The 72089-nt window shown below is 32.3% G+C and overlaps 2 protein-coding genes across 5 annotated transcripts; one reads left to right on the top strand and one right to left on the bottom strand.

The window, feature by feature from the left end:
* Positions 1 to 14629: 14629 nt before the first annotated feature.
* LOC134706808 (uncharacterized) lies at positions 14630 to 33952 on the top strand. Of its 2 annotated transcripts, none has more exons than XM_063566102.1 (10): positions 14630 to 14666; positions 16162 to 16356; positions 17341 to 17450; positions 18132 to 18279; positions 19221 to 19364; positions 19832 to 19984; positions 21369 to 21488; positions 21788 to 21865; positions 22730 to 22802; positions 32820 to 33952. In XM_063566102.1, exons 1-10 carry the CDS (start codon positions 14645 to 14647, stop codon positions 33208 to 33210), a joined length of 1434 nt encoding a protein of 477 aa, XP_063422172.1. In that variant the 5' UTR covers positions 14630 to 14644; the 3' UTR covers positions 33211 to 33952. The 2 variants fall into 2 exon arrangements, with proteins under 2 accessions (XP_063422172.1, XP_063422171.1); XM_063566101.1 differs by lacking the exon at positions 14630 to 14666 and adding an exon at positions 14731 to 14899 and having other exon boundaries at positions 32820 to 33941.
* A 2017-nt stretch (positions 33953 to 35969) lies between these two features.
* Positions 35970 to 46904, bottom strand: LOC134706807 (uncharacterized). Of its 3 annotated transcripts, XM_063566097.1 has the most exons (10): positions 46716 to 46901; positions 45227 to 45549; positions 42814 to 42985; positions 42070 to 42201; positions 40707 to 40979; positions 40090 to 40233; positions 39478 to 39612; positions 38510 to 38557; positions 37245 to 37317; positions 35970 to 36379 (listed from the first exon to the last, which is right to left on the bottom strand). In XM_063566097.1, the coding sequence occupies exons 1-10, from the start codon at positions 46795 to 46797 to the stop codon at positions 36052 to 36054; spliced, it is 1710 nt and encodes a 569-aa protein (XP_063422167.1). In that variant the 5' UTR covers positions 46798 to 46901; the 3' UTR covers positions 35970 to 36051. The 3 variants fall into 3 exon arrangements, with proteins under 3 accessions (XP_063422167.1, XP_063422168.1, XP_063422169.1); XM_063566098.1 differs by lacking the exon at positions 42070 to 42201 and having other exon boundaries at positions 46716 to 46904; XM_063566099.1 differs by lacking the exon at positions 37245 to 37317 and having other exon boundaries at positions 36066 to 36379.
* Positions 46905 to 72089: the final 25185 nt, after the last annotated feature.

Genomic DNA, 72089 nt, shown 5'->3' with positions numbered 1-72089 from the left:
ATTTTCATGGTTGATTGGTCAATGTAAAAAAAAATATTTATGCCCTCTTGGTATTTCAATTGATTGAAATATAATTGAACATTTGGACGACTTTAGAAATTTTTAAATTGATCCACGTTGAGGTCCAAAGGAACAACATTAATCTTTGTTTGATTTCATAAAAAAATTAATTATTGGGGTCCTTTGATATACTAAATCTAACTGTGTTTAGTTTCTATTTTTTTTCAAATTGGTCTACATTACGGTTCAAAGGGTCAAACAAAAATAATTTTTTGGGTTTTCTGATATCCTGAAATAACATATATTTAGATTCTTATACAACCCCCAAAAAAATTCAGGATTGTATAATGGTACGATGTCGTCGTCTGCATCTTCCGAAGACACATTGGTTTCCTGATAATCACTTTAGTTTAAATGAAAAGATCTTTATGAAATTTTCTCAGAAGGTTCAATACCACTAAAGGAAGGTTGGGATCGATTTTTGGGGATGATGGTCCCAGCTGTTGAGGAATAAGGGGCCCAAAACAAACATTTTTCTAGTTTCAGGATAATGACTTGTGTACAAGTATTTCAATTGCTCTGAAATTATACCACAATGTTTAAAACCACAAGTACAAGGTTTGAATTCATTATAGGGGTTATGAGGCCAAAGTTTAGGAATTAAGGGCCAAAACAAGCATTTTTCTATTTTCCATTCAATAACTTGTGTATTATTGTATGGATCTCTCTGAAATTGTACCACAATGTACCATATATCAAAGGGGAGGCTGGGATTAATTTTTGGGTTAATTGTCCAAAATATGTAGGAACTGGGGCTAAAAAGAAGCATGTTTCTTGTTTCCAAATAATCAAGACAATAACGTGTTTAAGTGTATGGATCTCTCTGAAATTGTACCACAATGTACCATATATCAAAGGGGAGGCTGGGATTAATTTTTGGGTTAATTGTCCAAAATATGTAGAAACTGGGGCTAAAAAAAGGGCTAAAAAGAAGCATGTTTCTTGTTTCCAAACAATCATGACAATAACGTGTTTAAGTGTATGGATCTCTCTGAAATTGTACTACAAGGTTCAATACTACAAAAGAAAGCATGGGATTAAGTTTCAGGGTTATTACTCTAAGGGGTTTTATTATAAAATTTCGAATTTTGCAAAGTTTTAAGAAGAAATCTTCAATTGCACAGTATTGTGCAATAGACTTGTTGGATCTTTGCTCACATTTATTTTGTGACAAAAACCTATTTTATGTCAAACATTTGATCACAATCCAAATTCAGACAGTATCAAGCTTAAATATTGTGACCAAATTTGCCCCAACTGTTCAGGGTTTTGACCACTGGTGTCGTTAAAGCTGCACCCTGCGAAGCACCTTGTTGATTATGGGGATCCAGTTTTCAAGTAGGTCCAAATTAAACTAATTGGATTTTAACAAAAATTGATTTCTTGGTACTTAGATTTTTTTATTTCAACAAAATGTAAACATATGGAGGTTTTTTTATTTTAGTTTCTTGTGTACAATTTGGAAATAAGTATGGCGTTCATTATCACTGAACTAGTATATATTTGTTTAGGGGCCAGCTGAAGGACCCCTCCGGGTGCGGGAATTTCTAGCTACATTGAAGACCTGTTGGTGACCTTCTGTCTGCTGTTGTTTTTTTATTTGGTCGGGTTGTTGTCTCTTTGACACATTCCCCATTTCCATTCTCAATTTTATTCTTTGATATGCTGAATCTAATCATGTATTTAGATTTTTGGTCCCCATTATCCAGTCTACATTGAGGTCAAAAGGGTCCAAAATTAAACTTTATTTGATTTCATCATAATTATTGGTGTCTTTTGATATGCTGAATCTAATTGTATTTAGTTTCTCAATTTTTTTGGTCCCGTTTTCAAATTGGTATACATGACAGTTCAAAGGGTCCAACAGAAAAGAATTGTGGGGTTCTTTGATATCCTGAATCTTGACATATATTTAGATTTTTAACCGGATTTTTGTGACATTTTAATATGTTGTTACTGACAACTAAATGAAGGTCAAGTTCAATAATGGCGATTTTTACTTTTACCGTTCAGGAGTTATGGTTCTTGAAAGATGGATAAATGGAGTTTCCAGTCGTGTCCGTGCATTTACGCATGAAGTGATCTACCAAAGCTTCCCAAATTTCAATATGTTGTTACTGATGACAAAATGGAGGTCAAGTTCAATAATGGCGATTTTGACTTTTACCGTTCAGGAGTTAAGGTTCTTGAAAGATTGAAAAATGGAGTTTCCAGTCGTGTCTGTGCATTTACACATGAACTGTTCTACCAAAGCTTCCCAAATTTTAATATGTTGTTACTGATGACAAAATAGAGGTCAAGTTCAATAATGAAGATTTTGACATTTACCGTTCAGGAGTTATGGTCCTTGAAAGATTGAAAAATGGCGTTTCCATTCACGTTGTTGCATTTACTCATGAACCATTCAATCTAAGCTTTTCAAATTTTAATATGTTGATACTGATGACAAAATGGAGGTCAAATTTGATATTGACGATTTCACTTTCACCATTCATCAGTAATGGTTCTTGTAATATTGCCAGGACACAAATATATATTAAGAAATCCGGTTTGCTGTCGTTGTGACAGCCTCTTGTTTATTATGGGCTCCGTTTTCAAGTTGGTCCAAATTGGGGTCCAAAATAAACTAAGTTGGATTTTAACAAAAATTAAATACTTTGGGTTCTTTGATATGTTGAATCTAAACATGCATTTAGATTTTTGATTTTGGGCCCAGTTTTCAGTGATCTGGCAGCAGAGTTCCCTCACTTCTTAAAAAGCTGTATTTTAGAAGGTAGAACTGAATCTTTCATACTTTGTATAAAGATGCCTTTATGTTATAAAGTCCTCATTTTCAGGTTTCAGGGACTACTTGTAAAAAAAAAGTTGATTTTTAGTATTTGCTTACCTGGCAAGGTTCTCATGTCTGTCAGACAGTTTCCAATCTACCTTGACCTCATTTCATGGATCAGTGAACAAGGTTTTTTGTGCATGGTTTAGTCAATATCTAGTACTACCATGTATAAGCAATATGTCTACTATATTTGGTGAATGGATTGATTGTAAGGTGTAAAAGTGACGAATCATATGACTTTTACCTCATTTATAATGTATGGTTCAGTGGTTATAGTGAAGCTTTTGTGTTTTGGTCTGTTTTACCCAAGTATGTCTGTACATGCGTAGATAAGCCCCAAAGTTGGTTTCCATTCTCTAACGTAGGTTTGCCTTTACCAAATGATATGAAACTTATACAAAATACTTGTTACCAAAATCACAGATCAAGTATAAATTTTGATGGCGCCACTTTGACAGTTTGAGAGTTGTCCTCCTTTACGAAAAGAAAATTGCTGAAAAATTTGTTTCCATTCTCTTATTTGATCTTCCACCGAATATGATGATACTAGTACACAAGGGTTATTACCACAAATCACACATCGAGTTTGAATTTTGGTGTTGCGACTTAAAATTCGAGAGTTATGCCAATTTACAAATTTTAAAAAATTGCTGAAAAATTAGTTTTTGTTTCTCTTACTTGATTTACTTTGGTTTGCCTTAACTGAATGTGATGAAACTTATACACAATGGCTAATACTACAAAATACTGATCAAGTTTGCATTTTGGTGGGGTCACAGTGACACTTTTACTGTTTTTAAAAGAGTTATGTCCCAGTACAAATGGATTTTTTTTTTCTGTTCTCTGACCTAAGTTTGCCTCAACCAAATGTTATGAACCCTATACACAATGCTTATTACCACAAACTCCGATCAATTGCAAATTTGGGTGGTGCCACTTGTTCTGGTTTTCAGTTATATCCCCTTACAAATTCATATGATATGCAAGCAGGGGCATCATCTGTGTCCCATTGACACATTCCCCATTTGTTAATACTGCATGCAATAGGTCTACTATGTTTTGTGTAAGGAACGATTGTAGGGTGTACATGTCCATCTGGTATGTGTCATATGACCGTGACCTCGTTTTGAAGGTTCAGTGTTTTTACTTAAGTTCTTGTGTTTTGGTCTGTTCTTATACTGCATGTAATAGGTCTATGAAAATAGTTTATTATGTTCATTTCAGTCTGTCATGTTTGTTTGACCTTGACCTCATTTTTACATGTCATTGCTGAATGTTAAATTTTTTTTTGTCTCCATTTCTAATAGCATTTGCAATAGGTCAACTTGATTTTGTGTTTGGAATGATTGTAATTTGTATATGTCTGTCGGGGCAATTATCATCTGACCTTGACCTCATTTTCATGGTTCATTGATCAGTAAAGTTATCCTGGTTAAGTCTGTTTCTCTGATGTGCAGTAGGTCAATATATTTCAAACTTATTTGGTGTATAGAATTATCGTAAGACAAACATATATCTTATAGTTGGGATTATCTGACCTTGACCTCATTTTCTTGTATGCTGTCAAATTGATGTAATAGTTGTATATAAAGGACCAGAAAAGTTGATACATTTCAGTGTGTGCACTCTGTTGACAATTTTTATGCCCCACCTTCCATAGTAGAGAGGCATGTTTTCTGGTCTGTCAAGCTTCAAGTTAAAGTTTTTAGTCGAGGTAGATTTTGATGAAGTCCAATCAACTTGAAACTTAGTACAGATGTTCCCTATAAGATCTTTTTAATTCAAATCCAAAATTAGATTTTGACCCAAATATCACAGTCCACTGAACATAGAAAATGATAGTGTGAGTGGGGCATTGGTGTACTATGGACACATTCTTGTTTACTACCACTTTGACACCATGTTCTGTCAATAGACCACTTTCGAGTTCATCCGTCACCGGAAAAAACTCGTCAATTATACGCGCCTTTATCATCGTCATTTGTGCGTTTAGGGGCGTCGTCACTTCCTTCCAATGTTGAGCGAGTGGTTGGAAAACTATAATTCTATATTGTACAAATTATTCGGCAAATTGAATTCTCAAAATTGACAATCAACACTGCTGTCATTAGGGAAATGTCAGTAAGTACCTACAGAGCAACCATTATTTCTAGTTTATCCTGCACAAAGACGATCACCAAGACGCTTGATGAACGTTAATAGTGCAGGGATACAGGCGAGCCCCTCTATCTGGTAAATGACGTCATAAAGGCGTGTATAATTGACGAGTTTTTGCCGGTGACGGATGAACTCGAAAGTGGTCTATTGAATAACCTTTACAGCTATAAAAAGTTGAAATACATTTCATAAAGAAACAATGATGAGTTTAGTGATTTTGTTGTCTTCTGGTTGCTGGATCATTGACATCGAACATACTTTGTTAACTGTAAATTCAGAAATTTGTGCATGCATTTATTATTGCAATTTTGTCATTTTACACTTGGGTGGGATTTAATTTTTTGCAATCTAGTATAAATGATATAAAGAATTTCAAAATACAAGTTTAAATTAAAATGATTATAACCCTGTGGCATTTTGGCTATGATAAAAAGATTGCTATTTAATTTCTGAATTTACAGTATAAGTAAACAAAATAATAAATATACATTAAAATATCAAGAAAAGAAGATGTGGTGTGATTGCCAATGAGACACCTCTCCACCATAGACCAAAATGTAGAAGATTTGAACAGCAATAAGCCAAACCCATACTGACTAGCAAGGCTATGAAATGACCAATCTTAAAAAAAAGTTCAAGCGGGATAAAAAACTGCCTGTAAAGAGAATATAGTGAAAAAAATGTCAGATTGTGAATTAAATATTTAGACCAAATTTTGTGCTCTTCGTCAGAACAAATGTTATTGTCTTAATGTTCCATTGTAAGATTTTGTCATGGTAAAGTTTTCTAGACAATGTTGGACAAAGGTAACAAATGTTTACTAATATGTGAAGCAGTCATTGAAAATCTGATGGATATAAACCAGAGAGAAAAAGACTAGCAATGATACAGAGAGGACCAAAGTTTATATTTAATGTTACAAACTGAAAAATACTCGTTTAATCATCACTGACAATATTGGGTCTTATTTCAAATGAGGGTTTACCTCTTGAAAGAGGGTCTGCAAATTGAAGTTCCAGTCAAATTCATGGTTTATAATAAATTTCTTAGTTTTTCTGCCTGGAAACAAAACATGTACTCTTTGGTTAATTAAAGTCTTCAAAATTTAATAACTTTCTTAAACTATCCTGGATTTGTACCGAACTAGAACAGAATAATAAAATTGAGAATGGAAATGGGGAATGTGTCAAAGACAACAACCCGACCATAGGAAAACAACAGCAGGTCACCAACGTCTTCAATGTAGCGAAAAATTATCGCACCCGGAGGCGTCCTTCAACTGGTCCCAAAACTAATATATATTACTAGTTTAGTAATGGGTGCTATAAACAGTTTCGTACTAAAAACTAGGGGTATTTCCCCAGTGAGATTTACATACTGATGGAATTCCCTGCTATTTATATACCACTAAATGAAAAAGTTGATTGTTTTTTATGTTCAATGTGAAAAACATATATTGAAGTTCAATTAAAATGCCACTTTTGTCAAGATTTAAAAAAAAAAAATGTTTTTGTGACTTCCTACTATATGGGAGGCAACTCCATAAACAGCTGATTTTCACCTGTTGCAAAAAGCACTTTGATTTGTCAGGTAAGATAGCTCCTTTCGGAGCAGGCGAACGTAGGCTGAAACTACATTTTCTTAAATCAGCCGGACAAGCTCTTCGAAATGCATATTATAAGAAATCTCAAATATATGCACAGGTTACTGATCCGTGTGTCCAAAGGTGGTCTGTTTTTAAGGTTTTTTAGGGGGGAAATGCCTAATTTCCAGCTGATAACTTGTACCAATTTGCATGTTTAAACAAGAGATGTTGGATTTTTTTTTATTTATTCAGAAAGTTCATAGAATTATCTTTCCATTGATGTATAGATATCTATATAACTATGAATATCTGACTTCTGCATGATGGGTCCACTATTACATGCCCTGTTACAGAATGACGTCACGTAAAAAACTGTTGATTGCACCCAATAATGAACTAACTAAGGCCAGGCTCCTGACTTGAAACAGGCGCAAAAATGCGGCGGGGTTAAACATGTTTGCGAGATCTCCACCCTTACCTATACCTCTAGCCAATGTAGAAAAGTAAAAACATAACGATACGCACAATAAAATTCAGTCGAGAGAAGTCCGAGTCTGATGTCAGAAGATGTAACCAAAGAAAAGGAAATTTTGTACCTGTTTATCCGTATTTTACTTGTAAATGAACTTAGTTTTTCTTTCAGTCTTGTAAAGTTAAGTTTTATAAAACATTTATTAGATTCATAAACTATGCTGGATTTTTACCAAATTTGGACAGAAGCTTCGTACAATCAAACGATAGTATCGGCAGGATTTTTCCTTATTTTTTGTTGAGCCTGCTATTAACAGCAAAAGTAGGCAAGACATTGGGACCCGCGGAACCCTTGCGAATTTTTTGAAATCACTGAAAGATATTTACCTGGATAGTTGCTAAATAAGTCATTAATTTTACATTTTCATTGGTACAAGTTGATTATAATGTCCTTTCTCTTGTATCGTGTTTTGACTTGTGTAATTTAAAATTAATTCACAATTTTAAAACAATGCTTCAAGTACCTCTTAAATTAACAGTAAGGACTGCCTTGACATTGTTGTAGGGGATGAATATTTTGTTCATTGCTCAAGAATCCCTAGCAGCAGCTGCCAAGATGAATAACGAGAACAAAAGCCCTGTTATTTGTATTTTTTCTATGAATTTTGTCCAATGCACATTATTGTGCAGTTATGGCAGCGCCGTAACTACATTGAGGCAAATGTCTCATGTTGGAAATGGACATGCACAGAAGTGATAGACATGATAATAAATATCGAAAATTGAATATTTTAATCAGCAAAATAAAAATTAAAAAAAATATATTTAAATTAAAGTAAGACCACCAATTTCCCGTTATCAAATCATTTGGGTAAAAAACAATGTATTGGAGGGTTAAACTTGTATTAAGGTTTATGTACCCTTCTGTAACCATTTTTGTACGAATTTTTCAAACCTCAATTGTATCAAAACTACAGATATAATGAATAATAGAGATAGGCCATTTAGTCAATATTCCAAGGGGAAACTTGATGCAAAGCATTATTTTTTACTGTTTTATTGCATTTGAAAGAAAAAGAGGACTTTGTGGCAAATAAATCAAGATTTTTTATAGAAAATCCACAGCCTTTTTTGAATCAAGTTTCCCCTTGGAATATATACAAAATGGCCTATCTCTATTATTCATTATATCTGTAGTTTTGATACAATTGAAGTTTGAAAAGTTCGTTCAAAAATGGCTACAGAAGGGTACATAAACCTTAAGTCTGGTTCAGACTCTTTAACAGAAAATAAAGGAATATGGAGTAAACGTGCACGGAACCTATTCGCACACAGAGTCAATGCATAGAACAAATACAAATCAATGGTCAAAGCTTTTATTCCTGTTCTCCATCTTGATAGTTGTTGGAGGGTCTTTAATAATAAAAGAATCATTAATACCGTAAAACCATGTCAAGACGGTCCCAAGTGTCAACCTAAGCAGGACTGGAACTTAAAGTATAATACTGCCCTCTCAATACAATGTATATTTAAATCTCATGAGTCACGAAAAGTCACCAAGGTCAGCACAATACAAGACAAGAACTGACAGACCGGTATTACATGATTATGAGAATTACGATTTTTGCTTTATCCTACATATTGATCTTTAATCTTGTCCCTAAACCGAAAAATCTTAAATTAATATAAAATCTATATTTTGATTTGAGACCAGAATATTGTCGAAAAAATAGCTAAAAATTATTTGCGTTTCAATGTAAGAAAGAGTCTCGAGGAAACGCTTGCTTGCAGGATTTTGCGTTATTTTTCTCAGGGCTTTTGGGCAGACCCATCGCCGAAATTTTTTCGCATCGCTACGCTCGGCGAATATATTTTTGTCTCATTATTAAAAGAGGCTAGTTATGGCCCTGACCACTACCGTATTTCATGGGTCTGTTATGAAGAATAAATCATAGTGGTCAAGATGCTTCTTAGAAACTGTTAGCAATAAGGTAACTGACTTAATTTTTGTACGACCGCAAACATAAATAAGGGTGGAGGGGGGCAACAGCGCGTTTTTTTGTAGGGTCCGGACATTACCATGTGTGTAAGTGTATGGATCTCTCTAAAAGTTTACTACAAGGGACCATGCCACAAAGGGAAGGCTGGGATTGATTTTAGGGGTAAATACTTCCAAAAGGGGATCCGACAAAAGCTTCGTACAATCAAACCGGATAGTATCCAGAGGATCTTCCTTATTTTTGTTGAGCCTGCTATTAACAGCAAAAGTAGGCGAGACACTGGGTTCCGCGGAACCCTTACGAATTTTTTGAAATCACTGAAAGATAGTTACCTGGATAGTTGCTATAAACTAAATCATTAATGATACATTTTCGATGGCAAACAAACACACATACATGAATAGTGCAATAAAAAATTGTAATGAAATATACAATTTTCAAAACGAGTAAAAGTTACTTATTCATATATGACATATACAATATCATAAGTTTGCCATCAACAATATCATAAGTTTGAGTAAGTGTGAGAAAATTATTATGCATATAAAATCGCGCAGCTACTTAATGTTCCAACAAGTCAGAATTTTTAATGTTTTTTTAATGAACTTGTACTTAAGGTTATTCATATCAGGGATATTGGTAAGTTATTCCATAAAATAGATCCTGAATATATAAAAGATTTCTTTTTCATCTCTGTTAACTTGTGAAATTTTTGCAAGACACATTTCTTGAAACTTTTCAGTGAGATATACAAGGGCTTCATTCTTTATGGCATTTCTGCATCAAAACAGATTTGTGGCAACTTTGGGATAAGTTTAAACCAAGGATATTGAAAACCGTTTAAGAGTCGATTCCGACTTTAATAATAAATAACACAAAACAGAAACTACCACGGTTCAATAAAGAGATGAATACATTGTTTTAAAATAAAATTAGACTCGCACATAAAAAAATTCGTAAACAGAACGGTAACAAAGAAACTACATCAGAAGCGCTAGAAAAGCCTACTGGACATTTTGTTATCATGGTTATGAAGAAATCCTAAAAACTTCACTAAAACTGACGCACTTGGATTTTATAAAATCTATATAAAAAAAAATGACAGTTTTGATTGGTTAATTTTGGAGTATGAGCACAAAAAAATGACTCCAAAGTTTTATTGTTTAAAGGCCAGGAGTTGCACCGTTAAGATCTGAGGGTATGCTGATAGATGACAGAAAATAAAAAGCCGAAATACTAAATAAGTAATACACTTTATGTTTACACATGAAGATGATTAAGAACAAATACAAACTCTTTCTGACAACCATCCAGCTATGTCAGAAATAAATGTAACAAAAAAAGTCCCCCTCTATAAAACTTGAGGTAAAGAAAAAACTTTAAGAAAAATCTTCATCCACCTAAACATGCTAAAACCACAGGTCCAGACGAAATACCAACACGCATACAAAAACAATTTGCATCTCTCTTTCATTTTTAACTTATCTTTATTGAAAGAAGATACACCATACCGGACTGAATACGGGCAAATATAAAAAAAGAAGAAAAAAGGCGAACAAATACCTAGCCAGTAACTACAGGCATGTCTCGAACTTTTATATGCTGCAAACTTATAACACATTGTAGTAAGTAACATGCTAGTAGACAATCGGCATATCTTCAAAGCTAAACGCAGCTGTGAAACACAACTTCTTATATATTAAATGTTGAACTGCTCGGTAACCTTTAGACATAGAAACAGATTTTATGATATTAAACTTTCCCTATGCATTTGACAAGATGCATCACAAACAAATTATTAAGGAAGATGGATAGTTATGGCATAAAGGGGGAATACATGGAATTGGGGTTTTCGACTTCCTTGCCTGTGGTCAGTGTGGTGACTTAAGACTCGTTCTTGGGTTCACTACTTTTCCTGATTTTCATAAATGACCATCCGTCAGCAGATTCACAGTCATACAAACATGACTATGTACTAAATGTTCACATTTAAGAATCTGCCAACACAGCAAAATATATTGACATCACCTTATCCAACAACATTAGAGATACCCATGCATATTAACAACCTCACTGCAAAAGAAACCAAGAAATAAAAAGTTGGCTTATAAATTAATGGTACAAACAAACCTAGAATACTGCTCGTCATATTGGTCTCCTTATACACACCTCTCCTCTCAAATTAAAAAAAAACAACATACACAAACGTATAAGTTTGGCATGCCACAAAACCAGATTCAACCCACCATTTTTTCCTTTAAAAATGTCGTGTACCAAGTCAGGAATATGGCCATTGCTATATTATAGTTCGTTTCTGTGTGTGTTACATTTTAACGTTGCGTCGTTTGTTTTCTCTTATTTTTGAGTGTAAATTCACATTGCGATAAGACGTGTCACGGTACTTGTCTAACCCAAATTCATGTATTTGGTTTTGATGTTATATTTGTTATTCTCGTGGGATTTTGTCTGATGCTTGGTCTGTTTCTGTGTGTGTTACATTTTAGTGTTGTGTCGTTGTTCTCCTCTTATATATAATTTGCGTTTCCCTCAGTTTTAGTTTGTTACCCCGATTTAGTATTTTGTCCATGGATTTATGAATTTTGAACAGCGGTATACTACTGTTGCCTTTATTATATAGCAGTAGATCCAAATATTTACCTTTCACTACAGCCACAACCAGTAAAATACACCAGATTCACTACATTATCAAACATCAATCACCAGAACAGATTACAGTTGTACTTGTTAGTAGTTTAAAATACTGATTCAAAGTAAGTATATTTAAATATCTACCCTGTTTGTTTGTTTTTTAGACCTGAAAAAGGACTGCTATTCATATTTTTTTTAATTTTAAGACTTATCACTATTTATTGCACTTTGATATATACAAACATTTGTAATGACTAGGAACGTGTATTTTTGTTTTATAATAACAAAACCGATAGTTGTCCAGTAGGAAATATTTGAATGTTGTATTTGAGGTATTGTCACCTAGAATGAATAGAGTTATCTTTCTTCGTACTGATATTTGTATTTGTATTGCAGGTTCATGTCTAATATATTACACAATAAAAACGAATCCATTGATTCTGATGTGTTTATTTTAATATACGACCAAAATAACCTGTTTACAAGAGTATTGTTGGATTAAGTTGCAAAACAAGTGTTCCTTTCACCTATTTTATATATTGTTCCTCATGCATATTTCTGCAATCTTTAGCTTTTCATAAATCAAAGTTAAGGAAATCTTCATGAATTTTATAAAGCTAATTTATTTTCGATGCGACTTTTACTCACTTTTAAGATTTTTTCACTAACTTTCAACACAGATCTTTTGGGATCGTCTAAATAACATGATTTCAGGTAACATTGTAAGGGTTAGGATATAAACTACTAGTATTGTAAATGATGAAATCTTGAGAAAGATAACTCTGACTTACCAAACCAATTTGCCTAAAAGAGGGGGAAAAAATGTCGGAGGAACAGTCAAACTCATAAATCGAAAATAAACTGACTCAAAGCCATGGCTAAAAAATGAAAAAAGGCAAACAGACAAATAACAGTACACAAGAAACAACATAGAAAACTAAACACTGAGCAACACGAACCCCACCAAAAACTAGGGGTGATCTCAGGTGGTCACAGAAGTGACCTAAAAAATGAAACATCTTTTTTTTTAATTTTTTTTTATTATAAAACGGAAAATACACTTGCCTAGTCATTAAAAATGTTTGTATATATCCAAAAGTATTCATCAATGTGGGAATTAACAGGTACATTTCTAAAATGTCAGCAATTTGATAATTGTAATGATGTAAAATTGTATGTGGTAAAGTGGAAGTAAAATAAAGTAAACTTAGATAATTAACAACAACAAAAATTGAATTATATGGCACTGTATCAGTGCTAAAGTTTTGCAACAAAATAGGTGACGTAACATCAAGTAACATTAAGTCATAAATTGTTTCGTCTTTTTGTTTGTTTATCATATAGTTAATCTAAATTTTTATAGTTCTCTTGGTCATAGCTAAAGGTGACGTTGAAAAATCAATTAATGAACTGTCATCTTCTTAAAGAAAAAAATGTTTGTAACTTGCCGTAGGAAAATGTTTATTGTCTACTGCAAGAACCTGTAAATTGTGTAAAGATTTGGATAATCCATTCATTGCTTTTACAAAACTATCAATCATACAAATCTTTTACATAACACAAGAATAGTTGACCAATAATTTTTGTTTTTTAGAAAATTCAAAGGTGATTAAAATTGTTCAAATAATCACGTGATGTTGGGGTTGGAAACGGAATCAAGACCGCAATCCCCCACCATCACATGTCACTCTTCAATGCAGATTGCTGCTTGGAATGAAAAATTAAAACATCATTGTATTTTAAGTTCACCTGCGCCAGGCATCGAAAGAACAAGTGTCCTTGAAGATGGAAACGTCTACAGAAGGAAAAGATTTTTAAAGATAGGAGTGAGCTAGACTTCCCCAGGTCATAGCGAGAAATGACAGTTTTCCCGGATCACCGAGAGAAGATATGATCCTAGGTCACAACTCGGTTCCCCGAAAAATGCTAGATTTCCCAGATTACCCGAGAGAATCTAGAATTAACATATTTACGAATGCGTGAATAGTCCCCATACGAAAGATGTCTGTCCCCCGATGTTTCAGTTATTAACGATTTATAGGGAAAGGGGAGACAACACGAAGGAGCAGTGGTCCCTCCCCTTTTCCTGCATTACATATAAATGATAAGAAAATATTTTGAAACAGGCTTTAGGTAATTGAACGTGACTGCGTACTGGTTGACAAAGGTAAACGAATAGCAACAAAGACTGCGTGTTAATATGAAATACAACCTCAATGAATTGCACTGCGCGAATTAAAACTCAATGTTTTCATTGATCCCTTTGATGACAATTTTTTTTTTTTGAATTCAAAATCGTTCTCGAGCGAAGCTATCCTCTCAAGACCAAGCAATGAGCAGTCGATTGAACTTTAATAGTGCTTCCAGGAGATCTCACATGTCGACTGAGAGGGAGGTATGGCTTGCGTTCATAGTCGCTACATTTGCCGTTCACGATACGATTTTATGCTACAGTAATACTTCATAAAATGTCTGAATTTTCTGGCAACTTACAAAATTCGTAACGGCGTGTTAGACGTTATATACAATGACTTAAAATAGCAGTTTTTTTTATAAACGACTAACCATTTACACCATTTACACAATATTCAACTGTTACTCTGAATTGACTGGTATTACTGAAAAAAAACCTTCATAATTTTGATTTATAGGTGTCTCATCAATAAATTATATTTAAACTAAATCAGTTAAATGTTAGGGATAAAGAATGGAATTTTAATGAATTTCCCGACTATGTTAGTATGTGCTACTATAGATGTAATACCCATAGATATGGGTTTTACATCAATGGTGTTACCAATACCAGAGAACGATACATAGCACTGCAATTTCATATTATGGATAACAGAAAACGTATGCTCCGTCGATTTGAAAGTTCAGTGTTGATATATGAACCTTACAATTGAACCGGGTGTGTTCCTTTTAATAATATTTTCCTTCAATTTAAATATAGTACGATGATCAGCGAACCCTGACTATTTTTCTTTTATTGATATGTTAATAGAATTACAAAGGTCAAAATAGTGGACATTACATTTCAAAACAGGATTTTAACAATTTTGGTCGATAAAAGTTACGGATTATATTGAAACATGCATTTAATTAGATTATTATACATCACAATCATGATATTTTACACAAATTGTAAGTAAATAGTAATATTAAGATGAAGTATATTTTATAAAGGTAAAAAACTAAGTACAATCATAGGTAAACCCATAGATGTGGGGTTATACAATTATGGTACAATCGATAAATGAAGACAAAAACGATATATCACTCTTCTCACCATTGAAAACATCTAGACTGTCATTGTCAAATATATTTGTTGTTTGTTTTATAGATATTTTAATCATACTTTTAAAGAATTTATCAACTGACATTGTAGTGTTAAACATTTGATCAATTAGGGACCACATCAAAAGATCAATGTAGGATAAAAAAAACTTAAATCAAATAGTTTGGGGGTGGGGGGTCAACATTGCTGAAAGTTATGTTAATCTAAAATCGATTTTACATATATCCCTATTGGTCAATCAATTTTTCCCAAATTAAGTTAAGAGGGGGGGGGGGAGGGGGGGGGTCAGTGAAAAAACTAGGTGAATTAAGTTTTTTTATCCTTCATTGAACTTTTGATGTCTTCCCTTAGGTAGTTTTGATGATATAGATGATCGAAAAGGGACAAAAGAAAAAAAGTAAATATATATTTACTTTTTTTACACTGTCTGAAAACTGCCCCTATAATAAACAGATACAAGGAATGACCGCATTTCAAGCTTTAAAGGACTTTACTTCTCATTTGACATTTACTAGTGTAAACAGCATGCTTAGATTGTCATTTTACTAAAACAAGTAATCGGAAATTATACCTTTTCTATTCTTTTATGAGTTTTGAATAGTTCTACTCATAAGACATCATCATCTTCCTTCACCATGTCAAGAAAATGCACAAACCATGCACAATCTACACTGCCAAAGAACATTATTCTGACTCCGAGTCGACCAGTCATTGCTTTTACTCCTAAAAGGCACAACCCAGCAGAGAAAGCAAAAAAGACATATTTTCAAGTGTTTGTTTTACGCCGCGGAGTTTGAACTTACAACCTCCTCACGTTACTCCAGGGTACATCCGAAGATCGTATTGATAATTTCTTATTTTTTACTTTTGGTATTCTACAGTTTTTAGACACTCGTTTCATAATGTTGACTCTCAATGCAGGGACTTTCTTTACTAACACTCTCTATACTGTTATAAGTATAGAAAGAACCTGCTCAATGAGCAGATGAGAGTATTGTAATTTCATATTTTATAATGAATCATGCCATCATTAGAATGGTCGTTACATTAATTATTATAGTTTATGGACCTATATGTGTATAATAAATGAGATAATATTTACCTACAGCAACCTCAACCTTAGAATACTTTTCATATGAGATAACATTTCAAGAGATAGCACAGGAATGTCGGAATGAAGGTGGTCTTCCAGTGTTCAAACAAGATTCAACATTTGACCTTATTTCTGATACCAGTGCCATTCCAGTGGGTCGGGAGTTCTGGGTTGGCGATATTTTGTATACTGACTGGATCTATCCTTTAGGTATGTTAACATGATATATCAATTTTGAAAGTATGAAGTATTAAGGGAGCTCGCTTATCGGTTTCAAAGTAATTAACTTTTCAAAACACTAGTTTATATTGATAGGGGACTAATAAAGGAAGCAAAAAAGCAAAAAAAAAATATAAAGGTCACCGTGCTTGTTTTCGAGATATAAGCCATTGATATTTTGACGGGAAAATTTTCTCTCTTGACTTTTCATAGCTTTATCATTGACAAGTTTAAGTTCTCAAAAACTATCAAAAAATAATTAAAATTTTATAAGACTTTTACAAATGAATTATAACTATACATGTACAAGATTTATAAAAAGAAAAATGGGGGTCACCAGACAAATTTTTTCAAGGCATTCAAATGGATAGAACCAGAGGATTCCGAAAATCTGACAAAAATCCAAAACATGACAAGCCAGCTTCCTTAAAAAAAGACAAAAGAGCACAAATAAAATGTATTTTTTGATATATTTTTTTTTTGGAAATGTTTAACAGTATACTTGCATATTTTAACCTTCCCTTGGTGCTTTGTGTCGGCGGTTAGTTCGGTCTTATGTGGTCCTAGGAATCCTGCAACGTTCATAAATTCAATATATATATATCAACAAGAAAGATCCCCAAAATCTCAAGTTTCCCCAAAAGTGACACAGTTTGAAAAAAAACCCATCATTTTCATTTTGTTCACAGCGACTTTTTGTTGAGGAAATTTGTTACCTTCAATTTTAACAACAACAAATAAATCTCAAATTTCGGAACTGATTACTTTCGATACAATGTCAAACTGTTTAAGTTACGCGTAGAACTATTCGGTATATTGTTATCCTTAAAAGGGTCAGAAAAGGGCTTTGCATTAGGATATAACTCTTTGCCTTTCTATTGACTCTAGAGGCCGATTATGAAACAACATTGCTAGGTTAATGTCATTGTTCAGAATATACATGTGAAATATTATTATTATAATATTACATTTTAGATTGTGTCCGCAAGTCTTCAATTTACGAAACCAGTCAAACACCAAGAACCACAAATAGAATATCCGATTGTTATCAGCATTGTTTTGATTATCCAGTCTTTGCAATGCAGGTATGTAAATCAAAACAAGAAAGGAAACAAATTAAAACTTAAATTATCTTTCTCTTTATTATCAAGTGTTATTAGTGTTCGGTTGTTAGTATCTTTTATACCATAATGTATTTAGTCATTTTGGGGAATTAGTTATTGTTCATTGTGATATTTGTGGTATACGTCAATGAGACATTAACCCAACTAGACAAAAACTGGAGTATCACACACGCCGACATTTAGACAGAACTATGATCGAACTCCCCCTTTTCTGGAAAAGAAGTAAATAAATTTAAGAAACACTATGATCAGAGATCTTCCATTTACTTTGTCTTATTGATATAGATCCATTCTTTCCTATAGAAAAAAAAAGAACCGCAAAAGATTTTAATTTGATTTGGAACAGATACGTGAGAACATAAGTCTTAACTTTTTAACATTAAACCATTCTACTTTAATTTCAACTTTTATAATAAAAAAGTAAAATAGAAAAATAAGTACTGAAATTTATACTGGATAAATCTGGCATAAACAGCGCCGGAACAGTAAAGTATTAGAAATAACGATTGATTTTATTTATGAGAAATGAATTTCAAATCGAGAAAAAAAAATATGACAGAAATATTTTTTTTTTTGCGATATGTTTGAACAAGTTTTATTATATATATATATATAGTAATGTTAATCATTTTAAATTTACAGCGAGGTTATTGTGTGTGCCTAGAATCATATCAGATGACTTCAGTTCCGGTTCAAAGTGAATGTACAGATGAATGTGACGATATTGGTCTTTGTGGTAGAGGGGGTTCAAACAGCCAAAGTTATGTTTCTGTGTATAGAACTACAGCAGGTAAAATAAGCTTTTAGTTTAGCAAAAGTCATGAGAAAAAAGGAATTTTAAGAAACTAGATTCCTCATTCTTTTTGTAAATATACCTTAAAAAATGATTTATCGCATTAATTACATAACTGATCATTTATCACATTAATTACAAACATATCTACGTATATTCATACGGGGGTTCTTACTGTCATGTTTTCATTTTGTGGGCTCTAGTAAACACATGGCGAAGTGTATGAAAGCCATGTTGATGCTTTTGAAAACAACATGAGTATCTATGTAGATCTAGGATTTGAAAAAAAAACCCAAAACATTACGCTTTTTGCAGTTAAAATATGTTTTGAAATTAACCACATTGTTTGCTTTCCATAACGAATTTCAGCTTGTTAATCGATAAAATAATGTCCCAGTGCAAATGCACCTCCTAGTTTTGTCGCCAAAAGAAACAATTGCTGTCAGATCATAATAGAATGTCTAGTATCAAGCCATTATCTACGGGGCGCCGAATGCGACTCTTGTGATTTTGTACTCGAAATTAAATTTTGTACGGACAAGAGTGAGTTTTGTTCAACAAAAATGAGTTCAGTTTTACAAAATTTGTAGAATACTATAAATCAAATTTTGTCATACAAAATTATCTTTCAGTGGACAAAAGTTACTTTTTTCATGACAAAATTAATTTTTGGTACACAGACTTGACTTTTGTTACCTAAATTGAAAGTTGGGCGACAAAAGTCAATTTTGTATGCAAATAAGTATAGTTTGGATTCTGTGAACTGATTTGCATACAAAACTGAGATTTTGTCACAAAATTCAATTTAATTTTTGTGCAGACAAATTGAGTTTTGTTAAACAGAAGTGAAAATTTTAAAGTCATTTTTGTCACAAAAGTCAATTTTGTCTACACAAAAATAAACACAAAATTCATTTTTTGTTATTCCTCTGTTATAGATGTAACCAATAAAAACATCTATGTTAATTATGACACCTCCATGGGAGCATCATCGTATGTGGAATGCTTAACTGCTAGGTGCCAGAGGAACGAATACAAAGCTATGGATTGTTATTCTGGACCTACAAAAGTAGCACTATGTGGTAAGTAGCATAATACTCTACTCCCATACGTAAATAACTACTGTAAAATTCAGAAATTAAAGTTATTTCAGGAAGATCTACGTTATTTAGAATCTTAGACTATTAGATAATTATCTGATTTGCAAGCATATACCACATTTTCTTATTTAAATCTCGGAGTAATAAGACATTGACATTACACAAAACCAAATTATAAAGTTCTTGAATATTGAAGCACAACTTTTTGTAAGGTGCTACACTTATAGAACAAATACTTTCACAAAATACTAGGAGAGAAGTCAATATTACGGTTAAAGCAAACTGTGAAACGGACAAAAAGCAACGAACAAAAATCAAAATTTTCGGACAAAAATCAAAAGTGTACAAAAAGCAAATTGCGGATAAAAAGCATTGTAACAAACGTTTACTATTATATATTGTGCTACATTTTATTTATTCTCAGGCGTTATGCTCTTAATCTTTTCCAGAAACGGGTGATGTTACAGAAGAAGGGACATACAACAACGGATTACTAACCTGTTCACAAAAGGTTGGATCCTATTTATCTGTTTATCAGTGTCATAACTCAACCACTCGACTAGCATGGATTGGGCCTTTCAGATTTACGTTTACTCCGTCTGGTGAGCATTATAATAACGGTTAAACGAATTATAATAAAGGTCGAACGAATGTGTGAAAAGAATATTCATAGATACAGGTTTAGTTTGAACAAGTTTTTGGTTCGTATCTTACTTTGGAAAGCATGTTTTTGTTGTAAAAATTGCATTTCGTAGAAATTGGTGGCAAAATTCGCCTCTTAAATAGTTCCATGTCTCTGGTTTGTTCTTTTAAAGAAAATCAAAATAATATTGCTTTTAGTTATGATCACCAATTACACATATTTGTGAAAGAATTGACAAGTTGTCGCGGCGATTGTTGCACAAAATGTTGTGGCAATATAAGACATTAGGCGTCCATTGCAATATTATATGGACATTAATACTTGTATTGACCTGAAATTACAACAATTTGAGGCTATAGCCGAGTTTTTTCTTTTTTTTCGCTTCTTGTCGATCCTAATATCGTTAATAATGAAAATAAGCTGTAATTTGTTGTCTTTTAACTACAATCTAAAAATATTTAAAGCGATTGCGTTGTGGGGAACATAGAAATACTAGGCTTCCATCCGTCCGCCCGTCTTGTAAGAACTCTCAGCATGTGAACAAATCTAGCCAGAGTATTATAAAAATTGTTTCGTATGTTGATATCAACTATATCTCGGATAAGTTCGAAAATCAGTGCCGAGCAATTATTTTTAATGTAATTTTAAGAGTAATGCCCCTTTTAATTACTAGGTTTAGGGAAATTTTGTGATAAGTGCTCTCATGTGAACAATTCTGGCCAGATTTTTATGAAAATTATCTCATTGGTTTGAATCAGCAATTCTCAAACGTATTTATTTTTTTTTTCATAAAAAATATATGAAAAATTTCGTCAATCGGTGCCGATCAAATATTAAAAAAAGAGGTATGCCCCTTGTTAAATATATTGGAATTGCTATTGCATTTGCTCTCGAGCCTTTAAAGATAATTCATATTTCTAGGATAATCATATTTTTAAATGTTTTAAAGAACACAACCAAATATTTAGTTCCTGGATAGGTGCAACGCTCGGGACATTGAAACTCTTTTATTCTTTTAAAAACTGCTTTTAATGTTCGCCATCGAAAAGACATCTTACCTTGGCAGAGGAAAAAAATCGTTTATAAATGTGTGGTGCTAAGATCCATAGTAGTTAACCGCCAAAAACTGAATTAATGGTTATTTGAATTTATATCAAGATTCGGTTAACACTGTATAACTTTTAGTTTCCATGTCGACTTTATGTTATTAACCAATATTTGAGTATATTTAACTATACTTCGAGTGATGGGTCGAAATACCCTTTTCAAGTGACGACTTAGCTTCGCTATGTCGTAGATGTAGATGTAGATAGCTTATTATTTTTCTATCGTTAATGTTCCAGATGGCATGATACCAGGATTACGTATTGCTAGAGGTGCAAAATGTGTAAAAGCAAACACGGGAAGTGTCAGCTGCAGAGAGACGACAGAACAAATAGACCTGCCCTTTATTTGTTCAATAGGTAAAAAGAATGTATACTTTGTATTGATTTATATGTTACAGGGCTAGTATGTGCTATTTATAATCAGCATAATAATATAATAATTATTGTAATATAATAAATCGTTTTTTTAAAGAAGAAATATTCTAATCAAACTATTTTTGGAAGATTTTCTTCAAATCTCAATTCTAATAAGGTACACGTTTTCTTTTATATTCTGAATTAAAGAAATAAATTGAAGCAGTGAACCTCTCTTCAGCATAAGTTTATTTTAGTAACTTGCTAATATTTACAGTTAAAAACTTTTTAATTTATTATAGGAACAAATGAACTACAGCCAACATCAACTCCTCAACCGATAAATACGAGGGAAAACAATGATGGAGATTCAATCACAGGTTTGTCCTTTGATATAATTAAAAAAAAATGTATTCCCGCTTTTATCTTTTATTCATGCCTTTGTTTGAAATTATGACTCAGAACTATATTGAGAATGCTAGGTTTTGAACTACACAATTTCATTTTCAACAAGACAAGAAACAGGGTGATCTATAGCTGTTTATTTCCGTGTCATTGTTGAAAAATGTCTTATTGTCAATCTTACCACATTCTATTTTTTATAAATAAATTCTTTAGTCAGGAACTTTATTAACCAATCTATGTATGGGTTTAGTTATGGTTAAACCTAAGACGTATACAATTTGATTTAAACAAGTTTTGATATGGTATAAATGTAACTTTCGGAAGATAATACCAGGCAATCAAAACCCATTAGTAGAAGAATGACAATCCGATAATTTTTTTCAGCGAAAATTAGTTAAAAGCGGCAGTACCAAGCTGTGCTCGGCGAAGCAATTTATTACATTTAGGATTAAAATCAAAATAATCATGCAGGTCAGCTTTGGTTGAAAGTGGATTCTGAGAATGGAATTTAATGTGCAGGTTGACAATGAAATAACATACTCTTAATTTGTCATACCGGTATCAGCATAGGACAGCTAGAAATGTGGTTTGCAGTGGCAGATCATGGGGGTCCAATGGTCGGAACCCTCTTTTTTTGACGATCCTTGTACTTGAATGGAGACGTACAGCATATATGTCTGAATCTGCCCTGACCTGATATCAATAGGAAACTTCGCTGAAAACTGCTTTTAAATCAAATTTGTTATTGCCACATGATCATCTCACATCATGATATTGGATCAACCATATATATAGTTTGCATTAGAAGATTAAATTATGTCTTGTTTATATACTTTCAGGAATTATCATTGGGTGTGTTGTTGGAGTTACTGTTGTGTTTGCAACTGTTATCATAGTTGTTATTTGGAGAAAGTAAGTATTTTAATCATCATTTTGGAAATTATGTATGGCGTTCATTATCACTCAACTAGTATATATTTGTTTATCATATACTTAGACTAAATAACATATAGATTTTACCGTATGATAATAGCATTAAAATTAAAGTATTTTCCATATTTCTCGAATTGTTGCTTAGCGGGCTGATATGAAAAGTTTATCACATGCTTCGATTGTTATCTCATGCCTTTCCGTAACGTTATCACATGGCATTCCGGCGGTACTCGGCAAATTCCAGAAAATACACCTCAATGCTACGTTTTCAGTGAAAAACATTACAAAGTAGTGAACAAAACAATTATTTGAATACTGGAAAGTATATTGTGTAAAATAATTAAATTAAATTAATTTTTTTTTTAAATATATATTAAATAAATGATTTTTTTAAGTTTTTCTGAAACATAATTTAGAAAGCTACTTTAAAAATGTTGACTTTTCCAAACAATGTTCATTATATATATTGTTGAATTATTTTTTTGTCGATTTGTCCATATAAAAATGTGTTTTTTCTCTCTCTCTGTTGAGGCATATGATAGAAAAATTTATATATTCATATTGAATGTATCAAATTTTGGGTCCGTCGTCCGTGAACATGTTATACTCTTTCAACTTCTTTTCGGGAACCACGTAAAAGGATCAATATATGAAACTGTTATTTTTCTCCATTGTTGAAGCATATGATAAAAAGATCATAACATGTCATTTTTCATATCGCATGCATTATCAGCCCTCTGTCAATATCAGCCCTCGAGCCATGCAGCTCTTGGGATGATATTGAACCTAGGCCTGATAATACATGCGATATGAAAAATGCCATGTAATAATCTGATATTAGGGGCCAGCTGAAGGACGACTCCGGGTGCGGATATTTCTCGTTACATTGAAGACCTGTTAGTGTCCTTCTGCTGTTGTTTTTTCTATGGTCGGGTTGTTGTCTCTTTGATACATTCCCCATTTCCATTCTCAACTTTAGATCTAGGTTAAGGGAAATAACTCTTAAAATCATCAGTACGTTTGTGTCAACCATTTTCATAATATATTCTAAGCTTCTAGGTTACATAGATTATTTCCAATCTGCACAAAAAAGAAGCACTAAAAGCAGAATATAAGCATAAGCTAGGTTTTAAAGCTAAACGCATATAAGTATAAACTATGCATAAAAGCTGGCAAAAATGCATAGCATAAAATTTGAAAAAAATGGGGTATGATCTAGATGGTAAATAAATTTGCATAATATATAAACTCAAAGTCTGCACAAGCTGTGCACTTACAGTCATTTCCATTCCATGACTTTAAAATATTTTTGAACTGACTAAAATCAGCAATTTTTTCAAAAATCATCAGGTAGATCATTCCATAAAACAGCAGCTGTGTATTTAAAAGAGTTCTAACCCTGGGTTGATGTTCGGATCCTAGGTATATCTACAATATTAGAATATCTAAAATTATATTTACAGTCTTTCAATACAACTAAATCATGTAAGCATGGTGGTGACAATTTATATTAAATTTTAAAACACTCAATAGCCATGTTACGCATACGTCATTTTTTCAGTGATGGAAAACCTTTGCTCGTAAAAGTAGTTCATTATATGAACTAACATAGTCTTCATATATAAATAGTTAATCCATTTCCTGATTTTTTTCCCAATTTGGTGGTGTTATTTTTGTTGCAAAAATGCCATACCAAAGGACAAAAATTAAAATTAGATAAAATCAATGTGTGGAAAGTGGTCAATTTATTCAATTTAGTAAGGTAGCAGCCAATGCGCTTTTTAAACATTCAGTTGTTGGGACGCTTTACGACAAATATTTTTAATGTGGTGATTAGAATTAAGTTGGTAGTCAATATCAATACCCCAAAGTTTGACAATCTCATCACAGAATATTTTTGCTGACTGTATATTAAAAACATGTTTTTTTGCAAAATTTTTTGATTTCCAACTGCAATGGCTTGGAATTTTTCAGGATTTACCTGCATACAATTAAATCTGAACCAGTCAATTAAAATAGCACTTTCTCTTTCGAGTGTACATAATAAATTATCAAAATCGTTGTCAGCATAAGACAGACTATTGTCATCGGCATAATTATACAGGGTACCATGTTCAATAAAATAGAATATGTCATTTTAAAAAATATTAGGGCCCCATGATTGAGCCTTGGGATACCCCTTTCTGGTTGAGTACCCAACTGTTGAGTACTCCCTGAAGTGTGATTTGTTGTCTACGATCTGTAAGATAATTTTGAAGTAATTTCCCTGATTTAGAAGATAGACCGTAGGCAGATAATTTACTTAAAAGAATATCATGAGGTAAACAGTCAAAAGCTTTCGAAAGATCCATAAGAATAGCTGCCACATACATATTATTATCCAAAGCTGTTTTCCAATCTTCAAGGAGTCTCAGAAAAGTTGTCTGACATCCATGACGTTTTCTGAATGCACATAAAAAAGCAGGAAATATATTCTAAAAACATTCAGTCAACTGGTCAGACACTTTTGAAATTGTTGTTGAGTACTGGTGCACCAGCTCGTAGTAGTTTAGAGGATATCTGATCTACGCTAGTAGCTTTTTTTATATTGATCTTTTTCACAAGTTTGTTTACTGTGTCAACATGTCTCGGTTTAAAATCAAAAGGTTTATCATGTTGTATGTGAGATTTAATATTTAAAATACTGGGATGTGTTTTTTCTTCAAAAATAGTACCTTTCCCTATGTCATTGGCAACATTAACAAAACAAGTATTAAAGAAGTCACAAACATCTTTAGTGTCGTTTAAAATTTTATTATCATCCACAAGTACAATTTTTTGTTGGCTACAGCAGGGACGTATATAAGTCCTTGGCTACAGGTAGAATTGATGATACTTGACTTTTACAAACGCATAACTGATTTAAAGAGTTATCTCCCTAAACCAAGGTCTATCTCCTTAAGAAGGCACAAATGTACCTCCTAATTTTTTGTCTCGACATAGGGAAAGTTCCGTCTGTCACATGACCATCGTCCTTGACCTCATTTTTATGGTTCAGTGACTTCTTGAAAAAAAAGTTATAGTTATATTTGGTACTATGTATGTTCGTACCTTGTAAGGTCCTCATACTTCGAGCTCATTTCATGGGCAGTGAACAAGGTTAAGTTTTGGTGGCCATATCCATACCTCAGATACTATAAGCAATATCTCAGATACTAATATGTCTAGTATATTTTATTTGGTGTATGGAAGGATTGTAAAGTGAATATGTCCTACTAGCAGGTGACATCTGACCATGACCTTATTTTTGAACTTAAGAAGGTATAAGTTTCGTGTTGACTACTCAGAAAGCATGGCACTTGTTGATCCCCTTTAATGTCATTCACTGCGATTTTCACGACTGTTATGAGCGTATCCTCTTCATTTTTATATCATTTAATCACGTGACCAAGATGGCAGCGTCCATGCATTTTTCACACTGAGAAGAAAAACAGCCATTTCTCCATGTTCATGTCCCCGATTGATGTTTAATTAGTAAAACACGTGTGTCCTTACTGATAATTAACAATAATTTAAAGCAACAACTATGTCAGATCACGCAGATTTGTCCGATTTATCAAAGTTTGACCTGTCGGTCAACCACGCCGATTATCCCAAAGAATGCCTCCCAGATAAACTTAATAACCCATCAACCAAAGCTAAACAACTGTTTTTTGAGGAAATAAATGATATTTATGAACCAGAGGCAAACCAAGTTGCATTTAAGGTGTCGTGTGATAGAATTCCCATCTGGATAAAAAGCCTATCATTACTATATTATGACATTTATGGCAAAATGGAGAATTTCAAGATCAACTGGTATGATGAACCTCAAGACTGGTCCAAAATTGTGTCTGGTAAACAAAAAAAATCCATTTGTATAGAAATTGGAACTACAGAAATTGATTTGTTGTTTAAAATTACATTTCATATTAACACAGGTGTTGTACAGGTACAAGGTGCACACAAAGATACATTCACTCAAAGAGATTTCCCAAAACTGAAGCACCTGGTTAAATGCATTATGGACAAAAATAATATCAGTAGTAATCAAATCCATGATAACGCTATGTCTAGTGGCATGGACTCCGATGATCAAACACTATCAAAATTTCTAGTGAATGACAAAATCAATGATCAACCCGAATTAACTGGGGACACACCCCCGCACTGCATCTCACCTTCAAATATAAATGATATGAATAACAATATGAAACAAAAGATTGAAATAAATAAGGAACATGTACCTGAAGTAAATGATGTAAAATGTGTAAACAATGATGATTCTGGAAATAAAATAGTGAGTTTCGAAAACAAAAGTGAAACAAGAGGATTCCAAGAAATTATGTCCCGAATGGAAATGAGCTTTACCCATGCCCTTGAGAAAATTACTACACAACAGGCAAATCTCTTTGAAACAAAACTAAGCTCCATCGACAAAATGTACAGTAAAAGTCTTGAATCCCATAACGAAAAATTTAATATGTTAATGAAAAAGTTTGAGGAAATGACAACAAGAGGTGTTACAGCTTGCAAGGAAGCAGAACAGTTCAAGTGTCAACTGAAAAGTGCACAGCATGTTAATACATTGGAACAAGAAGTTATGAAAACAAAATATGAAACTCAAATTAGCCAGTCCAAACTGCAAGGTGAACAAAAGTTAGAAACTATTAAAAAACTTGACAATGAAGTATTAAAATTGGCAGCCAATTTAACTGAGCAAGAGTCTAAAATTCAGGTACTGGAAACTCAACATAAAGCATTAAATAAACAATTGGAAAACAAAGAACAAGAAATACTTAGTCTTAAAATTCATAATTGTAGAGATGATTCTGGAGGTGATTTCACTCCTGTGCATAGTACAACCAAGTCCGGGGAAAATACTACCAGAAACACCCAGCCTATTCCATCAGTTACTATAATAGGAACTTCAAACACTAAAGGCATAGACCCACAAGGAATGTCCTCTCGCTATTCAATCAACAAAGTTCTTGCATATACTTTAAGTGAGACCGAAAATAAAGTCCGAAGTTTAACAAATGTACCAAAAGTCCTGGTATTTCACTCATTAACCAATGACATTAAAACTTGTCATCCAGACGAATGTATATCTAAAATGGAAACAATTATCAATGTATCATTGGAACTTTTTCCTGATACTAAAATAGTTTTGTCATTACCAACACCAAGAGCGGACAACCCTACATTTAACAATAGAGGATTATTGATTAGTGCATTACTAAAGGAAAAATTCAATGATAACAAAATGATAGCATTCTGTGATAACAGTAACCTCTCGTACAAAAACGAACCACTCAAAAAATTCCTAGACGCCAGGGACGGAGTACACCTAAATGAAAGTGGAATCAGAATGTTTGCGTCAAATCTGAGAGACTGCATAGACAATATTTTGGGTCTTCCTAGTAGACATTCATATAATTATGGCATTAGACACCCATATGATGGACAAAGAGACTATAACCAAAGCTTTCGAGGGCGTGGCCGAGGTCATCAAGGCAACCCAAGAGGTGGACGTGGAGGTCGTGGCCGTTAAACTGCATTTAGTCTATCTATTTGATTATATATAAACTCTTTTCAATACTTAATACACTAGAACATTTAGTATTATCTTGGTATCCATTTTTATTTTTTAAGGTAATTTGAAAAATTATTTCAATTTGTCTTATTTTTGTTGTTGTTTGCCTCATTTTTTTCATTTTTTTTTTCTTTTTCATTGATAACTAAAGATCACAACTTAATTTTTACAAAAGACAAAGATAAAAAAAGTAATAATTAAAATCATTACAATATATAATTACAAGAAAAATTTAAGACATTAATATGAGAACAAATTTAAGAATATGTTCATGGAATGTAGAAGGTCTGGTGTCTGACAAGTACGATAAAACTAAAGATCCTGATTTTATTTCTCAGATAGCAAACTATGACATAGTACTCTTAACAGAAACACATATTGGCTATGATACTAATATCCAATTTGAAAATTTTTTATTCTATCAATTCTGCAGACAAAAGTCGAAAAATAACAGGTTTTTCGGTGGTTTAGGTATCCTAATTAGACCTGAAGTAAGAAAAGGTATAAAATTCATGAATGATGGAACCTCTGAGTACCAATGGATAAAACTTTGCAAAAACTTTTTTCATTTTAAAAAAGACATCTTTTTATGTCTAATTTATTATGCGCCAAAAAGTACAGTCAATATTTTTGAAATAATTGAAAAAGATATTATTGAAAAATACAGTGAAAAAGGAGATATCTTGTTGGCGGGAGACCTTAATTCACGCACAGGATCAGACCCAGACCTAATAATAAATGATTCTGTCAAACACATGCCTATAACTGATAATATGTATGATGTAGATTATGTTACTGAGGGGAGAGTCAGTCAGGATAATATTATTGATACAAGAGGAAGGGAATTGCTTGATTTATGCATATGTAACCAATTAAGAATTGTTAATGGTAGATGTTGTGGTAATGTTAATGGTACTTATACATGTTTTAAACCAAATGGATGTAGTGTAGTCGATTATATTATAGTCTCACAATCATTGTTGTCACAATTATTATATATGAATGTAAATGAATTCATTCCATGTTTATCAGACTGCCATTGTAAAATATCTTTAAAAATCTTAGCGAACTTTGAAATAGAACGCAAGCAAAAAGAGTCAATTGATTTTCCAACAAGATATATATGGGACCATGAAAGTATTATTAAATTTCAAGAAACATTTTGTAATCCTGCTATTCAAAATGAAATTAAAAGTTTTATGAATGAAAAGCTTGAGCTTACCCCAGAAAACATTGATTTATACACCAGTAAAGTCCACACGATTTTTGATAAAGTATGTAAAGCATCCTTGAGAAAGAAAAAAAAAAGAAAATTCACAGAAAATAATAAAAAATGGTTTGATCAAGATTTGGAAAAACTTAAAAAAATTGTCACAGAAAAGGGCAATTTAATGTCAAAATTTCCAAAAGACCCAATTGTACGGGGCTCTTTTTTTAAGACAAATAAACAATACTCAAAACTGAGGAGAAATAAGAAAAAAGAATTCAAACAGCTTATCTTAGATCGCTTGGACAATTTGGAAACCGAAAATCCAAAAGAATACTGGTCTCTGGTAAACTCCTTAAGAGATGAACAAAAAAATAATAACACAAACAATATAGATGGAGAGAATTGGTTCAAATATTTTTCTAATTTGGCATCTGTTTCTCCAAATCTGTCAAACAAAGTAAATGAAATTACAGAAAACCTAAAGAAATTGGAAAAAAATGTTGGAAGCTTTATTCCACTCGATTTTGAAATTTCTTTGTCTGAATTACAAAAGGCTTTGAAAAAGCTCAAATCTGGAAAGAGTCCTGGATTGGACAACATAAGTAATGAAATGTTGAAAGTGTCACAATCCCACATGGTCCCATGTTTTCTAAAACTATTCAATGCAATATTTAGATGTGGTCACTATCCGAAGTCTTGGTCTCAAAGTTTTATATGCCCTTTGTACAAATCTGAAGATCCCAATAAACCTGAAAACTATAGAGGCATAGCAATTAATAATAGTATTGGCAAACTGTTTAACATTATTTTAAACACCAGACTTGATAATTTTCTGTCTGAAAACGGGATTATACATCAAACTCAAATTGGGTTTTCTAAGAAATCCAGGACTTCAGATCATGTCTTCGTTCTAAAATGCATTATTGATAAATATTTAAATTGTGGTAGCAAAAAACTATATACATGTTTTGTGGACTTTCGTAAAGCCTTTGACAAAGTGCTTCACGTTGGTATCATGTTGAAATTGTTAGAGGGAAATATTGATGGCTTTTTCTATAGAATACTAAATAGTATGTATAACAATGACAGACTATGTGTGAGGGTAGATAATAAAATAACTGATTTTTTTAGTTCAAAAGTTGGAGTCCGACAAGGGGACGTTTTAAGTCCTAACCTGTTTAAATTTTTCATAAACGATTTGCCCAAAGCTTTAGAGGACAACTGTGACTGTTTACAATTAAATAATAAATGTGTACCTTGCCTTCTCTATGCGGATGACCTGGTGCTATTTTCAGATAATAAAAAGGGGTTACAAACCCAACTTAATATTTTATACCAATATTGTAATGACTGGTGTCTTGAAATAAACACAAAGAAAACACAAATTATAATCTTTAATAAAAATGGGAGACTACTGTCAGATGAATTTAATATAGGTGCAAACAGAATAGAGTGTGTGAAATTCTATAAATACTTAGGATTAGTTCTTACTAATACTGGAAAATTTAATGCAGCTAGAAAAAACCTATATGATAAAGGACTAAAGGCTTCTTTTTAATTTTATAAAAACATTAAGTCATGTTCTCCATCTATTAAGACTTTACTTCATATATTTGATCACACCATCAAACCAATAGCTTTATATGGCTGTGAAATATGGGGTATGTTAAATTTGACTCCAAAAAGAAGAGCCATGCATCTTTTTGAAATCTTCAAAGATTGGGAACCTGATAAATTAAATCTTAAATTTTGCAAATATGTACTTGGTGTCTCCAAAAATTGCACAAATATTGGAGTTATATCAGAGCTAGGAAGATTTCCTTTATATATTAACATAGTAATTCAAATGTTTATGTATTGGCACCGCCTTGAAAACTCGCCCACTGATCTCTTAAGTGATGCTTATATTGAAAGCTCCTCTGATAAAGCTGTGTCTAATCAATCGTGGTATGCAAACATAAAGTTTTTTAGTGAAAAACTTGGTTTAAATTTAGCACTTTGTAAAAAACTCAGTAAAAATAAATTCAAAATTTTACTTAGAAAATGTATCAAAAATGATTTTTTAACATATTGGAGCCATCAAAAAGACTTTATTAAAAAAGATGATCACAGTAAATTGAGCAACTACTTTAAATTTAAACATAATTTCACTTTTGAAGAATACTTCAATATTAAAAACAGAGACAAGAGAGTCATACTAACTAGATTTAGAATAAGTAATCATTGTCTCCGCATAGAGAGAGGTCGTTACGAACGAAAAATTGATGACCATGGAAAAAATATTACACTGCCAAGATCAGAGAGAACATGCCAGTTTTGATCAATGAACTCGGTTGAAGACGAAGAGCATTTTTTATTTAAATGTACCCTTTATAATAAGGAAAGAAAAACCTTTCTGGATGAACTCTTTGCAAAATACCCATATCTATCCCAAATATCTGATAGTAATCTGCTTATTTGGTTTATGTCAAACGATAGCCTTCATTTTAACTCTAAATTATGTGAATTGCTATCCTCATTTTACACATTGAGAAACTAAGTATTTGCTTAACTGAAATTATTAAACTTATTTCTAGTCTTCACCAGTTCATTGTAACATAATATAAATTGTTCTTTTCTGGGCAGTAAGAGTTATCCTTCGTTCCATATATATACAATGTAGGCAACTGACTCTCCTCATAAAACAAATACTTTTGTATTGGTATTTTTATATGTATGCTATTTTTTTCATTTACATGTTGTACTGTTAAATCAATCATCCTTAATCAGAACGATAGTTGTATGTGTGAGTGTATGCGAGTGGGAGAGAAAGGCTTTTTATTTTTACTTTATGTGATTAAATGCTTGTTATGAGCCCTATGATTAGGAAATAAAAATATCTTTATCTTATCTTTATCTTATCTATATCATTGCAATTGTTTGGAAAACTGAGAAGGGCGCATATTTGTTCATTGAATTATATTTGATGGGTTTTGACATGAACACCTAGTGAAATGAATTAATATCAATGATTTGATATTCAATATAATACTAAACACGTTTTATATTTCGTAAAACACAATATGGATCATACTAGATCTATAGATTTATTCAACACCACGACACGTATGAATTGGATTACTACAGCGTTTATTCATAAAGCTACATGTATAAATATATTTCTTTTTTTTAGAAAACAAAAAGCTAGTAAAGATAGATTAGAAATAGACAATTTAGAGGTGATAAATACGAACGCACCGAACGAGTATGAAATACCAAGAAGGGAGAGCAGAGTATATGATCATATATATGCTCAGTCAACAGAGGTTTATCATCCATATCTGGACATAAGGGACAGTTCAGTTTCTGGATATAATGGATATAATGGTCAGAATGGACAAGTAACTTCCACGCAGGAATCAAATTTTCGGCCAGCCAGTTTACCCAACGATACCAAACGAACAGTTGATACAAATGATATAAATATCTCAACTTTAAATTTAGGAACAAATGAATATATAGAACCAGCTAGAACTCCTAACTTTGGTAGGAAATTGCCGGACATACCGTTGGATCAGCGTTAAAAATTACCGGACATTCCGTAAGGCCAGCATTTACAATTGCCGGACATTCTATTGGACTAGCGTTAACGTCAACCAGTTTGGTTTCAAGTATAAACAATATGCATTTTAATTACCAGATAAATTAACATGAGTTTGTTGTACATGAGCCAATTATGATTTTTTTGCTTTTTTGCCAACCGTTGCAGTCAATTCGTAATTGAGTCACTAACTGTTCCTTGTATATGTGTTCACATCTTGGTAAATATGGATCGCCAGCTGATTGTGTGGCAAGTTGGCAACAGTATAAGGCCGATTTCAGCATCCTGTTAGAAGGTTTATAGAAACGGCTCAATGAATATAAGAAAGTGGTTAGAAGGATTTGTACATTCAAGACTACTGTCCTATTCTAAAAATGAACTCTTTCGAAAATTTACAACAAAAGAGATGATGTTTTGTTCCATACTGTCATTTTGTTTAATTAATATATTGTTATACTGCCTTTCATTTTTATTTATTAATTCAAATTTTTAGCCTAGTAGATAAATTGATTTTTGTTTTATATCTATCACTTATTTTAAATTTCAAATTACTTTTACTGCTGTTGACTCGCTGTCAGGTGACCCATAGAGGCGCTTGCCATATGGGCTTCTGATGGTTTTGTTGTATGTTTTATATGTGCATGATGCTTTGTTTTATATGTTATATATGTTTTTTTTCTATTCGGTAAAAATGTCTTATGTTTGTATGTTTTCTGCTATGCCGAAAAAAATAAAGTATTCTATTCTATTCTATACAAACGGGATAGTACATCCTAATTTTTACGGTGATGTTGTCAGCCGAGTGCGTTAATTTAGATTCTTGTAATCTTATCGATCCTTCAAATACATTTCTTTATGAGGGTGTACTCAGGTCAGGTTTATGCATTTTTGTCAGATGTTCGGACTTCATGGATTTTTTTACTACCACAAATTGTAGCAAATATTGCCCCATATCACTCACTTTTCTGTTCATAGAAGACACAAATTGCTCATAGAAAGGTAATTCTCCAAAATTCAAGCAGATTCTAGATTTTTCCTTACGCTGTGAGACCCATATAATGCCAACCCAGAAGAAAAGAAGTGAGGAAAAGGGTTCTTAATATATTTCCCCATTCAAATGCATTGATCGTCAAAAAGGGAGATCCAACCTCCGGACCTTCTCCCTCTTTCGGACCATCCACTCTTCGTCGAAGGCTAGACAAAAACTTAACTTTAAAGAATGAAATGGGGTCATGGTAAGATGGACATCTTCACCTTGCAATCATTCCATACATCACATACTATTATGGTGACCTATAGTTAATTTCTGTGTCATTTTTTGACTGAAATTGACTTTTGAACAACAAAAAAATCTCCACCTTGCAATCATTCCATACATCACATACTATTATGGTGACCAATAGTTGTTAATTTCTGTGTCATTTTTGACTGAAATTGACTTTTGAACAACAAAAAAAATCTCCACCTTGCAATCATTCCATACATCACATACTATTATGATGACCTACAGTTCTTAATTTCTATGTCATTTTTTGACTGAAATTGACTTTGAACAACAACAAAAATCTTCACCTTGCAATCATTCCATACATCACATACTATTATGGTAACCTATAGTTGTTAATTTCTGTGTCATTTTTTGACTGAAATTGACTTTTGAAAAAAAAACTCGAGGTCAAAGTCAGACGAACTTGCCATACAGACATGTACAGCTTAAAAAATCATTTCATATTCAAAATACTGTTGACCTAATGTTTATACATGTAGTACTTGAAAACCAGACTATAGCCAATACCTAACATGGACCAATGCACCTTGAAAATGTCGGTCGTTGTCAGAATTATAGAAAATTTGAACCGCATAAAATGACGTCGAGGTAAGGAGGACATCTAGACCTTGGAGGGATTTGTATCTTTTTACTCATAAATAAGGAGCGAAAAGTTCACACAAAACCAAAAAAAAATAGACATTTTTAAGCAGTTTTTTGAAAAATGAAAATGAGGTCAATGACGATGTATAAATGTAACATGGAAACATCTTCATATAAAGAATATGTATACAAGACATGAGGTATCCGGGTCTTCGACCTCTGAAATACATTTTATGTAGTTAGTTCTCGTGTATACTAACTTTTTTATTTCATATTATATCCTTGCTCATTAATAACTTTGTTTTTATGAGGTGGAAATAAAAGTAGAAAGTTATTATTTTTTAATTCTCACTGTTCAGTTGCTGAATAATTGATAAGTTCTTGTGACAAAAAAATTGTATTTTCAGTTTTTCGAATCATCTCATGACGATATGGATGGTCTAATAGTATGAACAGTACATCATTTTTTTTTCTTATAACGGTTGATATATGTTGAGAATAGGACTTAACTTGACACATACACATAATTTAGCAGCACGTGTCATTTACAGGTTTTATTTAACTGTATCAGGAACAACCAATCATAATTAATAATAGAGATAGCCATAGAAGAGAAATCACAATTTGTAAGAACAAACCCGAGGCACCCGTCAAACCATTCTTTCCTCAAAATAAAATTTATAGAAACGATTATTAAAAATGCAAACCATACAAAGATGTGACTTTTTACTTTCCTGATTAATGACCATTCACTACGCAATAGTTCAACGTAAAATTTTGGAGAAAAATGTGTTTTATGAATATGGCAACAAAATAAAGACAATACGAAATTTGGATAAATTAATTATTTAATTATTATTTTTTTTCTGCTATATCTTTCATTTGACACAGCGATCAATGACTGTCATGCTTGAATAAAAGTTCAGCTTGGGGGAAATTATGTTGACTGTTTCGTCAATTTTGGGTTTCGTCGGGTAATTGTGGAAGTGCTCGATCGTAGTTTTTATTCTTGTCGTTCGCAGAATCCTCATACGATATGGACGATTGTTCGTGTACATCGTCTCGGGAACCACAAAGAGACAGATATATATTAGGTGATGCGTTAGAATCAGTTTCATGTGGCTGATTTGCTTCAGTTAATGCTTTCCTGGAATCAATTATATCGTCATACTGATGATAGATATTTTCTGGACTGGAATACACATTTTCTGTTTTTCGGATATGTTGAGGCACCATGTATACAGAATTGTTGTTTACACTATCCGAAGACAGGGACTTCTTCCTGTTTAAAAAAAAACCAAAACTAAATTTAGGTAACGTAGTATTTGAGAACTGAACCTTGACGATAAGCTAAAGATAAGTAAATGGAATGTATGATATAAGTTAAAGTGACCTGATTTTAATTGAAAGGACATTAGGTTATTATACTTTCTAAAGTCTACCCTTCGTGTTGATCAGTCTTTAGTTTTCTATGTTGTGTTTCGTAAACTGCTGTTTCACAGTTTTTCTTTTGATCGTTTTTTTGGCATGAGGGTTGACAAAAAAAAATATGTGGTGTACGGCCTTAAACAATGAGCAAAACCCATACCGCATAGTCGGCTATAAAAGCCCCGAAATGACAAATGTAAAACAATTCAGACGAAACCCAAACTTAGTTAGAAAATGGAACTAAAATAAGCTTAATTCGCTCGTCTGTATTTATACAATTCGCTAGTTCAAAGAAATACATTCTCATTAATTTCCGATCCTTACGCATCAAAATAAGATGCAAGGTTTTAACGAAACATTTGTTTTATGAATAATGTCTTTATATCATCTGAAAAGGACCAAGCAAGAATGATCAATCAAATCCTTGAGTACAATATTGTCTAATAACTAAAATAAGTTAGAACATATTTTATCATAAAAGACTATAAATTAATAAGGGATAAAACATTGTAAGAAACCTAATGCAGTAGTCAATTTTCACTTTTTAAAATAAAACATTTCAAATCAAAATTATCGTGTTCCAGAATGTTAAGTTCTTATGTAAAATTTCATGTCAAACCATCAACAATGAAGAATACGTAGTTCATGGACCGACAAACGGATGGACAGTAAGATAGTTAAAAAAAACGTACAGCTGATTTTAAGCAATACAAACATACCTTTTACAGTAAAATAACACAGCAACAAGGATAGCGATGATTATAACTACAATTACAACTGCAATAACTATCCCTGTATAAGAAGTATAGATAAACAATTTGGACTTATTGATAAACACGTATCATATATAGAAAACAAATACACAATTCACGTATATAAATAAATTTTGTGTATTTACTGTCTTCTGATTGGTTAAAATTATTAGTTTTATTTTCAATGTTGTAAATTTTTATGGTGACACGCCCACTCTGACGTTGTGTATTCATACGCCAACATGTGTGTACGTTGATATTGTCAAGGTAAATAATATAAAAAGTTCTTTGAGCCGTATTTTTTATAGAAATTTATTTATAATGAATGGCAATAATTTATTTTGATTTTATTGAACCATAAAACTAATTTTTGACTCTTCACATTTTACATAATCCGCTTCGCGGATTATTCAATGTGAAGAGTCAAAAATTAGTTTTATGGTTCAATAAATTCAAAATAAATGATAGCCATTCATTAAATAATAAGTAAAACTGCAAGCTACTGCTCACGGTTGATGATATCCCGCCCAAATATTTTGGTAAATAGAAGGTTAAGTAATGAATCTGAAAACTCATCACACAGTATAGCTGTCTTATATAAACCCTGAAACCAAGTTTAAGAAATCCTCGTATGGTAGTTCCTGAGAAAAAAGAAGGCCGGGTTATATTTACCTCATGCCACTATAATTCATACCACGATAACCGTTACAGAAGAGCTCCTCAAAATGTCGATATCCAGTAATTGGCGGGAAATTTAAAAAAAATATATTTAAACTAACGGGTTTGACATTTCTGAGCATAATTTTGAATAACTTTAAACAGTAAACCTTATTATTAACAACAATTCTTTCAACTGAGCTAAAAAAAATATTTGGGTTTCCTTCTCCTTTAAGTAGTGTTCCCTATGTCCTCGAGTTGCTGATTTTTCAACGTATTCCCTCACTTCTCTTTTTATTACTATAATCGTAGTTAACTTGAATTGATAGTTATTTACTAAGTTTCATTAAGACCAGTCGAAACAAAAACTAGATCATTTATATCACCTCACTGAACATGCTGAACATAAGTTGGTTGAATCCTGAACTAATCTGACATACAACACAACATATCTGTTTTAAACATAGTGTAAAATATTTACATAATATTAAAATAAATTTCTCAAATGCAGATAAAAAAAGGTATGCATTGTTTCTCGTTCTCTTTGAACACTATTTAACAATAGTTAATAGTACCTGTACTAGAAGAACTCTCGTCGGATCCCATCTTTTTACTGCCTTTCCCTTGAAAAATAGTGAATATAATTAATATATAAAGACACTTTGACTTGTATGTCGAAATTATCAAAGTAATATACTAGTAATCCATGCCTAAATTCATGTACATGTACCTTACAATTATTCTATACACCAAACATAGACGAAATATTGCTTATACTAGTAATATCTAAGAAACAGAATTAACTAGGTAAACCTACCATTGACCAATGACCCAAAAATGTTTGACCTATAACATACAGTATCTCAAAAGAGGACCAAAGTACTATACCTTACATTAACCAATAACCCGTGAAAATGAGATCAGGGTCAGATGAAACCTACCAGACTGACATGTACTCTTAACCATTACTCCATACACCAAATAATGTAAACCTTCTGCATACAGCATCTCATAACAAAGTAGCTGTTACTTTGATCACAGATCCATAAAATGTCGGATGTAGGACTGTTATACTGTATTATGGAACAGGTCAGATGAAAAGAGCCCATATACCAAATATAATTACCCTCTTACAAAACGTGAGGGAGAAATTCTCATTACAAAAAAATAAAACTCTTATTTCAAGCAGTCGTTGACAACTAAAATGAGGTCAAGGATAATGGATATATGACAGACGGAAACTTTGTAACATAAGGCATCTGTATACAAGATTTGAAGTCAACCCTCTTGAATATATTTACAAACAGTTAACGCGCTGCCGCCGGATAGAAATCCGTATTCTATAAGTCCTGTATTCTGCATTATGCATCACAGGTGAGACATTAAAACTAATCTCTGACGTGAAACATTTCATAAAAAAATGAAATAAAACTAAAAGGCGACATATAATAGCTACTACATGGCATAATGGAGGATAGTTTTATAATAAAATTAATAGTTCAAGAATGTTTTATGCATTTAAAAGTAACTAGATGTTACATACCTTCAAAGAAACAAGTAAATGGCAGTTCAGTATACTCATTTGTCACTTCACAAGAATATGGTGTGGCATCGTTCGGTTTATTTATTTTACATTTGGCTGCTTTCGCAATTTCTAGTCCAGGTAAATTTTTGAAATCTTTAAATAAAATTGTATATACATGTCTACATGTAATAGGTATGAGTCTCCGAGGATGCTAATAATAAACAACTAAGGAAAAACAGCATTACATTGTAAAGTGTTCATGATCACCTCAGTTCACATCTTTGGAAATGTAAAAATTCAAGTATATAGAATATTCACCGAGTGACTTATTTTGATTATTATAAGACATTAGTTTAATTTACAACAATTGAAAATTCCCTGCTAGGTGCATAGCAAAGTTTTGTTATTCCTGTCAAAACTTTTTAATAGTTTCAATTCAAATTTTAATGACAATATTTAGGTACAATATTTTGCACATTCTGACAAATTTAACGATTAAAAGAAAACACTAATTCCCGTATTTCACAAACGTATCTAACGTTTTTACTGGTCTTACTAATGATGTAGATTCATAACACACAACAAATGTAAATAAAACATTATTTGTAATTTGAAATGCAAAGATTTTACCAGAAGTTGGAACTATTCCTCTGAAGGCTTCAACCCAGTATAAGCTGTCGTCAGATCCATGTCTACAGTTTAATCTGAGACTATGTCCATTTCTGTGACATTTGAGAACACTATCTATCCACGATTTACTAAAAAATGATGTTCCTGTATAATAAAGTAAATACATATGTATGATTCTTTTATCTATTTTTTCAATAACAATCCGTATTGGCAAGCAATCAGTCTGTGACATCAATCGTTTAGTAGTAACTTCAAGGACAAACACATGTTGAATCGACTTGAAAAAATAGAAGAACTTGTTTGTAAAAATGTTAATCAAAATACGACATAGTTATACGCAGGAGCGGATCCAAAGAGGGGGGGGGGGTCCGGGGGTTTGAACCCCCTTTTTTGGGACGATCAATGTATTTGAATGGGGACATGTAATTGGAACCCCCCTTTTTCCTGGGTTAGGAACATCCCCTTTGAAATGGCTGGATCCGCCCCTGGTTATACTGTTGTGAATACATCAGTGAATTTCAGAAACTCTCATGACGGCACGTCAACTGTTCAATGGTTACTTTTTATTGATTATTTAAAAAAAAAGTTCACCTAATGGAGGCTGTTATCAATATTACCTTCACAGTGGTATTTGATCCTTAGGTCTTTGTCCAATCCATTACATGGATCTCCAAACAGTTCAACGGATGATTTGACGCTACAATCTGTCTTGTCATCACAATTGACGCTTAGTATATCAGTTGGAGAATCAGTGCTACATGTAGATGTATACTCATCGTCAAAACATTCGGATTTCTGATTCCGACCAAATGTAGCATGATCTATCTTGATCGTCTCGTCACCAATACAATGTATGGTAGCATCGTCGCACACTATCAATTCTGATATTCCTGAAATGAATGTAACAAATCGTTTAACATTCGTGCCATGACAACGGTTTCTACTAATGAGTTTAAACTGTGAAATCCTTAGTAGTAGCGCAGCATTAATTGGTCGAAGTAACGATGAGTGTTAGTGTGTAATAAATAATAATGAAGCTTCGTAACAAATGAGTCATATATTTAAGACCAAAAGAAACTAATCGATACGAAGTTATTGAATAGCTAGTGCCTTCCCATACAAAAGAAAGGCTGAAAAGAAACACCAGAAGGAACAGTCCTAACTGATAATTAGAAACAAACTAACATTGTCCGCATGGCAAATAATTAAAAACAACAAAAGTCCACATAAACACAACATAAAAAAACAACAGGAATCGTACCAAAAACCGGGAGTGAACTGATGAGCTCCAGAAGAGTAAACAGATCCTGCTCCATATGTAACAACCGTCATGTTGTTCAAATGAGTACAATTAATGATCACTTATTCATCAAAACCTGACCTATGACGTTTAACTCAAAAAGACCATGATGAGTGTGATCTAGGGCGATACAACCTTCTTTTAGTTAAAACAGATGCATCTACAGTCTCAAGTTTGATTATAAATACCACAGTATAAGAAAAATAGACTTAAGACAAAGTCCAACAAAGGCAATCAAATTCAATTGTGACCAGTCAGACTTGTTTTCACACTCAAGATTTAGCAAAAATATAAAAACCGCTTCCAGTTACACAATTTTAAGTGTTGTTATTGAGTCTACATATTTGATTGATTGATTGGTGTTAAAATTTAGATTATTAAAAAATATCTGCAAGCCTCGCGCTTTAAATATTAATATCTAAAAATGTTTCGAGAGGAGAAATGGCATAACACATAGTTGTGGAATTTTTACCTTTTTAAATAAAATAAAAAAATCAAAGAGGGGGTGCATACATTTTTTACAGAAATGCGTTTTGCTTACTTTTAACGGAAAATCAAATTTTGAAATAATAATTTAATATGAATCATCACTTGTTTCATAAAAAAATATTTACAACATATATATAAACATATATTTGTCAATAAACGGAAAACCACCAACACTATCAATCGTTTCTAACCGTCTGAACACACAACATCATTTTCTTCGTCACACGGTCTTATTTGTGCTCTGCCATTTGCGCAATCCAATGCGAGACATTCCCTCTCAAGTCCTCCAAGAGAAAGGTAGTAATTGTTCAGTTGGGTGTAGTCTGAATTTAGAAAACAATATTTTTTATAAAGTTTTGTTACCCAACACCATGAACATGAACACATGTATCCAAATTTTAAGTTTATGTGTGAAGTATTGTATTACACTGTATTTCATTGTATTACATTGTATTTCATTGTATTACATTGTATTGCATATAATTATTGTTTGGTTGTATTACTTGACCCTTATGGGTGTAATTTTGCAATCAAGATTATGATAAAGGGTAGATAATTCAGAATATTTTCAATAAATTCCACACTGTCTTCCACATTTGCTTATGTTATGAATTATAAAATACATTTCTTTAATTTTCCGGCAATTTTCCTTTGATAAGTGTAAAAAAATTATGTAAAAGTTCCAAACCTTACAGACTATACGTCGTTGTTTTCAAGTAAGTTGGTTATTCGTTTTATTTTTTATTATTTCTTAACAATATTCAAGTATTATACGTTCTTGGCTTTAAAGTTTAAAAGGGTCTGAGCATTCCCGATGAAGGTCAATCTAGCAATGTGATTCACACACTATTTTTCAAAGTGTTATTTTCAGTTAGAAATCCGTAGTAGTCTCTTCCCGACCACACAAAGTAAAAATATAAATAAAACAAACTTACTATTAAATCCGGAAGTGATTGTTCTATACACTGTTACAAACTCTGCATTTTCAATGAAATCACCACAAATTCCAATACCATCCTTGCATAGTTTATCACAGTTTTGGCGATAGTCGATTAAGTCAACTTTTTCTGATAAAAACTTAGTATCTATACATGCGCAATAGGATCCCTAAAATATTTAGAAATGCATACATTATTTAATTGAAATAAAGTATATGTCTCATACGATAAACCTCATTCACATGTAAAATTTTCGTTTCAAACTTTGTTTTAAAATCACAATATATAAATGACTGTTCCAATTATTTCATGTGGGGAAAAATCATGAATAGAATGTGTTGTTTCATTAAATGAATCAAATGTTTTGAATATTCATCCCAGTTAACAATATCAAATGCATCTTTTCTTAGTGTCCTGGGTGTTATAAACACAAAATAAATAAATTACATTTCTCTTAAAGGGGCATGAGCTGTCAAATTCATGTTAACCGATTTGAATCAAGTTTTCATACCAATATACTTAAATGTATATTCTAATTATTAAAGTCTAAAATAAACTAGCAGATTGCATGTTCTCAATAATATGTATAACATATCGTGTGTATTAGTGAAGACCCAACCTTTGTATAACATATCGTGTGTATTAGTGAAGACCCAACCTTATTGATCATCGAGGTGACCTCCGAAGACTATCGACGATCATATAACCCGATATAGACATAATATCTATAATACTAAAATTACGAAGTCCAATTTTTTCAGCCGTCATCACGTAAAAACGACGAATCAAAGAATTCAACTTTATATATCACTAATATAGTACAAAGGTGTAGATTGAAAATTACACCACTCTAGGCCCTTTTGTTTTCCACGTAATTAATATTGCCAATAATTAAGAAGTTCCGGGTCGAGTCCGATACCGATACCAATAGTATATTTACCTGTAACCTATTACCTGATCTGTACGTTCCGCATCTGACAGGCGCACCACCAAACGGTGTATTCAGGGTTAATATGCTATATACACGGGTCATAACCACAGGGTTGACACTACTAAATTGTCAAATAGCTACCTATTGTAGTATTTTAATCAGTAAGACTTTCTAAGATAACAAGACTAACATGAGGAACAGTTTTCAATTTGTTAGTGGGCATACATGACGTAAAACAACGAATCAAAGAATTCATCTTTATTTATAACTAATATAGGACAATGTTGTTGATTAAAAAATGCTCCATTCCAGAACCTTTTGTTTTCCAAATAATTAATATTACCAATAATTGATGAGTTCCAGTTCGACGGGTTCAAACAGAAAGATTTGAAAGCAGAGAAAAACTGTGTATCTTATAATCGGCATGACTTTATCAGATGACAATACTTATACTAAAATAAGGCTTGCGCATAGTTATATACCTTAATTCAGTCACGGACCCGCGATATCACGGGTGTGTTCTAGTGTTTATATAAATATATAGCGAACACGTGCAATTGGATTTTTCTATGTAATTCAAAACGGAAAGTCCTTTGCCTCAAATGGCAAAATCAAAAGCTTAAACACACAAAACGAACAGAAAAATGAACAACTGTCATATTCCTGACTTGGTAGTGGCATATCCTTATGCAAAAGTGGTGTGGATTAAAACTGGTTATATAGCTAGCTTAACCTCTCACTTTTATGACAGTCGCATAAAATTCCATTATATTGACAACAATGTGTGAAACATGTTTTTGTTGCCCGCTGGTAAATATTGCGATTATTTTCATGACGAATCATGAAATGAATATGAAACCTGCTTTGAACTTGAATAGAAATTTTGATTTTGGGAGGAGGTTCAAGGGAAAGCTTTTTTCATTTCAAATTTAATAATATAAAAACATTATAAAACAAGAATGTGTCCATGGTACATGGATGCCCCACTCGCAATATTATTTTCTATGTTCAGTGGACCGTGAAATTGGGGTCAAAACTCTTATTTGGCATTAAAATTAGAAATAGCATATCATAGGTAACATGTGTACTAAGTTTCAAGTTGATGTGCCTTCATCAAAAACTACATTGACCAAAAACTTCAACCAAAACTTTATCCTGAACTTCGCACTATCATTTTCTATGTTCAGTGGACCGTGAAATTTGGATCAAAACTTTTATTTGGCATTAACATTAGAAAGATCATGGGGAATATGTGTATTAAGATTCAAGTTGGTTGGACTTAACTTGCCAATCAACTTCATCAAAAACTACCTTGACTAAAAACTTTAACCTGCAGGGGGACGAACGGAAGGGGGGACGAACGGAAGGACGAACGAACGAACGGACGGACTGAGCCACAGACCAGAAAACATAATGTCCATCTACTATCGTAGGTGGGGCATAATAAACATTTTAAATACTAGTATTACAAAAAAATACCTTCACGGTGAAAAATGTATGCATGTCAAAGCCCTTGTAACAATGTAAATAGCACGTCATGACGTAATCCTTGTCATCAGGCGTTAACAATTTGTATTTGCTCGGAAAAAGCTTATCCAGTCGAAGACATCCGAAAATTGTGATCCACTCGGAGTATACTTTATTTCTTGTCCAGAATTCTAGCTCTTCGGAAGGATCAATTGGCATATCTTTAATACTGGTATTTAACCCGTCATTAGCCATTAATGATCCATCTTTCAAATAACAGAAATAAGCAGCATCCCACCAAGTTTTCTTCTGTGGATAATATTGGATTAAACTATCTGTAATAGAAATATTGTGTCATGTGGACATTGCGGTGATGCACCAATAATAATGGAGATTTATAGACAAACGTAAATAGGCAACACTCTGATAACAAAGGAGGTCACATTACGGCACTTCGCCGTCGGTGATCCAACCACACGCACGAGTCGTATTATTTATGTTCATGGAAGAACACTTAATCATGTTTAATACCAACAGTAACTAACATGCTTTATTTACAAACTGGACTTCTCACCTAAATTTGCTCGACATTCACATTCAAATTGATCTACCGTAAAGGACATCAATGAAAACTCACGAAATAATTCAAAATAGTAGGTCGACTGAAGTTAAAGAGCGAGAAATTTGGACGCCGTCATTGGAAAAAGTTGGGTATGCTAAATAGACGCAGGTTTTGCACAAGACCACCAACATAACTGACATGAAGAAAAATCTTATTCTTCAGCGTTAACAATTTTAAGCTTGCACCAACATTTTGAATTGTTCTTATATTTAATAAACCCTGTCGATACTTATTTTTTTGCATTAGACAAGGTAATGCTTATTCACAGACATCATGTGAAACCTTTGCACTAAATATGTTATTGAATAATAGCTTAGTCTGGAAAAAACATTTATTTACATACTTCATAATTTGAAATGTTAATATCGTTTTATTTGGCTAGAATACATACTTCATAAAGATATAAGCCACAAAATGATGTTTTTATCATTTCGCCCAATTTATAAATCATCGTGTCTTATCGATCAGTATCAAAAGAAAAGAAACATGACATTGAAAACTTGTGGAACCAACATGAAACATGACATTGAAAACTTGTGGAACCAACATTTGAGATTTTGATCTCCTTGTCAAGTACGCCAACATTCTCCTATATAAAATGTGATTGGCTTTAAGCTAGCTTTCAGGGTTCTAAGAAAGTGGATTTTGAAAAATAATTTACACATTTATTTGAGTTGAGATAAAAGGATCGACACATTTTATTCATTTCCCATTCTAACTGTTAACAAATTGACTTGTTGTACCTCCTTAACTTGTTGTACCTCCTTGACTTGTTGTACCTCCTAAACAATGACATTTCTTTATCTCGACTACTGTTGGTTACATTGATTTAACTTCACTTAACTGGCACTTAAAACTACATATACATAACACGCATACCTGATCTGTCACAGAACAATATGATGTGAAGAATCAAGAAAATAAATCCGACTGTCACTGGATTTCGATGATTAAACATCATTTTGTTTGCACCTCCAAAACATAAACCGGACAATTTAGTATGAACTGTATTAACTAGAAATAATCGCGATCATTGTATTATTTGAGAGAGTTATAGTAACTGTACTGAACTGTTATTAACATGGCTTATTAGACAAAAAAACCTTGATGAAACCTTAACCGACGAATTCTAATAAATGTCAGGTTTTTTTTGTTGTATCATAATCTTAGTGAGATAAACATTTTTTCCCGATCCACTTAACTTCAAAGTTAAATTATTTATTACCCAAGTGTACAGTTTATCCGTTTAAATATATAATTTCAACACACAGACAATACATGTTTATGTTGTAACATTATCTCTAATTTCAAATGCAGTAAAACCTATTTTCCATTAACTGTTTGATGTTTTATAACTGGATACACCATATATAATCTGAATACGTTAACCGACAGATACCTTTATTTTGACATTGCGGAAGGTCATATTTTTCTCTCACTGTTAATTACGTTTTTCCACCTTATCCATTGGATTGATTGTTTCGTGGATGCTTGATCGTCCAGTGGCAAACAATTCATCGGATAGTGGATGTGTACTGATTGTTTAGTCATAGACACATGATTTATTTGATAGTTGTTATGGGCCTTGATCTAGCTATATATTTTCAGTAACTGCGAAAACTCTCAGATTTGTACTATGTGTCTTTTGTGTTTTTTGTAAGGGTTCTGTATATGCTTTGTATCTGATGATTTTAGCCTCTTTCAACTGATTGTGCATAGACAAAGAATAAAATCTCTAAATTAAATTACAAAATATGATTAAATTGGAGGATTAATGGCAGGTTTTTAGTAGGCTAGCTATTAGTTGATAGTATGTGTCGATTTACTTTTGTATTATAACCATCTGACTATGTAGAAGTGCGCCGATAAAGAACGCCAATCTAATAAAATATTTTATTATAATATTGGTAAATGAATAAAATGTGTCGATCCTTTTATCTCAACTCAAACAATTGTGTAAATTTTTAACCTGTATCTGAAGAAAAAAGAATTTCTCGAAGTTTCTTAAAATCAATACACACAACAGGATAAAATGGAACATTATAACAGTAACCTACTGAATACAATTGATAAAAGATCCTATATGTTGGCATTGGACAAGGTAATGTTTTCTCTCGCGTCTTTACACTAAATTCATTAGATGTTCGATGTGTATTGATATTTTAGCTTAACAACAACACAAGTGGTATTTTTTTCAGTAACTGCGAGTACTCCCAGATTTGAACTTTGTGCTGTTGTTGTTTTAGTTAGGGATAATATGGGCTTTGTATAGATCTGATGACTTAAAACCTTTTCAAAAAGTAATATCACAATCATATCGAACTCCAAAAAAAAAATCAGAAAGTCCCTTATCAAATGGCAAAATCAAAAGCTCAAACACATCATACGAATGGATAGCAACTGTCATATTCCCAACTTAGTACAGGCATTTAAACCTGATTTTATAGCTAGCTAAACCTCTATAGAAAAAGAAAATTAGCAAAAAATGAAAACCAAGAGTACAAATTGTTTGACAATAACACAACAACACATTGACGGGTTGTTTAGAACACAGCCACGTCATATGTATCAAAGAAATACAATAAGGCAAAAAGACAAAGCACATTAGCAAAAATGAAAGACAAGAGTACAAATTGTTTGACAATAGCACAATAACACACAGCCGCGTCATATATATCAAAGAAACACAAAAACGTATATTATATACTGGTGTTCACTATTGTATGTTTTAGCATTATCATCCGTTATCCAGAGGATGTATCTATGGTTCATTCAGATTGTAATTAGGAACAAGCCTTTGTTAAACGAAAATGTAGGAATATCATTAAACAGTTCGACAACAATGTATAGTCTATCGTTTAAAGATGGGAATTTAGACAACACTCCTAGAGCTGCATATCAGCCGAATCATTTATTTTGGTGTTTGTTTATCAATTTGTAACAACAATTCTTTTACGAAAAAAACCCAAACAAGAATGTGTCTTAAGTACACGGATGCCCAACTCGCACACCAGAAAACATAATGCCCCTCTACAATCGTAGGTGGGGCATAACACCGCAGAATAAGCGAAGGTCAAAATGTGCTCAAAAGCAAAACGAGAAAAAAGCCAGCTCAAATATTGGATATTACACAAGTGAAGGGTACACTTCTAAAAACCACAGTTTACTTCAAAGCACAATGACTTTTCTGTTTTCTCCACGAGACTATGTCGATGTTGATCGTGATGATCATCTTATGGAAGAAAGTATCTATAATTGTATTCGATAGAACACTAGATAATAATTATAGTAATTCAATGGCCACCAGTGAACCTTTAGAGATAAATAAATCTCTGGAAGAGGTAAACTTGCCTGAGAGTCAGAGCTTGGAATACAATTTTGTCCCACTTGTATCTGTGTCATCTTTTAACTTTGACACATTCTTACAAAGTCATAATTAAACAAGACCAGTAGGCAATGCAACTAAATATATAAAAACAGAATATCACCAAAACATTTTGTTTAACCATCAAAGGACTGTAAGGACACAATCAACAAAAGTGACAATCGCATACGTTTCTGCCAACACCAGTGGTTTTGAACAGTTCAAGTTTATTACGTATTCGATGGAAAATGACGACATTTACTGTTTGTTTGCCAAAGAAATCACACCTGGTGGTCGTGCAAATAGACGAAACACATTAGAAAAAATCAAAGATAAGAATACAAAAATAATCATAGAACAATAACACAATGACGTGATGTATAAGTACACAGCCACGTCATATGTATCAAAGAAACACAAAAAGCATATAAACAAAGCACCTCAGCAAAAAAAAAAATGAAAAACAAGAGTACACATTGTATTACAATAGCACAATAACGAGATGTTTAGTACAGTACCAAAGACATATAAAGGTATATAGATAAAACACATTAATTAGTAGAAACCAAAGACAAGAATACAATTTTTTCATAGACCAATAACACAATGACGGGATGTGATAATTTGTTTTAGTTTTATGTATTGTGTTGGATTTTGACCCATGCATATTTACTTCATATCCCTTCATTTTCTATAAAGATCTAACCAAATAACAAATGGTGCTCTTGGTGGGTAAACGAAAACTACCCACCACGAAGCTCATCGAAGCCAGTTAAAAGTATAGTTATAAGGTTGTTTATAAATATAATAGAATAATTTAACCAATCAATTGTAATGTGTATTGTGATGCTCAATATGACAAAAACAGATTTGTTTGAGTGTTTCTTTCTTTCTTCTACGAGTTTATCAATAAAGGACCGGATCGGAGGGGGTTACTACCTAAAAAGTGGACAAATTTATTTTGAAGTAACTTTTAATGCGATATGTATTTGGGTGCAATCAACAGTTTTTTTCTATGACTTCATATTTTGAGGGACCATCTATAATTGACCCTTAGTGGTGTTAATGTTAATGAAGATACTTGTATAAAACTTGATATCATTAGAATCATAATTTTCTCTAGTTTATAATGAAATAAAAATAAATTGTACTTTTAATAGAACCAAAAAGTTTTATCCAGAGAAAATGGGAAAAACATTGCCTAATCTATGCATAAAAAACATGAAATTAGGCCATGTGCACACCCATGCAGACATGATACATGCACATTTTTCATATTTAAAACTGTATGAATTTCATAGGTTTTTACCTGGTCTTTCTTAAAATTTATGCTTCAGGCTACGTTCGCCTGCTCCGAAAAGAGCTACAGTGGGTGCAAATAAGTTTTGCACTTTTCACTGCAAAAAAACCAGGATGTTTACAGTTTGTCTCCCCTTAAAACATGTGTATTTAATCTAATTTTTAAAAAATATTTAATCATTCAACCTGTTTTAATTGAAGCTAATTAACTTATTTTTACAATCAAATATAAAAAACATGATACTTTTTTACCAATTATGATGATAAAAAGGGACTTCCCTCCTAGTCTATTTTTAGTCGGGGAATAACCCCTAGTTTTTTTTTATACGAAACTGTTTATAGCACCCTTTGTCGAAAAGAACGTTTTAATACGACAGGAGATCTATTGGTATAAACGTTGGTTGTAGCTCTGTAATGATCACTTTTGTCATTTACATACACTTTTAACATATATGCTGTCTGATGAAGGTGATACAAGTTTTTGCAGATCTGGAGACAAAGTCGTAACTATGAAATTAGAAGTAAACTAACATGTATTCGAAATAGATGGTGTTCACTATTGTATGTTTTAGCATTATCATCCGTTATCCAGAGGATGTATCTATGGTTCATTCAGATTGTAATTAGGAACAAGCCTTTGTTAAACGGAAATGTAGGAATATCATTAAACAGTTCGACACCAATGTATAGTCTATCGTTTAAAGATGGGAATTTAGACAACACTCCTAGAGCTGCATATCAGCCGAATCATTTATTTTGGTGTTTGTTTATCAATTTGTAACAACAATTCTTTTACGAAAAAAAACCCAGACAAGAATGTGTCTTCAGTACACGGATGCCCAACTCGCACACCAGAAAACATAATGCCCCTCTACTATCGTAGGTGGGGCATAACACCGCAGAATAAGCGAAGGTCAAAATGTGCTCAAAAGCAAAAAGAGAAAAAAGCCATCTCAAATATTGGATATTACACAAGTGAAGGGTACACTTCTAAAAACCAGAGTTTGCTTCAAAGCACAATGACTTTTCTGTTTTCTCCACGAGACTATGTCGATGTTGATCGTGATGATCATCTTATGGAAGAAAGTATCTATAATTGTATTCGATAGAACACTAGATAATAATTATAGTAATTCAATGGCCACCAGTGAACCTTTAGAGATAAATAAATCTCTGGAAGAGGTAAACTTGCCTGAGAGTCAGAGCTTGGAATACAATTTTGTCTCACTTGTATCTGTGTCATCTTTTAACTTTGACACATTCTTACAAAGTCATAATTAAACAAGACCAGTAGGCAATGCAACTAAATATATAAAAACAGAATACCACCAAAACATTTTGTTTAACCATCAAAGGAGTGTAAGGACACAATCAACAAAAGTGACAACTGCATACGTTTCTGCCAACACCAGTGGTTTTGAACAGTTCAAGTTTATTACGTATTCGATGGAAAATGACGACATTTACTGTTTGTTTGCCAAAGAAATCACCACTGCTGGTCGTGCAAAATTTTAATCATGTTTTCTTTCAAAAACTGGAAAGATACAGTTGCTGATATGAAAATCCATTTGTTTAGTGCCTATCACAAAGAGCCATCTGAACTTATGAATAATTTTATTGAGTTGATGGAAAAAGAAGAATTGGAAATAGATGTTCTTTTAGATGAGAAGTTGAAGGAACGAGTAGTAAAAATAAAAAAAGTTATTAGAATCGATTCTTCGATGCATTGAATTCTGCAGTTGCCACGGGAAAGTACTAAAAGGCCACTGACATGATGTTGACATTGAAAATGGTAAAGACAGCGTTGACCCAGACCAAAAGGTTGAAAATACTAGAAATTTTAAATGATGGTTAAAACTTTGTAGCGATCTCGGTAATAGAACGTTGACACAACACTAGTAACATAAGCAAAGTAAGCTATTTATATATTTATAGTTAACATCGCAAATTGAACTAACGGGTTGTATCAAGGAGTATATACAGTAAGAGACTCGAAGTCATAGATAATACACCAAATTCAGAATCAATCTCCCGGACCACTTTTTAGAATCCAAGCTGCTGACGAGTCAATCTAATAAAAAATGCTGACGAGTGAACATATGTTAGTAATAAGAACAATTTGGGATTGTATTGTGGTATTTGATAAATGTAATCATACCAGCTGAGAAGTTGAGAGAATTTGTTGAGAGCCCAGAGACTACTGGTACTGCCATTACGAACACATTATTGAAACGATAAACAAACTGGTCTAAACATGACAAATTCAAGTTTGCTGTCCTTTAATAACGCAGTAAACATGACAGAAACTTATAAAGGCTGTGAAACAAAATAAAACAAAACAAAAAATCGTTTCCGAATGTAAAATTTTACTATTGCACGAATCACGATTTAAACTTGGCAATCTTCAAATCGTATCAACTTTCAGAAATGATGATTAGGTAAGAAAACTTTAAACAGCTTGGCATATTTTTCAAATATTCACCGAAAAGGCCATGCTTTTTTGGAAGATTCCTTTGACGTAATGATCAAAGAAGACGAGGAAATGAGAAGACCAGTAGGACAACCGGATGTGCCTTTTAGGCCAAAATGTGATTCGGCGGTGCTCAGTAGTCCTACGCCGAAAATTGGACTATTTTGCGTCGGCCGACGTCAACTGGAAAATGGCGCGCTTTTGTGTATTTTGTTTTATTCGTTTGCGGTACTTTTACCGACGATAAATACTGTCGTTTGTAAGCCTATTTTTATGAGAAAATATATAAGTTTACATATTATTTTCAGTTTTGAACATTGAAATATAGGGAAATCTGATTTTTTTGTATCTGAACATAGAATTTCGGGTTTTGATTTTCGGCACTGTATGATTAAATGGCTATGTAAAAAATGGGAACAAAAAAATACCTATCCTTTGATTTGCTAGAAATTTTTACATCCTATTCGCGTGAGCTTTTGGCATCGAAATTCGTAAGAAACACGGGTGTCCAAGTCAGGGCAAAAAATTGTTCCCATTTAAATGTAGGGGTCTTAATTTTTTATAGGTTTCTCCTTGCATAGTCGCTAGATTTGGAAATTGGAAAGTTTTCTGTTTTTAAAGTAAATATTCATTCAAATGTCATGAAGAGGTGAATCGTTAGGTATGAAATCCCTTTAAAAATAATGATATGTGTCACCTAATTTGTAAAATAATAGATTTTTTTTCGAACTGGAAGAAGGCGCCGTTTTCGTCTATTTTTCTATTACGTCTATTGAAATGCTATAATCATGAGGTGTTTCTAAAAAACCTCCGCTTCAATTTTTGTAATACTTTCATATAATAATCTTTGGTACAAAATGCATGTGTTATGAAAAAATTAGGCACTTATATCGAGTAGAAATGGAGAACGGTCATCTTTATTATGTATGGCGCCATTATGGGGGCGTGGTCCTCCCTCAACCTTGTTTCTGAAGTACACGATCGTAAATCATCTCTCTTAAATAATTATCCACTAAATATTATTGAAACATAACAAATATATTTTAAAATATCAATAAATTTAATCTGATTGTGATTTTTGTATGTAGAATTGCCGGAATCGACCTCAACCGAAGTTGAATCAGTGTCTAGATGAACGTTGTCAATTTCCGGCGCCGAAAACGTCAACGTGAAATGTCATTAAAAGTTCGCTTCTTTTCTTCTTAGTAGCAATTTTGTTCATCTTAATGTCAAGGAAGTCATGCAATATGGACACTGCTAAACAGATACAAATCAACAACTCATTGCAAATCTCCATTGGTACAGTGTCATACAACTTTTACATCATGTTTACGACGCAGTTGTACTTTGTTTTACAACGATTTCAACACGAAGAAGAGTTTCATGGATGCAAAATCCACAAATCAGTTACTGAGGAAAATGTTTTCCTTACACAAATATCATCAACAACATGGACACAAGCTCTATGTACAAACCTCCATTTCCCAGGTTATTTGAGAAATTTAAGCAAACTTTTACAAAGATCAACAAAAGACATTCTGTTTGCTTTCCAAAAGACAACTGTGTGGTGAAAGCTGAATTAAAAGATATTCGACAAAAGTTTAAGAAATAATTCAAATATATGGACTTTGGCAAATACAAGGGGTAAAATTACCGGAACAGAGTTAATTATACCACGGAGATGTAGATAATCACTAAGAAACAATATGTCGGCCAGTAATCATGAGGAATAATTGCTTCATGGTCTTTTTTTCTCTCAAGATTTCGATAATTTAATAACAGAGATGGAAAGACGCTTTTCGCATTCAAACGAAAACTCCGCACTTGCGTTGTGTCTTCAGCCTTCAAATTGGGTCTTTTGACCGATGAAAACATCAGCACCGTAGAAAAATTCTTCGAAGATGACTCACCGAGTATCGTCTGACCTTTTAGTAGAATTGGGATTTTGGAAGAGGGAGTGGGCAGAAAGTGTGGACGAAAGCAAACCTGTATCGATAGAGGAGACATTGAAAGTTATTAAGGACAAGTTCTATCCAAATATTCAATGATATTAGGATTGCTGTTGATGCTCCCCGTTTCCGCTGCAACAGTAGAAAGAAGCCATTCAACCATCAAACAGGTCGAAACCAAACTTAAGATCAACAACAATCTTAGAAGATTAAAACTAAATAATCCACTTATGTAAATGAAAGCTGCTTTAAAGTCTCAATTTTGTCATATCAACTTCTGTCAATTAAACGAAACAATGATATCAGACTAAAACCAATATTTCACGCATGACAAGTGTTTCGTCTACAAAATCGAGAATAAAGTAGATGGTGTTTTTCTTTACAAAATCCCAATCTCTGGTATCTGTCAGTCAGACTGGCTCTTTTATAGTTTTTGGGGTTTATATTGCACCAATTTTCCTGAGCTTCTGGATTTCCCTAACTTTCATTGAAGACCCTTCGGTTGTCTTTCGATGTATTCTCTAGTTATATTTCTGTTCCTTGATTACACTTATCTACGTAATTGGATGAAGTATAGTTGGGATATTGTATTTACGTTTTTTGTTGATTTTTATGTTGTTAAAAAAAAAGTTCTTAATGAAAAGAAATTGGCCACCACCTGATATGGTATTTTTTTGTATGCTTGTTTTTCATTTTACTAATGTACATGTGTTAATGCCTTTTTGAGTTTCTTTGTTACAAATGACGTGGCTCTGTACTTGTGCATCCCGTTATTGTGTTAGTCTGAAATGGTAAATCCTTTTATTCTTGTCTTTAATTTCTAATAATGTGCTTTGTCTAAATACCTTTTTGTGTTTCTCTGTTAATTCTTCGTTTTAATATTGATTAAGAATATAACACAATGTTGACTGGTGTAACCTAATTTTTGACATTTTTACCAATTGTGTCTGTTTGTTTTGCTCGCATATCATTGTCAATATAATGGAATTAATGCGACTTTCACACAAGTGAGAGGTTTAGCTAGCTTTAAATATTTGTTTATATAAATTCCCATTGATCAAGACTTCCACAGAAGTAGAAAACAAATTTCAATTTTCTAATTTTACCAAGCAAGACTCAGGTGTTTACCTTATTTCCATTTTAATGATAGTATGGTAAGTTTCCGAATGCATGTGTGTTGTGTGTATGTGTTATTGACCTGATCATTCTTACTAAATAAATAGTATTTAAACAGTCTACTTTTATTTACAAAATATATTACAATACTATAAAGTTCTATCCAGCAGATCTTTGTAATATATTAATGCTGCAACCTGTAAAATAAAATCAAAATGTTTTATTATGTTCGCTGCAGTTAAATACAAGTTGACAAAGTTTTGGTAAGATATTGATTACATTTTGTTGCGTACTTCATGCAACTGTGAAAGATTTTTGTTCTTTTTAATCAAATTCCACAAGTTTCTTTATTCATTTTATGGTTTGAAATCTTTTGAGCAATTTATTTGGTTTATGTATGTTACAGTTCCAATTGGAATTCCACAAGCTCAATATGAAACTAGAGAAGTAAGGCTTACCCGAGCCAGTTACAATATACGGAAATAAAATAAAGTATTTCAAAACCCTTAATAACAGGCCTCTTGCGACAAAGAAATTGTAGTTTTTGGGGCCCTTTATAGCTTGTTGTTTGGTGTGAGCCAAGGCCCCATGTTATAGACCGTACTTTGCCCTGTAATGTTTTACTTTTACAAATTGTGACTTGATTAGAAAATTGTCTCATTGACACTCATTGCACATCATCTTCTTATATATAAGTATGTGGCTAGGATTAACATGATCGAAATCACAAAACTTATCTATCAACGTGAACAATTGATGTCAAACTGTAAAGAAATTGACGATTGACTCGAAAGACATGGACATAATCTAATATAAGAACAAGAGCCATGAAGTACCAACCTAAAACACTAACAGTGACTAAAAGCTAGTTCAAACTCTTAAGTCCAAATGAAAAATAGATCATGTTTTCCTTTTTAAAATAGAACCAGTTAAGAAATGCTGATGTACACGCTATATTTCGATAAAACTGAAGATATGTTCACACGCAGCTAGTCACGATTACCGTAAGGAATATTGCGTTAGGGGATATGTTGGGAAGTGCCTATTTCCGCTACCGCTTGTAGTACCAGCTTGTGTTATACACGGTTACGTCAGCTACTTAAAAATTTGTTTTCAGCTTTGGATACACTCAATAACATACAACGTCTGTGACTGTTACAACTGATTTTTCTTTATAATGCAGATGACCTATTAACCGAAGCTTATATGGAATGATTTTGTAAATTGCAATTTCATTCAGGAAGACAAACATAAATGAAATGTAAAAAACAGTTAGCTTATTAATAGAGATACCATTTCTATTGAGAGCTTTTCATTTACGTTAAGCAACATTTAAGACGCACCTGTACATGCAGTATGATAGGATGTTACAGATCTGGACTCTTGTGGACTATTTACCGGATTTGTTATCACATAAGCAACACGGCGGGTGCCACATGTGGAGCAGGATCTGCTTACCCTTCCGGAGCACATGAGATCAACCCTAGTTTTTGGTGGGGTTCGTGTTGTTTATTCTTTAGTTTTCTATGTTGTGTCATGTGTACTATTGTTTGTCTGTTTGTCTTTTTCATTTTTAGCCATTTTTAGTCAGTTTATTTTAGATTTATGAGTTTGACTGTCTCTTTTGTATCTTTCGTCCCTCTCTTTTGTAAAGAGATGACCTTGGTAGAATGTTATGAATGATAGAATAGCAACAAATGAAGGATTCTCATAGAAAAAAAATTGGGACACCATCATGATTTGGGGACTGTTATTTATATCTGTGTCACAAAAAGAATATCAATTTTGTAACCACACTCCCCGCAGTTGTCGACTGGAAGACCGGGTGTTGTTTCTACAGTTTAAGCGGTTCGCTTTTTTAGGTTTTCTTTGCATTCTTTTTTAGCTGTCATCTATATTTTAGTATTATTCTTAATTACAATACAGTGTATGTCTGGTATGTCTGGTGTAAATCCTTATCAACACCTTACATTTCTTATCTTATTTTTGTTAACTTACCGATGTTTACTTTTCACCACTATCACTCATTTCCATAATTCTGGATTGAATATATTTTTGGCAGCGGTTGTAAATAGAAACACATGTGTCTTTAACATCTTCGAATGATGGTGCTTCATAAGACCTCTTTCCGAAAAATAAACTGTTCATATTTGGATTCATTCCTCTTCTTCCAAACAAAAGAGGTTGTTGACCTATTAATCGACTGGTTGATCTCGTCATACATTCTACATTGTATATACAGCATAGTATGACCACTGCTACCAATAAAAGGCATGATACTTTAGCGTTCATCTGAAAATTAAGAATACAAATGAATAAATTATTGTTATCATACTTATGCTATAATGACGTCCATTTTCATTGAACAAGTACATATATTTGTTAAGGGACTAACTGAAGCCCGCCTCCAAGTGCGGAATTTTCTCGCTGTGTGGAGGATCAATTGGTGGCCTTCGGCTGTTTTCGGCTGTTTTCTTGTTTAATTATCTCTTTGACACATCCCCCATTTCAATTCTCAATTTCAATTTAACTATAAGAAGTTTGACATATACACAGAAGACAGCAATAGAACAAAAAAACTCTCATATGGTATTCAGTCATAGATATGGTGTTAAACCATATGCTGAGAACACATATGGCACCAGGTAAGACCAGTTAGAGTCAAGATTTAAATTATTGGAAACTACCTAAGATTCGCCTGTCTCTTAGTTATAAATGAAAATAAGTTTCCTGACATGATACAGGCAGATTACCATGTGGTAGGTTAAGATAATTTTCAAGCACCTACCTTCTTTAATATCGCAGAGTAGAATGTTATATTGTACTTAGAAGTACTTACACTATACATCATAATATCTCTTGAATCTATTATATTGGTATTATAGACAACAAAAGCACAGGAACAAAGAAAATAATGATACCCCATCAAGGAGTTTCAGATTCACGGGAAACAAGCTCGAAGTACTCCCTACATTTGTGATAACATTGAAAAGTCTTACCAATTTATAATATCTTAATCCTTGTTTAAAAAATTATTAACTAAGAAATGAAAGTATTATGGTCTTTAAACCTATTACGTTATTCCAAACACGTACATATCTAACTAACTGCGAAATGGATATCTAATAGTGAGAAGGTACCACAAAGGAACATCACCATCATGAGAGAAAAACCCAACAGTACACATAGGAAAGTACTAGCCATTTGTTATAAGTTTTGGTATGAAGATTATTATGAGAAATTGTAATTCAAAGGTGAAAAAAAACGATCGACAAAAAGAGGTGCAAAATTTATTAGTCGAAGAAACGAAGAAAGAACAATAAAAACAATGACAAAACACAACGCAAAACGACGAAAGAAGAAAAGTCCACAAACAATAAATAGACAACTTTAGAAAAAGCAACACAACATCCACCGAAAACCTGGGAACCCGGCATCACGTGTATTGAAGATTGATTTGAAACCTTCCGTAATATACATAAAGTATATGTCATAGGACGTAAACCAAACAGCAATCGACCCCCTCTAGTATGTAAATGCACTACTAATGAATGTAATCCAGTGCTTCGTCGACCAGCGCTTCGTCGAGTGTTGTTCACTTATGTATATACACAGGATTAATTGTCTTCTTTGAGTAAATAATCGTTATTAATGATTTTTTGAACCGTTCGAATAAACCTCCTTAACATGACAGTTATTCTAATTAATTGTAGGGTTTATACATATTTCATTCAGGATATTCAATTGTTTTCTCATAAATTGTGCTTGCTATTCTACTGAACTGAAACATTTTAATGTTCATGGCAATCACAATAATGCTTACATATATTTCTATCAAATTCTAATAATAGTACGACTCCTGTATTTTAAACATGTAAAACCTTGCGATAAAAAAACCAGTCTTAAACATTCCACAATAGTCTTTATCAATGCCAAATGTGCTGCCGAAAATATTTCACCAAAAAGTCATATAATAAAAATACAGAAAAATACAGAACTAACTCCAACGGAAATTTAAAAAAAAGTCCTTTATAAAACGGCAAACCGATAGTTTGTTGTGGACATTCATCTTTTTTGTTTTGTGGCTATGGTGTACTATATCTTTCTTCGACGTATAGTTTTTTGGTAGCTTTTTGACATAACCTTACGTTTTTCAAATGAAATCTTGTTTTGTTTTGCTGTCGATGATAAAGCTTAATTATATACTGCATCTATGAATACAGGAAACATGTTTAACAACCTCGAACAGACTTGCAATCTTCAATTCAATTAGAAAATATTCTTTATTTTTTTTGTCTTATAATAAACTACTAACGTTTAGACATTTTTTATTCGAGAATGACTTTATTCCTAAGTATATCCAGACGCAATGTAGCATATCGTTTGTATGGAAATGAACGAAATAAAATATAAATGATGTACAAAAATGCATATTTTGTTGTCTGGTATCCATATTAAATAACAAATCTGAATAATTCATAAAAACCATGATATAAACTTACAGATACATCGCTCGTAAATACTTATCAATACAGGATATAGCATTTTCAAGCCATCAGATTTAGATTATGTTGTGACATAAAGATAAAATTATGGAAATAAAAAGAATGAATTTATAGAATTTATTCTTGTGATCGATTGTCCTATTTGATATCTAGATAAAATACCACTCCGATGAGATGTTACGTTTGCTTTCTATCGACTTACACGATCGTATTATGAAATGAGCCTTTTCTTACTAAATGAACACAAGAAGAATCTGACACTTGCAATTCTTTCTAATATCAGTCAGGCAATATATATGTTGATTCAGCCATTATTACTAACAGACCAGTTCACGCTTGAATGTTGTTTGACATACCATTAATACTTTTCAAAGATACCAGTTTTATGATTTGCTACGCCAAACGCGCGTTTCGTCTACACAAGACTCATCAGTGACGCTCAGATTAAAATAGTCATAAAGCAAAACAAGTGCAATGCTGAAGAGCATTCAGGACCCAAAATTAAAAAAAGCTGTGCCAAATAGAATAATGTAATCTAGGTATGCCTTGGATTGTAAAACTTAGTATTTCGAATAATTCATATTTTGGCAAACAGTAAATTTTGAAAAAAATGACATAATGAAATTAGACACCACATTGATACTTCCACGCAAATACATAGATGTCGACCTCCTGGTCTTTATAAATAAAATATGGAAGTTTTGAATTGAAATAAATGCCAACGCCATAACTATATTATACACAATACTGGTTGATTGTTTGACCGTCTGTACCTTAACACCGCTCAATCACACCAAAGATTTGTCACGAACGCAATTTATCAGTAAAAAGTATTATCAAAACTAAATAAAGACCCAACTGAAAACAATATTGTCTTCAACTCAAAATATCTATTCCTAGATATGTATAATAAATTGAGATTATAGGCACCAAATTTTGTTATTGTTTTCTTTTCAACTTTTGAACATCCAATGACTTGAGTGTGTGCTTTTGCAAAACAAATATACGTGACATGACGTGATACAAATAAGGGTTTAATAAAATTATAATCCTGGTACTTTTGATAACTATTAATAAAGCATTTGCAACTGTGACTGATATCGATACCAATACGAATGGATGATATAGCGTGCTTGCCCAAATGTTTATATTACAAATACAATTTACGTGTATTTTCTCTAAGTATCTATGTTTTAACCTACACGAATACACTGGTCTGCACCCAAAGTTACATTTTACAAATTAATAAAATTGAGAATGGAAATGGGGAATGTGTCAAAGAGACAACAACCCGACCATAGAGAAAACACAACAGAAGTTTACCAACAGGTCTTCAATGTAGCGAGAAATTTCCGCACCCGGAGGCGTCCTTTAGCTGGCCCCTAAACAAATATATACTAGTTCAGTGATAATGAACGCCATACTAATTTCCAAATTGTACACAAGAAACTAAAATAAAAATAATAGAAGACTAAGGAAGGCCAGAGGCTCCTGACTTGGGACAGGCGCAAAAATGCGGCGGGGTTAAACATGTTCATGAGATCTCAACCCTCCCCCTATACCTCTAGCCAATGTAGAAAAGTAAATGCATAACAATACGCACATTTAAAATTCAATTCAAGAGAAGTCCGATTTAGATGTTAGAAGATGTAACCAAAGAAAATAAACAAAATGACAATAATACATAAATAACAACAGACTACTAGCAGTTAACTGACATGCCAGTAGAACGTTTACATAAAATGATCGTCTTTTTTATTTGAAGTCCAAACAATACATTAGCCTAGCTTGTGCTGAAAAGAATCAACAACATACCCTTTAATTGCAAACATAATTGAAACCAAATGTGTCGTTATTCTACTGGTGTTATTTAAGAAAGGAGAAGTCGTTTCATTATATGCTTTTATTTTTTCTCTCATATGAACAATCATGCACATTATTTTTTGCAACTTAATTAAATGAGTACATTGCATCAACTTAACATTTAATAAATACTTTGACTTTTAACGGCTGTCAAAATCATATCTTGAAGAGGAACATAAAGCGATAGTGAAAACATTTGATTTTCAATTATATTACTCAAACAGAACAATGCTTTAAATACAAATCATCGACAATTCAAATAAATTCAATACTTGTTACTTTGAGATGACAGCAATTTCAGTTTAAACATAAAAATATGCAGTTAAAGTAACATCATTATGGAATAAGCAGAAAACTAAAATTAAGGAACTAAACACTGCTTTCAACTGAAGTTTGAAAACATATAACATTCATTTGACTATATTGTTCTCTTCTAAATTATATTTTTCTGATGAAGTGAATCTAATGGACGGATAGATCGAGAACACGTTATTTTCGTCAGTATTTGGTAATATGTATTTCCGGAAAGCAATTTTAAACGTGTTGAAAGTTTATAGCTGTGTTGGGCGTCTTTTTATTATATTTTTTTCTTTATCTTAGCGAAAAATATTTTATTGTCCGAAAGAAAAGGATATGACAAAAAAACAAAAAAAACTGGTAAGGTATATATCTAAAAGACTACGAAAGGTTATACCAGCCTGACAAAACCACAAAAAAACAAGTAAGACAAACTAGAACAGATTAAAATTGTTACAACTACATATGTGACTGCATCCTACATTGATTTGTAAGATTCTCTACTAAAATTCAGATGATCTGTAAAAATTCAATCTTCATGCATTATATCATATACTGTGTTATGACGCTAGATTAAAACAATTTGACTACAAGAATGTAACACAAGCTATTATACACATTAAAGCATGTAATAGTACAAACATTGGAAGGGCTCATATTTCTTAAACAGCATTGTACAACCAATCCTTATGGGAATGGGCTTAGAATTTTCCTTTTTCCAGAACTGTTTTTTTCTTTCAATTAAATTAAATTTCAAAAGACGACTGGCAGATTCTTTAACGGTTACTCTTCATGAAGTTTGTTGTGTATGTGAAGAAACCTTCAAACAGCACACGTTTCAAATCATTATAATCAATTTTAATTGATAATTACTTTGACACTTGAGATGTTACGGTTTAAGTTAAGACAAACGCACTATCATAAATACTGATTAACTAAGTGTTTGAAGTTTCTGGATGCAAAGAATACCATAAAGGTTAAATAAATGAATTGTACATATAATATTTTAAAATTAAGACATTACAATGACTTCATAATAGATCACTATTTCTAAATGGACGACTAGTGCAATTTGATGCAGTCTTTTCATCTATAGGCGTTTGAAGAAAAGATCGGCAGCATTCGCAAACAACATTACCTTTAAGAAAAGAATTTTAACATTATAGTTGCAATTTATTCGGTGTCGAAATGGTCAATTTGATTACGATTTTGTTTTTATGTTGGGAATTTATACAATTTTCAAGTTTGTTTTTTCCCCCAGTTTCAATAAAAAAAGACACCAAATTTATTTGGCTTATTTCATTATTTGTATTATAATTGTCTGTCAAAAAAAATCCAACAATTTTAGATTTGTATAAATTCGTAAGAGAAATTTTGTACATTACCACAGCGGAAAATCCAAAGCTCAAACACATCAAACGAATGGACAACTGTCATATATGTCATTAGAGTCGTCATTCCTGTCACGACGACAACCTTGTGTTATTCGATTGAGGATACATATCAGAAGGTGTTCACACATTTAAACGTATAAATATTTGTATTATACTGCATAGCAGTTTGAATTCCAAGATCAATGGATGCCGTTTCTTTATAATTTTCCTTCTTTTTATATAATTTCACCGTTTGATTAGTACTGGTGGGAATCTTTTCAATTGATATTTTTTTTTATCGTTTCGTTTCTATGCAGGCATTTTTTTCAAAGACAATACGGTATACAAATAAACTCATCATATATACCAGGACTAAATTTAGTATATTCGACAGACGCGCGTTTCGTCTACAAAAGACTCATCAGTGACGCTCGAATCCAAAAAAGTTAAAAAGGCCAAATCATTGATAAGGTTGACAAATTTGATCTGCAGTTCAAGAGTTTAGATTCATACAGATATTTGTATCATTTGAATGTAAAAAGAAAACACATTATGGTCAAAAGTTTAATTGGATTGTGTAGTTAAGTGTCCATTGAATGAATGTTGCGGTCCAAATGTTAGGGATTGAGGATGAATTGCACATTAACTCAAAAAGTAAAACAAAAATACCGAAATCCAAGGCAAATTCAAAAATTGGAAGTCCTAATAAAATCTCAAAATAAAACGCTATCAACCAACAGAGCAAGTGACCTAATTGACAACGTTTGATATATATGTAAAAAAAACCCTGACATTTGAGGATTTCACAAACGCAGTAAGAAGTTATCCGGTACTGACATAAAAAGACTTATATTGTATCGTTAGAATTTGGAATGATTATAAATAAAGGAATATGTCTGCCTCATGCAAAGCTCTGATTCCTTGTCATGCTTTCGCTACAATATTTTTTTTAATAAGTTTTGGAAGTTCAAATACATCACTAAAGATACATTTGTTGTCGAAATAACCATCTGGTGCAGAAAAAAACGCTACCATTAATAGTATTGTCCGAGTTCGTATACTGGAAACAAAAAATAGATGGGTGATAAGTAAGTATATAAAAAAGAAGTTGTGGTATGATTGCCAATGAGACAACTATCCACAAAAGACTAAAATGACACACATTAACAACTATAGGTCACCATACGGCCTTCAACAATGAGCAAAGCCCATACCGCATAGTCAGGCCCATGCATAAAAAAGGACTTTTTTATTATTCATGTTTGTGGATTCACATAACTAAAACGGATTGCAGTTTAGAAACGTTTCAAATAAAAAGTAAGAAGATACCAAGATCGAATTCAAATACATTGATCATTGAAAGCCAGATAATATCATGACAAAAAACATGAGTCAACCAGTAGTGAAAACACAAAATAAAACTGTACTGAAAAAAAAGGTTGAACAACACGAACTGAACCATGTTTGAATATGAATATAAAAGATAACCCCACTTTTTAATCTGTTTCCATACAATATGGGTTAGAAAAATGACAAAATTGATTCCTATATGAATTCCAACCATCTGCTTACATGCCACAAATTTATTCTTAAAAGAATTGTTATAAGAATCATTTTTTTTTAAAGTATTGTAATTCTGGTTAACAAATTAAAATAAAAAGTTTGAACAAAAATTCAAATTTTTACTAAACTACACACGTTGAGTGATATGAATGGTAATATATCTATGGAATTGTTTTTAGTATTCATAACTATCATACACGGTACCTTACAATATATATCAAAGTGATATTAATAAAAATTTCAGGTTTCTAGTTTTGTTTTAATCAAAAACCAGTATTTTCATATATCTATACAAACAAAAAACTGCTACGCTATTCTTGAAATGCCTTCTGTACCTATTTGATGAGGGGTCTTCATTACATGTTAATCTGCATATTTTAATTTAACTTTAAAAATACTATAGCTTTAATTAAAATATTTTAATTGGCTTTAGATTTTGAAGTGCTTGAAAGCTCTTGATATTTTTTTCAAAATTTGAAAATAGAAACAGTTTATTGTGAATGTAATTAAAATCTTTGTTTGAGCTTATAGAACTTGGTTGTCCTCAACTTGAATTGATGTTATATAAGAATTAAAATAACTGAGAAACCTTACACATAACTATCATTTCATGTCGTTTAAAGGACAAAACCACGTATACGAACGAAAAACCGGTCATGTCGATAGAGGAAAGATGATAGAAGAATAGTTGACAGGTTTCATCAATTTTTATTGCTTTTGCCTGCTAGTTTTAAAAATCTTTTAATTTTTGATTTGCCAGTTAAAGTTTTAAAAATAAGTTTACATTTATTTCTTCTATTTTTCTCATATCCTTCTTGTTTTTTTAAATACTAAGTCGTTTCTACCTCAGAAATAGATGGCCTCAGCTGTATTTGGCAAAGCTTTTATGAATTTTGGTCCTCTTCATTTGAACTTTTTAACTTTTTTGGATTCGAGCATCACTGATGAGTCTTTAATAGACGAATTGCGCGTAAATTCAAAATTGAATCCTGGTATCCATAATGAGTTCATTAATGGGATATCAACCATCATCTAAAAAACGAAGGTCAAAGACACATACAGTGAGATATTTAAGCGAGAGATTTTAAATGCCATAAAACCAAGTTAAACCCACCCTTTATCTTAAAATGTCATGAACCAAGTCAGGAATATGGCAGTTGATCTCATTTAGTCCATTTCTATGTATTTAGACGTTTATAAGTACTTCTGTATTTATGTTGTTCCGTTGTTTTCCACTTATAGTTGATGAGTTCCGTGGGTTTTGGTTTGACTCAGATTTGCTTTTGCTTAATCGGTTAATGACTATTAAAAAGCGGTATACAACTGTTGCCTTTATTGGAACTAAATTATGAACAGATGACATTTAAGACCGTTCGATTTTTTTACTCTATAGAAATTTCATTGTTCATTAGTAAAAATAAGCAAATACTGCATAGCAATCTGTTAAAGGTAAAAGTAGTTTTATCTGTAGTTCACCGTCACATGTAATTCAAAAACGATTTTATTTCAACGAAGTTACTCTGGATTTATATATTATGTTGGTTATTTGGGATGACTATTTACTCAGCTAAAGGTCTGTTTACAGTTATTTTACTATCCTTAATGTTTGAAAAGACGGAAACATGTCCTGATACTATCTCCTTTAAGTATATAGTAGTTGAATGACTTTTGTTTCGTTATAATTATCTAACAAAAACGCGATTTTTGTTATTTTCGCTTTTCGTTTGCTTCTGGACAACGATCGCTCGTCTTAAACATTTATATGTTCAAATGCAATTAAAAAAAACCCTACAAACGGCAACAACAATAGAAACTATTTATGCTATTGTGCATTGCAGATATTGTATGAAAACACTATAGAAACTCTCTATAGTGTTTCTGTTGTTTAGGTTTTTTTTCCTTCTATAGATTGTGTTTCTCTCTGTTTCGATTTATATCAGCTAAATCGATTTGTGATTATTGAACAGCGGTAAACTACTGTAGTCTTTATTTACTGACAAGAAAACAATACCAGAACTATTTAAATCTAAACATACAATTTAATCGTTTGAATTTTTTTTTATTAATTTTTTTAGTCAGCGGTAAATTCACTGCTTTTTAAAACCAGTCATACATAATACTTATATATTCGAGAGGACTACGTATATGTAAAAACCAGATCAAAAATGTGTGAGTCTGTTAGCACTGGAAAAAAGCTCATAATAAGTAAAATGACAACAACAAAAAAACTCGTAGGAAAATTCTTAACGAAAACTACCTAGTCAAATTCAATAATCAAAAGCTCAAAGATACCAAACGGATGGATAACAACTGTCATACTCCTGATTTGGTACAGGTATAAAAGCAAGTTAAAAATAGAGATAATCATACAGAATGTCCAACAATTTCATTCCCCAAACAAAAGTCCCTTACGCACAAGATATCATAGTTACCCTGAAAAACATTATGATCTAAATTGCTCCTGCGTTGAGAACAATTTAAACATGATTAACCAGTTTTCCGCTTTTTGTCGACTCTTAACTAATATGTAAGTAGATCGACATATCATAAAAAAATCACTTTTACAATTTAAAAGTAAATTTCAGGATTTGTTAAACGTGGTTATTATTTTTTGCGCCATCTATAAATGATAAAATACTAATAAATGTTGTTTTGTAGTAACCCTTTTTTTAATTCTAAACAATGTGATTATCAAAGCTATAGGATTAAGATTTTATTGCATACGACATTTGTGTTCAACAAATTAAGTTAGTGATAAAAGAAACCTATAAAAAAGGTGGAATTCATAAATTGTCAATTGTAATATTGAATACGGAAATAGTTTTTCACAATTGGGGAAAATGCGCATATATTGCGTTCAGCTAAAGTAGTTGATTCTTTTTCTTTTTTTTTTTAAAGAAAGAAAACAAGCTTGGAAAACTACTCGACATGGAAAAAAATTAATTGACTGAATGTTTCTATACACAAAGAGACCTTTTCGAAAAATATGAATAAATGTAGCTTCATATTTTGTTGATATATTATTATAAGTATGAAAGAGAAGATTTTTTAATTTTATATAATTTGGTTATTCAAAGAATAAGAAATGTTGTCATATAATAAACATTAAACGAATGTTATTCTTCTATGCAGGGAAATCCAACTTTTTGATGTTTGGTATCGATACTAAACAATTTAGACGAAACATTTATAACTATAGATGTCAATATTATAAAACAATTCTTTTATTTAAAAAAATAATTAAACTTTAAATTAAAATAGTAAACCCTACCTTTTCGGCTCTGTTCTGTAGCTATACAAAGTGGTTGCAGCAAATGCCCGTTGTCGCTTATAAATGCCAAAAAATCTATACGCCAACAACAAATATTGCGAGGAGGGCGTAATATCTGTTTTTATTGACAAGCAATTAACGCTAATTAACCTTTATGAGATACGATTTGTTTAAATCCCGATGAAGATCACGATAGAATATCGGATAGAAAATATTGATAGTAAAACAAGAGGTTTATCATCAATCAGATGCGTCGAGGTTTACTTTTCTAATCCATTTAAGGAAAGTCAAGAGAGCGATCAGACCCTTTGATGTCTGTATCCTTAGAATTTCCACGTGGTCTGTGTTATGATTTATTTGTCTATAGTACCAGATTGTTTAAAATTTGATCTTCGTTAAATAAAATAAAAGCTTTTAACAAAGGACATTTACCGTTCACAATAGTAGTGATTGGGAATATTCCCATGGTATTGAAGGGCTTTTGTCACGGTAAGGCACTTCCTGTTAGGAAGAACACGAGCAATGAATTCTCAATAATAACCCAAACCTTATGAGATTTGACGTGGGGCTAACTTCATGATTTCTTAATGAATACATAAATTGTTTCCTTTTATTTTTTGTTGTAAAATTTTCGAAAGAATATGCACATAGCATGATGATTGAAAGCAAATATAAAATACGAAAATACATTGTATATCCTGACATGTTATGAAAATCAATATTTGTCTATATGTATTTCCTATTATGGGCAGATTCACGTGAGTAAATATCTTCAGTGAGTTGAACATGATTTGACGCACTTTTCAATGTGTCAAAAAGTTCATTGACTTTAAGCTTCGTTAAGTGACCAAGCTTTTTGTTCCTTCGGACCATAAAATAGCGGATGTCTGCGATGAAAGAAAAATTCAAGCAAACAATAAAAAACACTAAAAAGTGTTGCAGTGGCATTTGAAATAGTTATGTGTTGCTATTTTCCATACGCAGGATAAACTTAATCAATGAACAGCAACCTATCAAATTATGTCATATAAATCTCAAAAAAATGACACAAATTAAATATCGTCTTTCCAAGCAGACGTAATTGCCAGTATTGACTGCAACAAAGGGAGATCATTCCCAATTGTGAACTTAAATTGGAAAATTCGTGAAAGCAACATGAAGTAAACCAGATTTAAATAGAACACAAACAGGTGATTGGGTCGATTGTTAAAATGAAACAATAATCAGCAATCGCTTTTTGTACTGAAAAAAATACAGTCCTTCGTGTGGACAGCGTATTTCTTCCTCTTTGTTCTCAAATACCTTCGCAATTTATTGCTTTATTTTAGATGCAATGCATATAAAATTGAGAATGGGAATGTGTCAAAAACATCCGACCCTAAAGCAGACAACAGCCGAAGGCCACCAATGAGTCTTTAATGTATACATTGACGTAAGAAAGGAGAGAAAATTAAATGTTATGAGATCAAAAAGTTTGAACAAAGTAATTTGATTTGTAAAATGTGAAAACAAATTAGTACAAATAAAGCTGTTAAACTGAACCAAAGAGATGATGTACACAATTTTTGAGTTAGGAGTTGGTATATTGTACTAACATTAGATCTTTCTACTTTTCTATGGGAAGACCTATTGATTTTCTGTTCTGATTATTATTTATTTCTTCTGCCGCATGATTGTTTTCTTACTGTGCTTTGTGGTTTCGCTAGATGTCTCTTAAATTTTTCTTGCATATAATAACGAACAGTTATTACGATTTTGAAACTGACCCTGTTTAGGAGAACACTTTGAATTGTAAGAGTTATCTCCCCAAACACTGGTTTTTCTTGTTTGTGCATCTCCTTCGCAACCGTAAAATATTATGACTAATTTATTTGACCAATTTGCTCCTCATAGCCTCTGGATCCTAAGAATAATTATGACCGAAGCGTTCCGTAACCTACATAACGATAGTTATAATAATGACCTAGGATCTTTTGATTTGATTTGATGTCCTGGGTTATTGAACTTGAAACAAATGCAAAACTGACGTTCTAGATTTTTTTGCTTTATATTCCTATTTATACACGATAAAGACTTGGGATGTTTTGCATGATGTAAGTAGTAAATGACAACCAGAGGTGACTTTTTTAAAACTGGAAGTGGCAATTTATTTTCCTTATTTTAAGCAAAAGTATATAGGAACTTTATTTTTTTTAGAATCCCAGTAAAATAAGCTATCATTTGACACCGTCCGTAACCTTAATTTAACCGGAAGTGGCTTATCATCTCCCTTAATTGATGAAAAAAGTTCTTCAAACGCTTTATCTTAAAAATCCGAGTGTGATAAGCTATTATTTAAGCCTGGACATATTGGTTTTTTTTATCAAAATTTTCTTATCTTTAGTTAATTTGAGTGAAGAGACCTTCAATTAATCTCTGAACAACTGGTTTTTAATTTTGATATCTACATTGATGCCCAACGAGCACTATTATTTCCTATGTTCAGTGGACCGTGCAATTGTGGTCAAAACTAATTAAAATTTCAAAGGTCACACGAAAGGGAACATGTGTACTATATTGGACTTCAACTTCATCAAAAACTACCGTGACCAAAAACTTTCAACTGAAGCTGAACTTATAGATGGACGAACGAACACACAAATCGGAAAAGGGTTAGCATACAAACGCTGTATACATTTCATGCGTTTATTAAGCATTTTTGAGCTTGCATTCATCGGGAACAGCACAAACCGAATGTTTGAAATGCAATGTTTATTTTTTAAGATCCGAACCATTGAAGAGATATTTTTACCAGAAAACATCTTTAAAAGCCACAACAATTTAAGTTCAACTTTCTATGACGAAGTTGAAATCTTATTTCTTGATAATTTAAATTTTTTAAACGAACACTTCAAGACAAATTGTTAAAAATCATTTCAGTACCAAAGAATTGACAACTGAGTTGATGATACCATAGGAAGCTGATAGTCCACCAGCAATTGCATCAACCAAAATGAACACTAGAACACTAGAAATATGTTAGAATATAATTGAGAAAACATCATTTACATTTCTTTTATAATCTATTTTTCATTTGCGCTTGTATTTTATTTTGTCGCATTCTTTTGGCGGCATATTTTCCGAATTTTCTGTGTATTTTTTTAAACGATAATTCATTATCTGCTTGTACAGGAAGTGTACGTT

The sequence above is a fragment of the Mytilus trossulus genome, chromosome 2 (genome assembly GCF_036588685.1).
Source record: "Mytilus trossulus isolate FHL-02 chromosome 2, PNRI_Mtr1.1.1.hap1, whole genome shotgun sequence".
Taxonomy (NCBI): domain Eukaryota; kingdom Metazoa; phylum Mollusca; class Bivalvia; order Mytilida; family Mytilidae; genus Mytilus; species Mytilus trossulus.
Note: the sequence above shows the minus strand (reverse complement) of the source record. Positions and strands in the feature narration are given on the sequence as shown.

Excerpts from the sequence above, each read along its gene's own strand:
- LOC134706808 (XM_063566101.1), top strand. The coding sequence starts at position 14,848 with ATGCATTTAATTAGATTATTATACATCACAATCATGATATTTTACACA. Across the intron at positions 19,365-19,831 it reads TACAAAAGTAGCACTATGTG|AAACGGGTGATGTTACAGAA; the intron begins GTAAGTAGCATA and ends AATCTTTTCCAG. Across the intron at positions 22,803-32,819 it reads ATAGTTGTTATTTGGAGAAA|AAAACAAAAAGCTAGTAAAG; the intron begins GTAAGTATTTTA and ends TCTTTTTTTTAG.
- LOC134706807 (XM_063566097.1), bottom strand. The coding sequence starts at position 46,797 with ATGATGTTTAATCATCGAAATCCAGTGACAGTCGGATTTATTTTCTTG. Across the intron at positions 45,550-46,715 it reads ATTGTTCTGTGACAGATCAG|ATAGTTTAATCCAATATTAT; the intron begins GTATGCGTGTTA and ends TTTCTATTACAG. Across the intron at positions 39,613-40,089 it reads AGGAATAGTTCCAACTTCTG|ATTTCAAAAATTTACCTGGA; the intron begins GTAAAATCTTTG and ends TTTTATTTAAAG.